Raw genomic sequence first — 72,089 nt, 5'->3', positions numbered from 1 at the left:
TAGTCAGTTGGAAAATGATCACCAATGCATCCATTATTTCTAGGGCCATTTCCTTAAGTACTCTGGGATGCAGACTATCAGGCCCTGGGGATTTATTCGCCTTCAATCCCATCAATTTCCCTAACACAATTTCCTGCCTAATCAGGATATCCTTCAGTTCCTCCTTCTCACTAGACCCTCGGTCCACTAGTACTTTTGGAAGGTTATTTGTGTCTTCCTTCGTGAAGTCAGAACCAAAGTATTTGTTCAATTGGTCTGCCATTTCTTTGTTCCCCATTATGAATTCACTTGAATCCGACTGCAAGGGACCTACGTTTGTCTTCACTAATCTTTTTCTTTTCACTTATCTATAGAAGCTTTTGCAGTCAGTTTTTATGTTCCCGGCAAGCTTCTTCTCGTACTCTATTTTCCCCCTCTTAATTAAACCCTTTGTCCTCCTCTGCTGAATTCTAAATTTCTCCCAGTCCTCAGGTTTGCTGCTTTTTCTGGCCAATTTATATGCATCTTCCTTGGATTTAATACTATCCTTAATTTCCCTTGTTAGCCACGGTTGAGCCACCTTCCCTGTTTTATTTTTACTCTAGACAGGGATGTACAATTACTGAAGTTCATCCATGTGATCTTTAAATGTTTGCCATTGCCTATCCACCGTCAACCCTTTAAGTATCATTTGCCAGTCTACTGTAGCCAATTCACTCCTCAACCCATCGAAGTTACCTTTCCTTAAGATCAGGATCCTAGTTTCTGAATTAACTGTGTCACTCTCCATCCTAATAAAGAATTCTACCATGTTATGCTCACTCTTCCCCAAGGGGTCTCGCACAACAAGATTGCTCATTAGTTCTTTCTCATTACACATCACCCAGTCTAGGATGGCCAGCTCCCTGGTTGGTTCCTCGACATATTGGTCGAGAAAACCATCCCTTATACACTCCAGGAAATCCTCCTTCACTGCATTGCTACCAGTTTAGTTAGCCCAATCAATATGTAGATTAAAGTCACCCATGATAACTGCTGTACCTTTTATTGCATGCATCCCTTATTTCTTGTTTAATGCTGTCCCCAACCTTATTACTACTGTTTGATGGTCTGTATATAACTCCCACTAGCGTTTTCTGCCCCTTGGTATTCTGCAGCTCCACCTTGTCTATCCCTCCTAAATGTTGAATACCCCTGGATGTTGAGTTCCCAGCCTTGGTCACCCTGGAGCCATGTCTCCGTGATGCCAATTACTTCATATCTGTTAACTGCTATCTGCACAGTTAATTCGTCCACTTTATTCTGAATACTCCTTGCATTGAGGCACAGAGCTTTCAGGCTTGTCTTTTTAACACACTTTGCCCCTTTAGAATTTTGCTGTAATGTGGCCCTTTTTGTTTTTTGCCTTTCCTGAAAACTCTTTAAAGGGATGCAGAAAAAACATTCCTCAATAAAACATTAGCAACAAATATCGAACAGAAAACTACAATGTAGAATTTTTTGTTTTTTATAACCAGACTACAAGGTAAGAAACACAGAACAGCTACAATATTATCAAGAATCAGCACAAGGTTGTCTAGGCAAGATAATATTTTACATAACTTGATACACATTGTATAGAAGTGGGTTTAAACAAAATACCATCTACAGGTAGTGTGTAACTGTACAGAGATCCCAGCACAACTGTAGTGGCACTAAAACTGTTTATTTTCCTCTCTCTCAATCACGTGTCTGCAGTTGTCTCTTTCTTGCGTACAGAGTTTTCCTCTGGATCGACAAAGGTAACAGAGGAATGAACCAATGCAGATTCAAGGTGTGCATGTACGTGTGGGCGCGGGGAAAGGGTGGATGTGGAAAAAGACAGATGATCCTCTCAAACTGGAACCCACTGCGCAATTCATCGTTCAGCTCCACAGGTATGGAACAAACCACTGATTAACTCCTTGCACCTGGATGGGAAGGCTCACAGAAGCAAGAAAAAATAATTTGTGTCACCAAAAAAAGGGCCTTCAAAAGTAAACCACATTGTGTAAACGTCCCAGATAAAATGGCTACAATATGGACAACATTGGATCTTATACCTAGACTAGTGCCTTATTCAGTTCAGCACAAAGATACATGGGTTCAGAGGATGAAGTGGAAGAGGTCTGTTCGTGTGTTAGAGGCGTTTGCATCTTTTTAAAGCAAACAAAATAATTTAATGTATAACATACAGATCCTTCCAGGAGAAGGCTTTTATGTCTTGAATCTTTTTTTTGTCCTTCATGTTCATGGAATAAAAGAAGTTCAGCCTTTTTATTGCATGAAACTCAAAATTGGGGTTTTGCTCCCAGTTCCTCGTCAACACGTTGAACTGCTTCTTGCATACGTTCTTTAATCTTCCAGAGGGCAGTTTTCTCATCATTTTGCTCCTGGAGAAGGGGAAAAATCACATGCTCATTGACATGCTGGGGGAATAATTATCATTTTGGAAGGAGTGGAGAAAATTGCATCCTAATTCACCATCATCTCTTAGAGTGCCTGGAGGATTAGGGGATTATTGCAGATGATGGACCAACGCTACTCGGAAGAAGGTGGATGGAGAAGATCCATTGGAGTTGGGAAGATTTCATCCCTCCAGCGATCGGCGACCTCCGCTCTCAGAGGCAAAGCAAGCCCTCACCTGAGGGTGGACGCAGCACCAGAGAGCAGGCCAGCACGACTGCATAAGAATTAGGAACAGGAGTAGGCCATCTAGCCCCTCGAGCCTGCTCCGCCATTCAATAAGATCATGGCTGATCTGGTCGTGGACTCAGCTCCACTTACCCGTCCTCTCCCCGTAACCCTTAATTCCCTTATTGCTTAAAGATCTATCTATCTTTGACTTGAAAACATTCAATGAGCCAGCCTCAACTGCTTCCTTGGGCAGAGAATTCCACAGATTCACAACCCTCTGGGAGAAGAAATTCTTTCTCAACTCGGTTTTAAATTGGCTCCTCCGTATTTTGAGGCTGTGCCCCCTAGTTCTAGTCTCCCCGACCAGTGGAAACAACCTCTCTGCCTCTATCTTGTCTATCCCTTTCATGATTTTAAATGTTTCTATAAGATCACCCCTCATCCTTCTGAACTCCAAGGAGTAAAGACCCAGTCTACTCAATCTATCATCATAAGGTAACCCCCTCATTTCTCGAATCAGCCTAGTGAATCGTCTCTGTACCCCTTCCAAAGCTAGTATATCCTTCCTTAAGTAAGGTGACCAAAACTGCACGCAGTACTCCAGGTGCGGCCTTACCAATACCTTATACAGTTGCAGCAACACCTCCCTGCTTTTGTACTCCATCCCTTTCGCAATGAAGGCCAACATTCCATTTGCCTTCCTGATTACCTGCTGCACCTGCAAACTAACCTTTTGGGATTCATGCACAAGGACCCCCAGGTCCCTCTGCACCACAGCATGTTGTAATTTCTCCCCATTCAAATAATATTCCCTTTTACTGTTTTTTTTCCTAAGGTGGATGACCTCACAGTTTCCGACATTGTATTCCATCTGCCAAACCTTAGCCCATTCGCTTAACCTATCCAAATCTCCTTGCAGCCTCTCTGAGTCCTCTACACAACCCGCTTTCCCACTAATCTTAGTGTCATCTGCAAATTTTGTTGCACTACACTCTGTCCCCTCCTCTAGGTCATCTATGTATATTGTAAACAGTTGTGGTCCCAGCACTGATCCCTGTGGCACACCACTAACCACTGATTTCCAACTGGAAAAGGACCCATTTATCCCGACTCTCTGCTTTCTGTTCGCCAGCCAATTCTCTATCCATGCTAATACATTTCCTCTGACTCCGCGTACCTTTATCTTCTGCAGTAACCTTTTGTGTGGCACCTTATCGAATGCCTTTTGGAAATCTAAATACACCACATCCATCGGTACACCTCTATCCACCATGCTCGTTGTATCCTCAAAGAATTCCAATAAGTTAGTTAAACATGATTTCATGAATCCATGCTGCGTCTGCTTGATTGCACTATTCCTATCCAGATGTCCCGCTATTTCTTCCTTAATGATAGTTTCAAGCATTTTCCCCACTACAGATGTTAAACTAACCGGCCTATAGTTACCTGCCTTTTGCCTGCCCCCTTTTTTAAACAGAGGCGTTACATTAGCTGCTCTCCAATCCACTGGTACCTCCCCAGAGTCCAGAGAATTTTGGTAGATTATAACAAATGCATCTGCTATAACTTCCGCCATCTCTTTTAATACCCTGGGATGCATTTCATCAGGACCAGGGGACTTGTCTAACTTCAATCCCATTAATCTGTCCAGCACTACTTCCCTATTGATAGTGATCATCTCAAGGCCCTCCCTTCCCACATTCCTATGACCAGCAATTTTTGGCATGGTTTTTGTGTCTTCCACTGTGAAGACGGAAGCAAAATAATTATTTAAGGTCTCAGCCATTTCCACATTTCCCATTATTAAATCCCCCTTTTCATCTTCTAAGGGACCAACATTTACTTTAGTCACTCTTTTCCGTTTTATATATCTGTAAAAGCTTTTACTATCTGTTTTTATGTTTTGCGCAAGTTTACCTTCGTAATCTATCTTCCCTTTCTTTATTGCTTTTTTAGTCATTCTTTGCTGTTGCTTAAAATCTTCCCAATCCTCCAGTTTCCCACGAACCTTGGCCACCTTATACGCATTGGTCTTTGATTTGATACTTTCCTTTATTTCCTTGGTTATCCACGGCTGGTTATCTCTTCTCTTGCCGCCCTTCTTTTTCACTGGAATATATTTTTGTTGTGCATTATGAAAGATGTCCTTAAAAGTCCTCCACTGTTCCTCAATGTGCCACCGTTTAGTCCTTGTTTCCAGTCTACTTTAGCCAACTCTGCCCTCATCCCACTGTAGTCCCCTTTGTTTAAGCATAGTACTCTCGTTTCTGACACAACTTCCTCATCCTCAATCTGTATTACAAATTCAACCATATTGTGATCACTCATTCCGAGAGGATCTTTTATGAGGAGATCATTTATTTTTCCTGTCTCGTTACACAGGACCAGATCCAAAATGGCTTGCTCCCTTGTAAGCTCTGTTACATACTGTTCTAAGAAACAATCCCGTATGCATTCTTTGAATTCCTCCTCCAGGCTACCCCCTGCGATTTGATTTGACCAATCGATATGTGGATGATCCAGCTGAGACGACCTGAATGCACCTTCCAGGCTCCAGTGGCAGGACTCCGGAGGAAGAAAATCAGATCCAAAGGCGACTTCCCAGCTTCGGTGGCAGAACCCGGGGAGAAGAGGATCACCTCAGTCGACATCGTGGATAGTGAAAAGATGGCACCCAAACCATCAGGTGATGCGCTGAAGTAAAAGATGGCCACGGCCAGACCATGAGGTGCAGCGCTGATGGAGCAACACGTAGCACGAAACGGAGAAGAGGATTGGGGTAAAGATAGCAAGGCTCTCTGAAAGAAGGCCTGCAACCCACCACACTTAAAGGGACAGTTACACTCAATCAATGTAATAGCAACTGTGAGTTTGATGTAAAATGTGTAATTGATGATCAGAACTGTGTATATGCAATAAGCAAAGAAAAGTCGCACGATTGTGATCGGAGCTACAGGTTATTTACTATGAGTAATGAAATGTTGTACGATGTAGGATTTCAACTGCATACAGTCAATGCAGCGGGCAGATACCCATCGGGAGCACACAGGTCCAGCGAGCTATCCAATGTAGTAGCCTGCATGCATGGGACCAGAGTGATGCACCATGGAGTGTGGCCACAAGCAGCCAATAGATACAAGCTGCAGAGCAAGCGATCTCAGGAGGGCAACAGCACCGATATCGATACCCTGCCCCTTTTCGGCTCCACCTCTCAGGCACCCGATGGCACCAACCGCTACAAGCCTGAAAGAGCAAACTGCGCTAAGGCGCAGCCCCTAGACGCTATCGTCACCAATGCTACACCCGGGAACGAAAGGTCACCCGCAACAGTTCTCCCAAACGGGACCGGGACCAGCCAGGATCCCAAACCAAATAACGCCCAGGCAAGCGAGTCAGCAGTTCCCTGTGCACTGCCAGACGACTGCACCTCAGGGAGCAGCGACCCGGGGCGCAAGGAAAGGACAGGGAGGTCACAGGCATCTGTGAACCTACCCGACGCTAGGAGCAACGGCAAAGGCCCCGAGAGCAGGCAACGTGAGCCAACCGGGTTCCCACTGCCAGCACTGGGCACCGCGCCGCCACCAGATTACCTGGACACCATCCAGCAGTCCTGGTACTAGTCTGTCCTCACATACCAGTACTGATTCCAAGTATATATCGAGTATGTACCTCACCAGTCAAATGTACTTGCCTCACAACGATACCACAAATGTAATGATGTAATGCTAATTTTTTTTCTGGACTTGAATGTATATGAATGTAATGAGCCACCAGCATAATCTATATGTGGTGGCAGGGGGGGAGGGGGTGGTCGTGGTGGGGGGAGAGAATGGAGTGGTCATGGCCGCACAAACAGAAACCACCAGCACCTCCACTGCCAATGAAACACCACCTACTCACCCAAGATGGAAATGACCCTCCAGATAGAGCTAAGCCCAGAGCACAGTCAATGCAGGAAGGCGATTTTCAGTAAGATCTTGGGGGAGAGTGATGTCATGTATCCTACATGGTTACTGCTTGTTCTCTCAAATGGGACCGGGACCAGCCAGGATCCCAAACCAAATACAGCCCAGGCAAGTGAGTCAGCAGTTCCCTGTGTACTACCAGACAACTGCACCTCAGGGAGCAGCGACCCAGGGCACAAGGAAAGGACAGGGAGGTCACAGACATCTGTGAACCTGCCCGACGCTTGGAGCAACAGCAAAGGCCCCGAGAGCAGGCAACGTGAGCCAACCGGGTTCCCACTGCCAGCACATGGTTAAAGGTGTGCCACCAGGGGGCACCTCAGTGAGAGACTTGCAGGTTACCTGTATAGGTGCGCCAGGCCTAGTATAAAAGGCAGGCCACCAGGTGTGATTGGCACTCTGGAGTTATCAATAAAGGACTACGGTCACGACAGTTCAAGTACAACATTGCCTCATGGAGTCATTATCAGAGCATCTAAAGACATAACACACATCTGGTGATGAGTCCATTTTCTCTGGCTTTGAGTCTCGGAGGCCAGCTCTCCAGAGGGTGAGTTGGCTCAACAACAGGCAGACATGGTACTGGACTTGGTGGAAATGTCCAGGGAATACACAGGCATGCACCGTGATCTCATGGCTGCATTGGGTCAGATTCCAGGGAGCATCGACAAACTTCCTGCGACTGTTGTGGAGACAGCATCACACAATGTCAGTGCAACTCAGGACTCCAGCGAGGCCACCATTGCCCATTCACAGAGGCAGGTGGCATTCCAGAGTGTGTGGCACGTGCCATTGATCACGTTGCAGCATCAATCGAATTGCATGCACAAGCTACGCTGCAGCTTGGTGATGTGATGTGGTCGATGACTGGTGCCATCCTTTGTGTGTTCCCCACTGTCCAATGGGGAAAGAACAGTGTTGAAGCAGGCCAACAAGTTGTGGAGACACATCGTGCTCCGGATGCTGAGGCCCAGCCCCGTCGGAGTCTCAGAGGCTCCCAGGAAATGGAAGGTGCTGCCCTTCTCAGGAGGACAGAATTCCGGCTCCTACCACTGACTCTCCATCCATGCATCATACACGGTACACACCCGAGCCACCCAGTGACTGCTTCCGCCAATAATGAGGCGCAGCAGTTCCCAGCCGGGCCTTCCAGGCCCAGAGCCAGTCCAGAACATTCTCATACACCATCTGCATTGTCTGCCCCCGACACAGCAGCCCTCAAACAGCCTTGCTGTAGACACCGAGGCCTCAGTGAGGAGCAGCAGCTGGCATGGGAGGGGGATGAAGGGAAGGGGGGAGAAATCTCAGGCCAAGTCCCATTGAGGGATAGTACAGCCTTCTGCAGATTCCTTGCTATATTATGAGCTCACCTGTAAATAAGTTTTTAAAATAATGTACTTATGTTACTTGCAACAGAAGCTGTTTATTGTATTGTTTGGTTATGATGGTTTATTGTCCCGTTTGGTTTTGTTGGGGATGCATTGTTTGTAACTTTTTTTGATAAAAATCACTTTGACCCTTTGCCATTGGTGTCGTACTATTCAAAAGTTAAGTGTAGATGTGCCTGTATGATGTACCTGTATGGTGGCACATAGCATGGCCAGTATTAGATGCACCCCTCAGCTTCCTCCATTCAACCAACCATTATGAGCTGGCGACGTATGGCTCTTGCTCTAGCAGCATCTCGACACTGCCTCCCCCGTGGATGGGGTAGCTGTGCAATGTGGGCCTCGCCAGGCACCTCTTCCTTGTCCTCCTCCTGAGGTGGGCCTGCACTCCCTACTGGCAATGCCTGGCACAGCATATGATAGCCAAGTCGTGCAGCATGCACCACATCACAATGAATTCAGAGACTTGTTGAGGGAAGTATTGAAGGTTGCCTCCATACGGTCCAGGCATCGGAAATGCTGCTTGAGCATCCCAATTACAGAGATGTGGTTGCAAGGTGACCAGGACTGGGAACTAAATATTCAGGGGTATTTGATAATTCGGAAGGACAGTCAGAAAGGAAAAGGAGGTGGGGTAGCACTGTTAATAAAGGATGGGATCAGTGCATTAGTGAGAAACAATTTGGCTCAGAGGATCAAGATGTTGAATCAGTTTGGGTGGAGATAAGGAATAATAAGGGGGAAAAGTCACTGGTGGGCATAGTCTATAGGCCCCCTAACAGTAGCTACACTGTTGGACGGAATATAAATCAAGAAATAATGGAAGCTTGTAAAAAAGAAACGGCAATAATCATGGGCGATTTTAACCTTTATATTGATTGGACCAAGCAAATTGGCCAGGGCAGCCTTGAGGAAGAGTTCATAGAGCATATCCGGGATAGTTTCCTTGAACAACCAGGAACCAACCAGGGATCAGGCTATCTTAGATCTGGTACTGTGTAATGAGACAGGATTAATAAATGATCTCGTAGTAAAGGATCCTCTAGGAAAGAGTGACCATAGCATGGTTGAATTTCAAATTCAGTTCGAGGGTGAGAAAGTTGGTTCTCAAACCAGAGTCCTAAACTTAAATAAAAGGAGACTACAAAAGGTATGAGGGAAGAGTTGGCTAAAGTGGACTGGGAAAATAGATTAAAGTATGGGATGGTTGATGAGCAGTGGCAGACATTTAAGGAGATATTTCATAACTCACAACAAAAATATATCCCAATGAGAAGGAACAACTATAAAAGAGAAGGGATAGCCATCCGTGGCTAACTAAGGAAAAAAGGGAAGGTATCAAATTGAAAACAAGGGCATACAAGGGCCAAGACTAGTGGGAGGCCAGAGGATTGGAAAATTTTTAAAGCCAGCAAAGAACGACTAAAAAATTTATAAAGAGAGGGAAGATAGATTATGAAAGTAAACTAGCACAAAATATAAAAACAAATAGTTTCTACAAGAACATAAAACGGAAAAGAGTGGCTAAAGTAAATGTTGGTCCCCTAGTGGATGAGACTTGGGAATTAATAATGGAGAACAGGGAAATAGCAGAGACATTGAACAAATATTTTGTATCGGTCTTCACGGTAGAAGACACCAAAAACATTTGGAAAAGCATAATTCAATCAAGAGTCAGCATGGCAAATCAGGTTTGAAAAATTTGCTGGATGTAACGAGCAGGGTAGATAAGGGGAAACCAGTGGATTTGGTGTATTTGGATTTCCAGAAGGCATTCGATAATGTGCCACATAAAAGGTTACTGCACAAGATAAAAGTTCACGGGGTTGGGGGTAATATATTAGCATGGATAGAGGATAGGCTAACTAACAGAAAACAGAGAGTCAGGATAAATGGGCCATTTTCCATTTGACAAACAGTAACTAGTGGGGTGCTGCAGGAATTGATGTTGGGTCTTCAACTATTACAATCTATATTAATGACTTGGATGAGGGGACCGAGTGTAATGTAACCAAGTTTGCTGATGATACAAAGATGGGTCCAAAGGGTGATCATAATGGAAACTAAAGATCTGAAAAAGCATAATTGCAGATACAAAGTACAATTTTTTTTTAAATCAGTACAATATCAAGCATACGATCAGAGACTAGGTGAGAAAATTAAAGATGAAATTGGCTTTAATGTAAAGATGGGTGGGAAAGCAAATTGTGAGGACACAAAAAAAATCTGCAAAGGGATATAGGCAGGCTAAGTGAGTAGGCAAACATTTGGCAGATTGAGTATAATGTGGGAAAATGTGAGGTTATCCACTTTGGCAGAAAAAATAAAAAAGCAAATTATAATTTAAATGGAGAAAAATTGCAAAGTGCTGCAGTACAGAGGGACCTGGAGGTCCTTATGCATGAAACACAAAAAGTTAGTATGCACGTTCGGCAAGTAATCAGGAAAGAAAATGGAATGTTAGCCTTTATTGCAAGGGGGATAGAATATAAAAGCAGAGAAGTCCTGCTACAACTTTACAGGGTATTGGTGAGGCCACACCTGGAGTACTGCGTAGTTTTGGTCTCCATATTTAAGGATATACTTGCATTGGAGGTTGTCCTGAGGATTAATTTATTCCAAATCATTTAAATTCAGCTTAGGACTTTCATTTAATTTACAATGTATGAAATGTTAACCTTTTGTTTGGAAGGGCATGTTGCTAGTGCCTTAACGTAAAGCCAATTTCATCTTTAATTTTCTCACCTAGTCTCTGACCGTATGCTTGATATTGTACTAATTTTTTTTTAAATTGTACTTTGTATCTGCAATTATGCTTTTTCAGATCTTTATTTTCCATTATGATCACCCTTTGGACGAGTATCTACATGATCCTATATTAATCCAGTGAACTTCCCTTTCTTCCTGTAGGATTTGTAAAGATCACAAACTCTAGTTCACTTTTTAAAATTTGCTTGCTAATCCATTTAGTCAAGTTGTTTAGTCTGAACTTGCTGATTTGAGTATGGTTTTCTGCACTGAGGCAATTTCTAGATAGAAAGAATCCAGCGATTGGACTTCTGCTTGTGTGTGATATAGGTTGTTTCCATTGTTCAATTAAAAATACTAAAACCCATTAATATGGAGATAAATTGCTCTGTGATATTTGCAAAGAGCAAATGATCACATTCATAGGACCAGGAGTAGGCCATTTAGCCCCTCGAGCCTGTTCTGTCATTCAATGAGATCATGGCCTAACTCCATATATCTGCCTTTGGCCCATATCTCTTAATACCTTTGCTAAACAAAAATCTTATCCATCACAACTTCATCTAGCATCAATTGCCATTTGTGGAAGAGTGTTCCAAATTTCTACCACTTTTTGTGTGTAGAAGTGTTTCTTAATTTCACTCCTGAAATGCCTGGCTCTAATTTTTAAAGACTATGTCCCCGAGTCCTAGACTCACCAGCCAGCAAAATAGGTTCCCTCTCTGTACCCAATCTGTTCCCTTTAATATCTTGAAAACTTGAAAACCACCCCTTAACCATCTAAATTCCAGGGAATACAACCCTAATTTGTGTTAACTCTCCTCGTAATTTAATCCACAAAGTCAAGAGTATCATTTTGGTTAACCTATGCTGTACTCCCTTCAAGGCCAATATATCCTTCCTAGGATGTGGTGCCAAAAATTGCTCACGGTACTCCAGATGCTTTGTATAGCTGCAACACAAGAAATAGGAGCAGGAGTAGACCATATGGCCCCTTGAGGCTGCTCCGCCATTCAATAAGATCATAGCTGATCTGATCTTGGCCTCAAATCCACTTTCCTGCCTGTTCCCCATAACCCTCGATTCTCCTGTAGTTCAAAAATCTGTCTATCCCCACCTTAAATATATTCAATGACCCAGCCTCCACAGCTCTCTGGAGCTAGAGAATTCCAAAGATTCACGACCCTCAGAAGAAATTTCTCTGTATCTGTTTTAAATGGGCGACTACTTATTCTGAAACTATGTCCACTAGTTCTAGATTCCCCCACAAGGGAAAAAATGCTCTCAGCTTCTACCCTGTCAAGCCCCCTCAGAAGCTTGTTATAACTTCTATCCCCTTGTATTCTAGTCCTCTAGATATAAAGACCAGCATTCCATTAGCCTTTTTGATTATTTTCTGTACTTGTTCCTGACATTTTAATGATCTATGTACCTGGACCCCCAAGACTCTTTGGACCTCCACTGTTTTTAGCTTGTCACCATTTAGAAAGTATTCATATGAAATTCCCCTGTGTGCTATTTTTACCCATTTAAAATAATCAGACGCATTAAAATATTTCAAAGGAATCTCATATAAATAACACACTGGTTAAAAATATTGCTGACAGCAGTTTCACCAGGTCCATCATGATTCACCTGGTTGTTGACTTGAGGTTTAAAAAAAAATCTGAAATGGACCAGAAATTAACAGGAAGCACTTATTATGAAAGCAGTTTATTACAAGGTATTTTCCCCACGTTTCAAAGCAGAGAAAAAAAAAGTTACACAACCTCATTTAAATTCCTCTGTTTGGGAACCCATCATAAAACAGTCTGCATCAGGTCTTAGTCCAAAACAAATGATTATTCTCAATACTGCCCTTCTACAAATTAAGTCACAGGCACCGACTTTTTGGTAACGTTGACAATTGAAGATAACACTCATTGCGCTGACTCCTGCTCAGGTCAACGTCCCAATAAATCGAGAGGCATTCTCTGTGACTATGCACTCTCTTCTATATTATGGAAGAAAATGCCATATGTGCTCTGCTTCACGTGAAACTGACAGGAAGGTAGCGGTGATCTCAAAAACCTATTGAAACTGCCAACTAATAATATTTGTGTTATGGAATCATGACAAAACATATGTTGAGCATTTAATTACAAAACAAATTTCATACCATGGCCAGCAGAACTCCCACGTGATGTTACATAATCACTTTCCTTGTAGAATATCCTCTATTGAAAACAGGTACAGAGATGCCATGATCTGATTGAATGGCAGAACAGACTCAGGAGCCTGAATGGACAACTCCTATTATCATGTTATTACCAATTGAAGAACATGTTTTAAATGCTCATGCAATGATCAACTGTAGCAGGGCAGACTTTATTAATGCACAAATTCACAGAAATGCTAATTATAAAACGGTAACATTTTTGCACATGTGCTGTATGTTACTTTAAAATACTATTTTTTAGTATATTTGTGTAAATTCTATTTTTAAAGGCATTTTTCACTTAATATCTTATTTGCCAAGCAGCATGTGTGTCAATTATGGCTCAGTGGTAGCACTCTTGCCTGAGTCAGAAGGCTGGGTTCAAGTACCACTCCAGAGACTTGAACAAAAAATCTAAGCTGACTCTCTTATACAGTGCCATCTTGCAGATGAGACATTAAACCAAGGTCTTGACTGCCCTCTCGGCCATGACACTATTTCGAAGAGGAGCAGAGGAATTCTGACCAATATCTATCCTTCAACCAACATCACAGATGAAACAGATTATTTGGTCATCATCACATTGCTATTTGTGGGACCTTAAATGTAAATTGACTGCCACATTTCCTTCATTACAAAACTGCACTTCAAAAGTACTTCATTGGGTGTAAAGCGCTTCAGGATGTCCTGAAGTTGTGAAAGGCCCTATATAAATCCAAGTCGTTATGTTAACATGCATGAATTATGTATTCCTACATATCAATGGTGTAGAACTTTGAACTCTACATCTAAATTTTGGAATGATAGAGTTTAATATAATCAAATCTATCAATATTCTGAAGCAGTGAAACGTGAAGTTTTCTGATTTCATTACACACACATTTAGACTTGAAACAATTCTCGTGTTCAGACTAGAGAAAACAAACTCACTGAGAACCTAAATTACAAACAAAAATACAATATACATAACTAAGTGCAGAAGGATTCAACAGTTACTTACTAACTCACATCACAAATGCTTAAAAAATGTTATTCTAATACAAAAGCAAATATCGCAGATGCTGGAAATCTGAAATAAAAACAGAAAATGCTGGAAATACTCAGTCAGTCAGGCAGTGTTAGATCTCTTAATTTCCAATGAAATACGAACTCCGATTGTAGTTTTAATGTAACTTTATTCTGGCAGCAGCAATAAGCTTCTGGCTTTAAGCCAGGCCTTTGTCCTTCTGAGACCACATGGCCAAAATGGCTGCACTTATACCTGGTTCAATTTACAGAAAAGAACTCGCCTTCTTTGACCTTATTGGCTCAATTGATAGTCTGTTAACCTTTTAATTGGCTCGCTACCCAAGGTCCTAAAATGTCAAGTTGATTGATGACTTAATGCAATGTGGTCTGTGTTTTCTCAAAAACTGCAGCCAGGCTGCAGAGCTTGAATTCTCTATCAATCCCCCCTTTGATTCTTTCACAAACTGAATCATAAAACATCAGCTATTACTGGTTAAACATTCTACAAAATAATTTTATACATGTTAATAGAGTTTCCTTCTAAAATTTGTTGATGTGTTTCACCACATGTCCGGACTAGTAACTTCCACACAAATTTACACCAACCCGAGTTCCATCGTGGCCACAATGGAAGTCTGGTTTTAGTAGGTTAATTAACCTTATTCCAAGTTAATCCAAATCAATATCTTAATTCAACCAGTAAACAACCTTCCCTTAAGCATAACATACCCCTGTGCCACGTACAGATGGTCTGCTGGGACCTGCAAGGTGTCTCACATGCGGGCAGCAGCTACAGTCGCCTGGTTGCAACAACATTTAATCAACATAAACAAACAATATAAAAGTAAAATAATTACAATGAATAGAATTAAACCTTCCACCAATGAAGTTCCTATTGAACCTAGCCATTCAGTGGCTTCACTCCACAAAGTGAATGATGGGGGTTGATTAAGTTTTTCTACCTCCTTTTGGATATGCTCCGCTAAGTGGGTAATTTCTTCAGAGCTATCTGCGAAATATGTGCAACACTCAGTTCCGAGTAGGGCGCAAGTACCTCCCTTTTCAGCCAGGATATAGTCAAGGGCCAGTCTATTCTGTAGAGCTACTGTGCGGATTGCGACCATTCCTGCATTGATTTTAATATGCGCACACACCTAACAACTAGAAATGTTACCTTGTTTGGCATAAATGTATGACATATATAAAAAGGTATTTACATGTAATTCCCTTGCTACCCTACTATTTCCCTTTGGTGCAGAGGGTCGGCTAGTAAGAAGTAGGCCTATGCCTAGAATACCTACAGTCAGTAATACAGTAAATTTATACATTTTGGCAAAAAGTAATTGTCCTTATTAGATTTCAGCTTCAGTTACGGGTGCTCGTTTAATGTGTGAAGCGTGGATCCAGGCTTTCTTTCCTTGGACTTTAACAGCTGCCTGGGTGGTCAATAACACTTGATAAGGTCCCTTCCACTTGGCACCCAAAGGTCCTTTATGCAACTTTTTCCACATACACCCAGACTCCCGGGATGATGTTGTGTCCTCCTTCGGATTACCCGAAGCTGCCGATACCTGTCGGGAAACAGAACTTAAATCAATAGTTCCTGGCAGTGACATGGGTCTTCCTGGGCTTAGACCTGTAGTTCTGTTCGGGGTTGCCCTAATGCTACATAGCACTATTGGTAGTGCCTGGGGCCATGGTGTTCCTACTGGGTGATATTTGGCAAGCTGTTGTTTCAGAGTTCGATTCATTCGCTCTACTTGTCCTGATGATTGTGGATGATAAGGACAGTGTAAATCCCACGTAATGTTCAGTAACCTACAGACTTCTTGGCAGACAGCACCTGTGAAGTGTGTTCCCTGATCTGAGTCAATGCTACTCGGGACTCCACATCGGGGAATGCAATCCTTACACAAGACCTTTGCAGTGTGTTTGGCTGTGGCTCTTTTAGTTGGGACAGCTTCAACCCATCTAGAGAATCTGTCGACCATGACAAGAATGTTAATGTATCCTTGGCATGAAGGAAGAGATATATAATCAACCTGCAGATGCTGGAATGGTCCGACAGGGGCAGGGGGCCTCAGTTGGGGCATTACCGTGATGGGTCCAGAATTATTTTTCTGGCAGACCACACAACGGTCTGCTACCAAGTGGGCATGTTTTTTAAATCCCCGACCCCACCAGCTTTTCTGGAACCGTGCCGTCATCTGTTGTGAGGCCAAGTGTCCCCACGAGTGGATCTGTTGGGCTAAAAAAAGCATAAGCGCTTGTGGCGTGACCGGCTTGTCGGTAACTTTTTGTCTCCAGACACCATCTTCACATAGCTTAATTCTTGCCTCAATCCATGTCCATTTTTCCTCTCAGGAGCACTCGCCTTGCATTGTTTGAAGGTCTTGTGTCAGAGTCCTGAGTGCTTTCAATCTGCACATCTGTGTTGGTTCTTCTGGGGGAGCGCCCTATGAGGCGGCATCTTTAGCTGCCTGGTCGGCTAGGGCATTTCCCTGTGCTTCCATGGTATTTTCCTTGGTATGGGCCTTACACTTCAGGATGGACACTTCCAGAGGTAATTGTATGGCCTCTAGTAAGTCTCAGACTTCTTTTCCATTTCGGATAGGTGTACCAGCAGCAGTGAGGAATCCTCTTTTCCGCCATACAGACCAAAGTCGTGAGCGACTCCAAAAGCATAACGCGAATCTGTGTAGACATTAGCTGTCTGTCCTTCTGCTATTCGACATGCTTCTGACAGGGCCCGTAACTCGGCTTGTTGTGCTGACGTTCCTGAGGGTAAACATCCTTTTGCCACTACCTCATAAGGTTGTAACTGCCCATTCTGCTTTTCTGGTACTAGTGTCAACAAAGGAGGAACCATCTGTAAACAGGATGAGGTCTGGGTTGTGCAGAGGCTCCTCTGCTGCTAAGGCTGCTTCTTCTGTTTCTTTTAAAATCTCCACGCAGTTATGCTCTTCACATTCGCCCCCCTCTTGCTCCCTTGATTCTGACATCGGGAGCATAGTTGTGGGATTAACCAGGCTGGCCCGGACGATATGGAGATTAGGAGCTTCCAAAACTGCTGTCCAGCGGGTCCATCTAGCTGTCGTCACCTGAGACATTCTTTTCAAAGACAGCAAAGCGTGTACGGTGTGGGGATACTTGACAATCAGCTTTTGGTCGAGGACTAGACCCGCAGTGATCATTACCACTCGACATGTAGCTTCCATGGCCCTTAGGCAACTTCACCATCCGAGGGCTACCGCATCCAGTTTTGCCGAATAATAGCCAATAGGTCTTTGCCGATCCCCATGTTCTTGTGTCAGTATAGCTGTCATATATCCTTCTTTCTCATGGACAAACAGGGTAAATGGCTTACCACTGTCGGGGATTCCCAGAGCCGGTGCTGAACACAAAGCCTTTTTCAAACTCAGGAAGGCCTCTTGCTGTTCCTTAGTGAGGGTGATCGCTTCTTTAGAGGCACGTTTCCCCTTTAAAATATCATTCAATGGCTGAGCAAGCTGTGTGAAGGAGTCAATCCAATTTCTGTTAAAGTTACATAATCCCAAAAAGGACCTTAGTTCCTGAATAGTGGTGGGTTTTTAGCAGCCCGAATGGCTGCAGTTCTATCCTGGGTAAGTTCTCTCTTTCCTTGTGAAATCTTTTGTCCCAGGTATACAACCTCTTCTTGGGATATTTGTGCTTTGTCGATGCTGGCTTTATGTCCTTTCAGCCAAAGGTGGTCCAGCAAAGCTCGTAAATCTTGTTCTTGCTGTTCTTCCGTGTTTGAAGCTAGCAGGATATCATCTACATATTGGATGACTGTGGATGACAGGGGAGGTAATTCTCGCAAATGGCTTTGTAAAGCCATGTGGAATACCATAGGGCTGTTGTGGAAACCCTGCGGTAACCGGGTCCAAGTATACTGTTGTCCTTGGACAGTGAAAGCAAACCACTGTCGAACCTCCGGTGCCAGAGGCACCGACCAAAATCCGTCGGCCATATCTATAACCGAGAAATATTTTTGTTCCGGTTTGAGGGCATTAAAAATGATGGAGGGAACTGCGACCAAAGGAGCTTTTTGATCAATACACTGGTTAGCTTTCCTATAATCGACAGTCAAACGCCAAATCTCATTAGATTTCTGTACTGGCCACACGGGGCTATTGGAGGAGCTATGCGTTTTAATAAGCACCCCTTATTTCTCCAATTGCTGAATAACCGGTAAGATTCCCGCGATGGCAATTGGACTGATGGGATACTGTTTAGTGCATGGAGGATTGGTCCCGGTAAATGACGCAGGCTCCATCTGGAGTAGGCCACAATTGTTCTTATCTTTAGCCCATATCGGGTGTTCCTTCAATTCTTCTTTCTTCAAAGTTCTAATTGACCATGTCACCTGACCATTCTCGAAATGCAACGAGGAATCTACTCGGATTAGAACGTCCATTCCCAAAAGGGGTTGATCTACTGGGCCTGTCCAGACTGGCGTGGTTAGTTCATGTGGACCCAGCCCTATAAGTACCGGTGTTGTCCTTTGAATTTCCATTTTATGGCCCCCAATTCCATAGGCTGTACATGCCCTACCATCCAATGGCAAAGTCTCCATATTGTAGGGGTAAGCATGTTAATTCCGCCCGTGTCGAAAAGACAGTCCACATCCTTATCGCCCACCCTCAGTTATATATAACCCATCTCCCCTTTGTTGTATTAGTGCGAGGAGGTGGACGAGGGTGGGCTCTAATAGCTTTTTGCTATCCCAAGTAACTCCTTCTGTTGTTGTATTGTCAGTCGCTTAAATGCTTCTATGAGGTAGTTATTTTGTGACAAGCCTGGTTTGTTGGCTGAATTGTATCCCTGGCAGCGTCATCTTCCCCGGCCACGACCTTGCTGTTTTGCCCTGCACGTCTTAGCCCAGTGACCTTCTTTCCCACAATAATGACATTTTCTGGGTAATATTCCTAGTAACTGTTTATCGGAATCCTGGGATTTCCATCCCACAGCCTGCAGAGCTCGTACTTTAGCTCCTATATCCCGATCTAATTGGTTACATCGATCCACCAATGCTGCAAAGGTAATTCCTTACCTTCCCAGTCCGGTAACACTACCTTAAGCATTTTGGACAGTTCTGGCTTTAGACCTGCCACGAAAGCTGCTTTCAGGGGTCCAAACACTTGTTCATCCATTTCCTCATCCGTATTATTCATACCCGAATGTTCTAGCCACGTGCATCTAAACTGCTCGTCGTACTCCAGGACCTCCTCTGTTCCTTTCTGTTGGCAGGCTGCAATTTTTCCCCAGCATGTCTTAGCTGGACTGAAGGCTTGCAGCCAGTGTTTAATCGCCTCCCATCCTGCGTTTAATTCTTGCTCATCCTGCCCCAAAGCTTCTTCTACCTAATCGTGCAATTTTCTTCCGTGTTTTTGGCACCATTATGGTCAAAATTTGCACTCCGTCCCAGGGATGAAGTTGATACATATTTCTTAAGCGGTCCAATTGGTCCCATGTTTTCACTCCCCCTTTCTTTGGATTGGGCAACTCCTTGGACCATTTATCAATTTTCTCTGGGTCTGCCGGATCATGAAATAAGTATTCTGCATACACCCTTTTCCTCGTTTTTTTGGTTCCGCCCTCATCCGCAGTCTCTTGATTTGACTACAACTCGTCTTTTTTTAAACGGGGCAAAGCGCACCCCTAATTCTTTATCCTCCGACCCTGTATCGTCAGAGGATTCAGAATCCGTATCTATTCCTTGGTCGTGTCCTCGGGTTTGCGCTTTTAATTTATCCAAACATGGGGTGCCCTGGGAATTGACCCGATACATTTTCCTTTTCCTATTACTGTCTCTTGACCTAATGATTTTTTCTATTCTTTAATATCACCTTTAAGATCTTTAACTTCTGCTTCCGACTTTTCAAGTTCAAATCTTTTTGTCGCAGCTGTGCACAAACAGCTTGCAATTGGTCCTTTGTACTGGTCAGTTCTCGATCATGTTGGAAACACATATCATTCCGCTTTCAGATCTGTCCCATAACGGCTAGGGACCATCTAGTTCGCTCTTTATTTTTCATATGGGTCGTTTTTCCCCAGGCCCTTTTAATCTCAACCAAGGACCGTACTTTTGTTCAATCTTAATACAGGTTTTAGATAAGTTGAATTGTTGCTCTATGTATTCTTTTAACTGTTCGAGGATTTCATCTATCGAAACCTCAGGTGGTGCCGGCCAGCCTTTAACAGTTGTAGGCAATTCTTTGCTTATCTCCTGTTGCCATAATACTGATTTCTTTACTGGGGTGTCGAGTCGTAGGCTTTCCAGCCAATCAGTGGGTCGGTGATTAATTAACTAACACACCGCCGAAGTTAGGTGTCTATGGGACCTCGAGCCGACTACCAACCGGAGGGTTCGCAAACCGGAGGCTTTCGGAATCACGTAGGAGGCGAATTTAGACTTTTGACCGAGGACTTTTATAAAGAGGAGTCCTTACCTCAGTATGTCAGACCGATTTCCAAAATTCAGTTTCTTCCCTCAGCGATCGTGTTCGTGACGCCAAAATTGTTAGCTCTCTTAATTTCCAATGAAATACGAACTCCGAGTGTAGTTTTAATGTAACTTTATTCTGGCAGCAGTAACAAGCTTCTGGCTTTAAGCCAGGCCTTTGTCCTTCTGAGACCACATGGCCAAAATGGCTGCACTTATACCTGGTTCAAATTTACAGAAAAGAACTCACCTTCTTTGACCTTATTGGCTCAATTGATAGTCTGCTAACCTTTTAATTGGCTCGCTACCCAAGGTCCTAAAATGTCAAGTTGATTGATGACTTAATGCAATGTGGTCTGTGTTTTCTCAAAAACTGCAGCCAGGCTGCAGAGCTTGAATTCTCTATCAGGCAGCATCCGTGATGAGAAAAACAGAATTAACGTTAACATAGATGCTCGCCTGACTTGCTAAGTAGTTCTAGCATTTTCTGATTTTATATTTGAAATTTTATTGTTCGCAACTCCTGATTGGCTTCACTCTTGGTTAAAATGTGCATGCAAAGAGATCAGCAGCATTCAATGTATCAGAAATCAAGACTTAAACTGCCAAATGCCTCCAAGAAAAAGGTAAATTTCATGCCTTAATCTTAATTGCTTGTTATAATATATAACATGCTAAAATTAAGGTGCTTGATTTACTCCTGGCTTGTCACCCTTAGTCATTCTACAAGGTGGCATGAAGTCAGTTAGTCCCTTGTAATAATCATCAGTGAATTTGGACAGTTGATATTTGTGCATAACTTTTGGGTTTCTCTTTATTAAATGCAATAATTTCAGGAAGGTATAATTGGAAAATAAAAATATTAGGCAGTCTATGATTACAACAGAAGGATGACAGTTTGGACAATTTGAAATATAGCAGGAAAGTTATTTTCATCCAGCTGCTGCAAATTTCTAAAAGAAAAAAATCAAGTTTTTTTAGAATTTTATCAGTCAATAAGGAGCATACCTGAACTTCAAAAATCTAGTTTTACAAATATTACAAAATCTGAAGAAAAAAAATGATGTAACTCAGGCCTCAAAATAATTAGATTAATAATTTTACACTTTGATCTCATCCCAGGTTTGCACTTTTTACCAAGTAAAAAAAAAACACAGGAGCTTGTGCACTGTTGGGATTATAGCCAGAGTCCAGATATTTACCTGTTAATATTGAGAATCTATTGAAACTTGAGTAACTAATGCTTCCATATTGTAGGACACAAAAATAAATGGAAAATTAACTATTTAAAAAAAAAAAATCAGACTTTAGACGTTCTTTACACCAGAGATTTCTGGATAACCTATTCGAAAACTGGATGGTCCAGTCCAAAATTGGAGGAGTGAGAATTCTAGAGCATAATTAGAAAAACAATTTAGTACATGACAATCCTAAAACTAGACATAAAAGTACAGCAGAAAGGTACATTACAGGCATACTGCAAGTACACACATTAAATATAATACACCATCCAACAATATTTATTTATGTTTAAACATAATGAACAAATATTCATTATGCTAAGTTCAGTTTACTATCTAAAACAAATTCACATTTTGTTTTCACATAAAACAGATTTTAATTTTACAATTAAAAACAAGTTGAGGCAAAACAAATTTACAGTTTCTGTAACCCATTTATTGCTGTACAGTCAAAACCTGCTAAGATCACATCATTAAGTCACAAATTTGAAGTAATATTTTACTGCCTCCCCAAATCATATAGGGGTAGATTTTACAAATTAACTTTGCATAACAGCGGCACTTACCAGAAACCCTTACGTGAAAAGGATCTCCTATTGCAGAAAGCTGTGCCAGGAGCATTCATTCTACCCCACATAGAAATAAAAGATTTAAGTCACCAAGAAGTTGGTTTCTTAAATCTCTCTGAACAGCAATCTAACTTTATTTAACTCTTCAGGTAACTCAGATGGTTTGCTTGTTGATGCAATTCTTAGAGAAGTACCAATGGGCGAATGGTGGTCGCCTGTGCTGTATTATTCTATGAAATGCCTCATTAATCTTCCACAGCAGGTTATGCCAGACGTGAAAAAAAATGTTAAATTAGGCCACATTCTGATTATAGCCACCTTTGAGAGCAAAAAGAAATTGCATTAATTCTAGTAGGAAGTATTATGATAGTGATGGGGCTTTTAAAATTCTCCGTTATCATATACAAGTTAGCAATCCACTTTGTTCAGAGGCAGCTGGCCAACATCTAGAATACCCAAATGAGATCAAAATTAAGAGCTTTTAGTAATTTTTTTTTTTACAAAATTTGCTCAAAATTGTCGTCTTGCAACTTGGTTGCAAGAGAGATATTTGTAAAATTTACCTAATGCTGGAAGGTTTCAACCCCCTGGCTCATATTCAGCAAATGAGAGAAGCCTTCCCAGACTAAGCTTGTGGAGAGCATATTTAGAATAATGGCAGTCTGAATGGTAAGGAGATATATGATATTGTGGGGACAAGGTAAAGGAAACAGTTGCATTTTTAGAAAGTGTTCGTTGGTAGCATACATTGTGGAAATATAAAAATCTTTCCAAGAATTTGGGGTAATTACTTGTTTTGTGGTACAAGTACAGTATGTGACACAATCAATAGTGAAGTTCTAAATATGAAGTCGACCAGACAACTCACAAACAGTAAGGCAATTTAGAATTTATTCATCAATAACCAGCTTTTGTGCTGTATTACAATCAATAAAAACTGGAGTGCAAGTTGATTTCTCCATCTCAGCCTTACTGTCAGAGAGATATGCTAAGCAGGACCAGGTATTTCCAGTTATAAAGTAGTATTGGCAGACAACTGGGAGCAATTTTCACTAGACTGGATGATGCATGGTCTAAGGAGGTATAAAGATGGACAACTGTGAGTTCATGCTCTATAAACTAACAACAAAGTAAAATGAACAGTGCAATAAACAAGATTTATTTTAAGTGTAACACTGGGGCAAAACTAGCAAGGTCACATAGCCGTTAATTATAATGATGTAATCTTTTCAAGTTTTGCCTACATTGATTCTTTCTTTAGATACACGTTTTCCAGTGGATGGACCCTATTTGTTTCTGCCCAAATTACAATCACCAAAGGCCAATTATTTACTGCTTTACAAAATATTTTGGTACAAAATTCCTGGCCTTCAGTAGCTTTCCCATGTGTATTGATTACAGTTCCAGTAATAGCATCTCCAAGAAAGTAGAAATTTGTAGGTGTCATTGGCAGTTGACTCGCACTCTACATTGCATAGGCAAAAAAAATGAATACAATAATGTTGCCTTTTTCGGTAGCTTCAGGGAAAAGAATGAAGCAGTATCCATTTAGTTCAGAAATATTAGGTAAAGTTTCACAAACTGATCCAAATTTCATTGTCCTAATTGTCATTTCCAAAGGCAGAACTGAAAATAGTGCCGAGCCAATAAGACAAGTCACCTGAAAGATTACTTATTTTTCTCTGTAAACTAGAATATTTAAAATTTAATCACTAGCACCTTCCACCCAAAGTGCTACAATCAATTATCATCTCTGGGATAAAAATGTAAAAGAAAATAATGTTAAAATCAATAAGACTTCATACATGTAACATTAGTCAAGAAGCACATTCAACTGGCTACATGTGTGTCCATATAAAATATACAAATACACAGTCAAAAATTATTTGATTTTACAGTAATATACATAAGCATAAAGTTGGGCAATTTAACTCCATACAAGATTCAATTGCCTGAGTCTTCTGCAGGAAACAGAATTTACCAAAAATTTTAAGTCACATTATCTCTACAGATGGAGTACCCACTGGCTTCCACTAGATGTCTTTAGTACTTTTAAAACTTCTCAGCATCATAACATTTTTAGGTGCTCTGGGTGAAAGTGACTTCAGTGATAGTCGCTTTCGCCAATGTTGCGCTATGTAATTCATTTTACATCTGATTTTCTTTAAAAGAATATCAAATAGGGTGTAAAATGAGCTGCTGGTTTGCTACCGGCTCCTTTGCACTACCACCGAAGTCCACTCTCAGCCCCATAGTATTCACATAACAAAATCAGCATCATTCCGGGGTACAAACTTTTTATATTTGTGTGCATCAGCTTGTATGGTATTATTAGCAAATAGTAAATTTAATGTTGATACCTCTAGCCCACTAGAGTTGCCATCTGAAAAGCAGCAGGGAGTGGCTGCCAGACAAACACAGTTAAGTCTAAAAACTTCACTTTGGGCATTTTTTGATATGACAAGAATGTATCAGCTTACTTCCAGGCCTGACCTTTGTGCCCTTTTGTTTCACTAATTATGAGCTGATGTGTAATCTGGCAGCTACATCAGAATCAGATGGACGTGTGCAGTTCTATAACATCACAAATATAGAACATGTCTGCGGCATATTAGCACAGAATTTAAGTTGTCCTCTCCAAAGCACTGAGATGCCTTTCTCTAGATCCATTTACCTCTAAAATACCACGTTTTGCAAAATGCCAAACTTCCATTAGTGCCATTTAAAAATAAGGCATATATGCAAATTAAGAGTGTCTTAATTAATATTAAATTGGGCTTAAAATCCACCAGTGACATTCGGGAAACAAAAAAAAGTTTTAAAACTTCATACAGACGAGAGAATGATATGCAGTGGACATTGCAATCTCAATCAGCACATCATAAATGCTCCGTCGAATTGACAATATTATCCAGCTCCAGTTTTAAGACATTTCAGCGAAAGCTGCGATAACATTACTGACTCCAATTTAGCTCAATACCTAAATTAACTCAGCTAGCGACATACTCTCTTTCAAAGTTACAATTCCTGGGTTTGATGAATGATTGAGAAAAATAATTCCTGTGAAAGTTCTCAGTAGGAACATGCAAGACTGCACTATTTCCTTAATGGCAGCATTGAAACGGCCTTGGCTAATAGGCCTCAAAACGATGTCTTCTCCTGGAAGAGCATTTATTATTCTTAACATATGTAAACTTTCAGATGGTCATGCTTTTCTCTCATTGCAAAATTTGCAGTGAATCCCTCCACTGAGGTCTGTCACAACACCTGCTTTTACTAAATCTTCCAGGAAACTCCTCTCAGTTTCCACATTGTGCATTTTTTGGGCCTTCATAGCACTCATCGGGACATTTTCATAGTAATGTAATGGTATTTGTGGTTGACTAAAGTTGTATCCAAATCCTGCCAAGCTGACCTCATCGCATAAATGCGTAGCCAGAACAACAGCGCTGACTCCCAAGGTAGGAATATTCTAAAATATAAAATCAGACAATATTCATGTTACTAAAGCAAGGTTTTTTTTTGAACAAAGTACAAGTCTAGCATCGCATTAGGACATTAATAAAAATCTGAAATCATTATTAGTTGCTTCAACTATGAACACAAGAAAGTGTAACAAACAAAACTGACAGACACAAAAAGATCAGCTGGTCCATCAGGCCTGTCCCATAGTCATGTCGCAAATAAGCGTTATGACCCCGCCTCCCCCCTCCAATGCTCCCCATCAACAGTCATGTAATCTCCTTGGGGAAGCAAAAAAACCAGAGCAAGAAAAGGCCAGTAACCAAATAAGGATATACCTCACCAGCTGATGCTTGCCACATTGAAAAAACAACAGACACACACAGCACAGAAAAATGGCTCTGCAGCATGCCTCCGAACCGAAAAAAAAATGCGCATCTACCTTCAACCTCCCAGGCTTCAGAAACGTTGGGTCCTGGGCCTGCATAAAGGCCCACTGATCCCAGGGATGCAGGTGGTTTGAAAGCGTCCTTAGGATCATGTGGACCCGGTCCTCCAATCAGAAAGGAGGATTCGGAATACGCTTCCGGGGATTCCATTTACGAACAGAATCTCCATAAGCATATCAGGAATCCCCAAATAATTAAATAATTTATACAACTGAAATAAAATAAATGTTCCCATTTTCAAATGTAATTAAAAGTCCCTTCAATAAAGCATGTACAATTTTAAAAATGATTTCAAACATTTTAATCTGGCCCAAAATTTACATAAACTAATTTTAGATGCACATGATTTATTATTTAAAATATTTTTCAGATTTATATTAACCCTTACAATGGTGAAAACCGGCCCTATACCTGCTTTAACCAGGTATAAGGACATTTACTGGGCAGTTGTTGGGCAAATAGTCCAACTCTGCACCAGCGAAAGTGATTTTTTGGGTTGGTGTGGATGATCTGTCAAGGCAAAATTTGGCAGATCACAAGTTCCGGGTTTTCGCACATGCACAAACCGCGGAACTTGCGGGGCCTTTCTAAGAACATAAGAACATAAGAATTAGGAACAGGAGTAGGCCATCTAGCCCCTTGAGCCTGCTCCGCCATTCAACAAGATCATGGCTGATCTGGCCGTGGACTCAGCTCCATTTACCCGCCCGCTCCCCGTAACCCTTAATTCCCTTATTAGTTAAAAATCCATCGATCTGTGATTTGAATACATTCAATGAGCTAGCCTCAACTGCTTCGTTGGGTAGAGAATTCCACAGATTCACAACCTTCTGGAAGAAATTATTCCTTCTCAACTCGGTTTTAAATTGGCTCCCCCGTATTTTGAGGCTGTGCCCCCTAGTTCTAAAAAGGGAGGGAGAACAGCCAGTTGTCGTGGTGCACATTGGTACCAACGACATAGGTAAAAAAAAGGGATGAGGTCCTACGAAATGAATTTAAGGAGCTAGGAGCTAAATTAAAAAGTAGGACCTCAAAAGTAGTAATCTCGGGATTGCTACCAGTGCCACGTGATAGTCAGAGTAGGAATCGCAGGATAGCGCAGATGAATACGTGGCTTGAGCAGTGGTGCAACAGGGAGGGATTCAAATTCCTGGGGCATTGGAACCGGTTCTGGGGGAGGTGGGACCAGTACAAACCGGACGGTCTGCACCTGGGCAGGACCGGAACAAATGTCCTAGGGGGAGTGTTTGCTAGTGCTGTTGGGGAGGATTTAAACTGATATGGCAGGGGGATGGGAACCAATGCAGGGAGACAGAGGGAAACAAAAAGGAGGCAAAAGCAAAAGACAGAAAGGAGATGAGGAAAAGTGGAGGGCAGAGAAACCCAAGGCAAAGAACAAAAAGGGCCACTGTACAGCAAAATTCTAAAAGGACAAAGGGTGTTAAAAGAACAAGCCTGAAGGCTTTGTGTCTTAATGCAAGGAGTATCCGCAATAAAGTGGATGAATTAACTGTGCAAATAGATGTTAACAAATATGATGTGATTGGGATTACGGAGACGTGGCTCCAGGATGATCAGGGCTGGGAACTCAACATCCAGGGGTATTCAACATTCAGGAAAGATAGAATAAAAGGAAAAGGAGGTGGGGTAGCATTGCTGGTTAAGGAGCAAATTAAGGCAATAGTTCGGAAGGACATTAGCTTGGATGATGTGGAATCTATATGGGTAGAGCTGCAGAATACCAAAGGACAAAAAACGTTAGTGGGAGTTGTGTACAGACCTCCAAACAGTAGTAGTGATGTTGGGGAGGGCATCAAACATGAAATTAGGGGTGCGTGCAATAAAGGTGCAGCAGTTATAATGGGTGACTTTAATATGCACATAGATTGGGTTAACCAAACTGGAAGCAATACAGTAGAGGAGGATTTCCTGGAGTGCATAAGGGATGGTTTTTTAGACCAATATGTCGAGGAACCAATGAGGGGGGAGGCCATCTTAGACTGGGTGTTGTGTAATGAGAGGGGATTAATTAGCAATCTCGTTGTGCGAGGCCCCTTGGGGAAGAGTGAGCATAATATGGTGGAATTCTGCATTAGGATGGAGAATGAAATAGTTAATTCAGAGACCATGGTCCAGAACTTAAAGAAGGGTAACTTTGAAGGTATGAGGCGTGAATTGACTAGGATAGATTGGCGAATGATACTGAAGGGGTTGACTGTGGATGGGCAATGGCAGACATTTAGAGACCGCATGGATGAACTACAACAATTGTACATTCCTGTCTGTCGTAAAAATAAAAAAGGGAAGGTGGCTCAACCGTGGCTATCAAGGGAAATCAGGGATAGCATTAAAGCCAAGGAAGTGGCATACAAATTGGCCAGAAATAGCAGCGAACCCGGGGACTGGGAGAAATTTAGAACTCAGCAGAGGAGGACAAAGGGTTTGATTAGGGCAGGGAAAATAGAGTATGAGAAGAAACTTGCAGGGAACATTAAGACGGATTGCAAAAGTTTCTATAGATATGTAAAGAGAAAAAAGTTAGTAAAGACAAACGTAGGTCCCCTGCAGTCAGAATCAGAGGAAGTCATAACGGGGAACAAAGAAATGGCAGACCAATTGAACAAGTACTTTGGTTTGGTATTCACTGAGGAGGACACAAACAACCTTCCGGATATAAAAGGGGTCGGAGGGTCTAGTAAGGAGGAGGAACTGAGGGAAATCCTTATTAGTCGGGAAATTGTGTTGGGGAAATTGATGGGATTGAAGGCCGATAAATCCCCAGGGCCTGATGGACTGCATCCCAGAGTACTTAAGGAGGTGGCCTTGGAAATAGTGGATGCATTGACAGTCATTTTCCAACATTCCATTGACTCTGGATCAGTTCCTATGGAGTGGAGGGTAGCCAATGTAACCCCACTTTTTAAAAAAGGAGGGAGAGAAAACAGGGAATTACAGACCGGTCAGCCTGACATCGGTAGTGGGTAAAATGATGGAATCAATTATTAAGGATGTCATAGCAGTGCATTTGGAAAGAGGTAATATGATAGGTCCAAGTCAGCATGGATTTGTGAAAGGGAAATCATGCTTGACAAATCTTCTGGAATTTTTTGAGGATGTTTCCAGTAGAGTGGACAAGGGAGAACCAGTTGATGTGGTATATTTGGACTTTCAGAAGGCTTTCGACAAGGTCCCACACAAGAGATTAATGTGCAAAGTTAAAGCACATGGGATTGGGGGTAGTGTGCTGACATGGATTGAGAACTGGTTGTCCGACAGGAAGCAAAGAGTAGGAGTAAATGGGGACTTTTCAGAATGGCAGGCAGTGACTAGTTCTGTGCTGGGGCCCCAGCTGTTTACACTGTACATTAATAATTTAGACGAGGGGATTAAATGTAGTATCTCCAAATTTGCGGATGACACTAAGTTGGGTGGCAGTGTGAGCTGCAAGGAGGATTCTATGAGGCTGCAGAGCGACTTGGATAGGTTAGGTGAGTGGGCAAATGCATGGCAGATGAAGTATAATGTGGATAAATGTGAGGTTATCCACTTTGGTGGTAAAAACAGAGAGACAGACTATTATCTGAATGGTGACAGATTAGGAAAAGGGGAGGTGCAAAGAGACCTGGGTGTCATGGTACATCAGTCATTGAAGGTTGGCATGCAGGTACAGCAGGCGGTTAAGAAAGCAAATGGCATGTTGGCCTTCATAGCGAGGGGATTTGAGTACAAGGGCAGGGAGGTGTTGCTACAATTGTACAGGGTCTTGGTGAGGCCACACCTGGAGTATTGTGTACAGTTTTGGTCTCCTAACCTGAGGAAGGACATTCTTGCTATTGAGGGAGTGCAGCGAAGGTTCACCAGACTGACTCCCGGGATGGCGGGACTGACCTATCAAGAAAGACTGGATCAACTGGGCTTGTATTCACTGGAGTTCAGAAGAATGAGAGGGGACCTCATAGAAACGTTTAAAATTCTGACGGGGTTAGACAGGTTAGATGCAGGAAGAATATTCCCAATGTTGGGGAAGTCCAGAACCAGGGGACACAGTCTAAGGATAAGGGGGAAGCCATTTAGGACCGAGATGAGGAGGAATTTCTTCACCCAGAAAGTGGTGAACCTGTGGAATTCTCTACCACAGAAAGTTGTTGAGGCCAATTCACTAAATATATTCAAAAAGGAGTTAGATGAAGTCCTTACTACTAGGGGAATCAAGGGGTATGGTGAGAAAGCAGGAATGGGGTACTGAAGTTGCATGTTCAACCATGAACTCATTGAATGGCGGTGCAGGCTAGAAGGGCCGAATGGCCTACTCCTGCACCTATTTTCTATGTTTCTATGTTTCTAGTCTCCCCGACCAGTGGAAACAAGCACTCTGCCTCTATATTGTCTATCCCTTTCATGATTTTAAATGTTTCTATAAGATCACCCCTCATCCTTCTGAACTCCAACGAGTAAAGACCCAGTCTACTCAATCTATCATCATAAGGTAACCCCCTCATCTCCGGTATCAGCCGAGTGAATCGTCTCTGTACCCCCTCCAAAGCTAGTATATCCTTCCTTAAGTAAGGTGACCAAAACTGCACACAGTACTCCAGGTGCGGCCTCACCAATACCCTGTACAGTTGCAGCAGGACCTCCCTGCTTTTGTACTCCATCCCTCTCTGAATGAAGGCCAGCATTCCATTCGCCTTCCTGATTACCTGCTGCACCTGCAAACTAACTTTTTGGGATTCATGCACAAGGACCCCCAGGTCCCTCTGCACCGCAGCATGTTGTAATTTCGCCCCATTCAAATAATATTCCCTTTTACTGTTTTTTTCCCCCCCCCCCCCCCCCAAGGTGGATGACCTCACATTTTCCGACATTGTATTCCATCTGCCAAACCTTAGCCCATTCGCTTAACCTATCTAAATCTCTTTGCAGCCTCTCGGTGTCCTCTACACAACCCGCTTTCCCACTAATCTTTGTGTCATCTGCAAATTTTGTTACACTACACTGTCCCCTCTTCCAGGTCATCTATGTATATTGTAAACAGTTGTGGTCCCAGCGCCGATCCCTGTGGCACACCACTAACCACCGATTTCCAACCCGAAAAGGACCCATTTATCCCGACTCTCTGCTTTCTGTTCGCCAGCCAATTCTCGATCCATGCTAATACATTTCCTCTGACTCCGCGTACCTTTATCTTCTGCAGTAACCTTTTGTGTGGCACCTTATCGAATGCCTTTTGAAAATCTAAATACACCACACCCATCGGTACACCTCTCTCCACCATGCTCATTATATCCTCAAAGAATTCCAGTAAATTAGTTAAACATGATTTCCCCTTCATGAATCCATGCTGCGTCTGCTTGATTGCACTATTCCTATCTAGATGTCCCGTTATTTCTTCCTTAATAATAGTTTCAAGCATTTTCCCCACTACAGATGTTAAACTAACCGGCCTATAGTTACCTGTCTTTTGTCTGCCCCTTTTTTAAACAGAGAGGGCGTTACATTAGCTGCTTTCCAATCCGCTGGTACCTCTCCAGAGTCCAGAGAATTTTGGTAGATTATAACGAATGCATCTGCTATAACTTCCGCCATCTCCTTTAATACCCTGGGATGCATTTCATCAGGACCAGGGAACTTGTCTACCTTGAGTCCCATTAGCCTGTCCAGCACTACCCCCTTAGTGATAGTGATTATCTCAAGGTCCTCCCTTCCCACATTCCCGTGACCAGCAATTTTTGGCAGTTTTTGTGTCTTCCACTGTGAAGATCGAAGCAAAATAATTGTTTACGGTCTTAGCCATTTCCACATTTCCCATTATTAAATCCCCCTTCTCATCTTCTAAGGGACCAACATTTACTTTAGTCACTCTTTTCCGTTTTATATATCGGTAAAAGCTTTTACTATCTGTTTTTATGTTTTGTAATCTATCTTTCCTTTCTTTATTGCTTTCTTAGTCATTCTTTGCTGTCGTTTAAAATTTTCTCAATCTTCTAGTTTCCCACTAACCTTGGCCACCTTATACGCATTGGTTTTTAATTTGATACTCTCCTTTATTTCCTTGGTTATCCACGGCTGGTTATCCCTTCTCTTCCCGCCCTTCTTTTTCACTGGAATATATTTTTGTTGAGCACTATGAAAGAACTCCTTAAAAGTCCTCCACTGTTCCTCAATTGTGCCACCGTTTAGTCTACTTTAGCCAACTCTGCCCTCATCCCAATATAGTCCCCTTTGTTTAAGCATAGTACGCTCGTTTGAGACACTACTTCCTCAGCCTCAATCTGTGTTACAAATTCAACCATACTGTGATCACTCATTCCAAGAGGATCTTTTACTAGGAGATCGTTTATTATTCCTGTCTCATTACACAGGACCAGATCTAAGATAGCTTGCTCCCTTGTAGGTTCTGTAACATACTGTTCTAAGAAACGATCCCGTATGAATTCCTCCTCACGGCTACCTCATGTGATTTGATTTGATCAATCGATATGTGGGTTAAAATCCCCCATGATTACTGCCGTTCCTTTTTCACATGCCTCCATTATTCCCTTGATTATTGTCCGCCCCACCGTGAAGTTATTATTTGGGGGCCTATAAACTACGCCCACCAGTGACTTTTTCCCCTTACTATCTCTAATCTCCACCCACAATGATTCAACATTTTGTTCATTAGAGCCAATATCGTCTCTCACAACTGCCCTGATATCATCCTTTATTAACAGAGCTACCCCACAGATGGGGGCCTCACCTTGACGATGCAGCATAATGTTGCTGGTAACCTAGTTCTAAAATAGACTACTGTTGGCCAGTTACAAAACACAGCACTGGCAACAGGCCACTTGCTGGTCCCTCAGTCAGGGATCATTGTGCTCTCCAAGGAACTACTGAGCACAGGCTCGAGAGGAGACCATTTGCCCGTCCTTTCAGTCAGGAAATGTTGTGCAATGCATGGAAACAGAGAAACAAAAAAAAAAATGGCAGTGGCAGGGGCAGAATTGTGACTATAATCAGCCCTTTTAAAAAATGTCAATGATTGGGAATTTCTAACAGCAGCAATTCTGGCATTGAACGTCTAACATAAGTTAGGCCATTGTGCGTCCCGATTCTCCAATGGTGAATGGAGGTCAAAATCTACTGAGAATTTATTTGAATATGGTGCAGCGACGATGGTACAGTGGTGAATCAGAAGCAGCACAGCCAAAGGTCAATAAAGATCACCAATCACACAGTACTTGAGTACTTTGCATAATTGCCAATGCTCAAAAATATCAAGCTCAGCACATTAAGAAAAAATAACATGCATTTTTAGAGCTTTTCATTTTGTTTCAGAGATGTTTACAGGACCAACTTCTTCATCCTACCCTAGCATCAAGCAGCAATTAGTCTATACAAAGACTCTCTGTTGCCACAGGTTGGCAGAGCCAAGCTGCTGTACGACCTGACGTAGAAGAATATTCCACAGAAAATCCTGCAGGAGCTCTCAGACTGAAAGGGAATTGAATTCTTTGCGCAAGCCTCGATAAAAACATCAGAACTGCAGAATGCTGCTTTCATTTCCCAATCAGATTGGCCAATTTCAGTCTCAATTACCGAAGTGTGTGCACCTTTATGAGCGTGCCTTCCAACAACCAGAATTCTACCACGAATCAAGGAAATTTAGCAATGCTGCTGTTTTGAATGGAGCGGAACTATTATAATTAACTTTCACCTGTTTCCGCAAGGCTCTCTGAAGAAAGATTTGCATTTATATATCACCTTTCACTACCCCATCATCATAGGCAGTCCCTCGGAATCGAGGAAGACTTGCTTCTACTCTTGGAATGAGTCCTTAGGTGGCTGAACAGTCCAATACGAGAACCACAGTCCCCATCACAGGTGGGACAGATAGCGTTGAGGGTAAGGGGTGGGTGGGACAGATTTGCCGCATGCTCTTTCCACTGCCTGCGCTTGATTCCTGCACGCTCTTGGCGATCTCAAAGCACTTTACAGCCAATTAATTACTTTTGGAGTGTAGTCTCTGTTGTAATGTGGGCAACGCGGCAACCATTTTGCGCACAGCAAGCTCCCACAAACAACGTGATAATGACCAGATGATGTTAATTAAGGGATAAATATTGGTCAGAACACCAAGGATAACTCCCGTGGTCTTCTTCAAAATAGTGCCATGGGATCTTTTACGACCAATTGAGCGCGCAGACCTCGGTTTAACGTCTCATCTGAAAGCAGTGCAAATAACCCAGGAAATTCTGATGTGGCATAAAAACGAATATAACTCAGTTGCACCACAATTTCCTGGAACTTCTGCACTAGAATAATGGTGTATGCACAAGTTTTCAATAAATTCCAGACCATGATGATGACTATAATAAAACTGTAATTCAATAAACGACCACTGAGTGGTGCCAAACATCCATTTAAAGTTTTCATACATACACAATGCAAGTTATATTTTCGAAAGTAGTGGTTGCTAAATTTTTTTTTAAAGTCGATAATTGAGGCAAACAAAAAAGGGATAGTAGGCTTATTAATGTGGTTTGGAAAGTGCACAAAGTGGTAATGAGTTATAACTGCTTTAATGAAATAGTTCAATAGGTTGCGTGCAAGTGTTTATGATCTCGGAGGCTGTAAAGTTGACATTTATGAGAAATGCAAACTCACACTGGTCCAGAGGAAAGAGAGAATGTGCTCTCTGAGAACGGGGTTAAGTCACATTAGTGGGACGAAGTAGAGCAAGCTTTATTCTATGCCTGACTTGAGAGTGCACAATGCTGAATATAGGTACTAATGAAATTTGAGGAGGACTAAAAAGGCAAAGAGATAACCCAGGGAGCTGCAGGCGGGGTAGCCTGATATGTATGAAAGGTACTGGAGAGCATCCTGAAGAAATAAATAATGAACCACCTGGAGAAATAACAGAACCATCGGAGATGCAGCATAGCTCTACGGGAGGGAGCTCACGTCCAACAAATTTCTGCAAGATAATAAACCTTGTGGTCGGGGAAATCAAAAAATATTTATATAAACTCCTTTCATGTCCCAAATCATTTCACAGCTAATGCAGTATTTTTGAAGTGTGATCACTCAGAGAATTGTGAACCTGTGGAATTCTCTACCACAGAAAGTTGCTGAGTCCAGTTCGTTGGATATATTCAAAACGGAGTTAGATGTGGCCCTTATGGCTAAAGGGATCAAGGGGTATGGAGAGAAGGTGGGAGTGGGGTACTGAAGTTGCATGATCAGCCATGATCATATTGAATGGGGGTGCAGGCTTGAAGGGCCTAATGGCCTGTTCCTGCACCTATTTTCTATATTTCTATGTTGTTACTCAGACAAATGTGACAGCCAATTTGCACACAGCAAGGACCCAACAGAAAACAATTAAATCCATTTATGGTGGCGTTGGTAGATTAATAAATGTTGGTCAGGACACTGAAAAAAAACTACCCGGTTCTTCTTTGAATATTGCAAAGGAATCTTTTGCATCTACATGAAGAGGCAGACTTGGCCTCACTTTAAAGGGCTAGAATTTGCTGTCAAAATAAGTGAGGCTAATGGCGCTCGCCGTCATTTATGTGTAAGAGGTACAACAATTTCAGACGAGGGGCAGATGCAGGGTTAAATGCGATTCGCACCACTCCGTTAGCTTTGTGAAAATGGCATTCCGCTGTCTGCCTCACCATTAACATGCATTGAATAGCGTGAAGTTGCGGTATTTGTGTGGTAGATATGAACTAAAGCCACCGCAGATATTTATGACGAGTAATTAGTAGCGCAGGTACTCTTAACAATATGATAATTGTTCATTATTGTCAATCAACCTCTCTGATGCTGAAAATGTCAAATACTTAATTTTAAGTTTGTTTTTTCTTACATTTCATTTGTCGCTCTCTCTTTTAATGCAATATTTCTTTCCCTCTATTTCTTTTCCTGTACCCGATTTAACATTGAATTCACCCCCTTTAAATCTCAGTCCTTCCGCTGTTTATTTCCCAATCCTTAAATTTCACTAGTTAAGGAGATACCTGTTGGTTGCAGTCCCAGATGCCTTGTTTCCCTCGCTACACTTTTACCAGTTAGCACTTTCAGCTACTTTGTGGGCAAAATCTTTTTGAGCTGAAGGGTGGAAGGTCATGTCTAACTAATGGTAGACACCATTAGATGTTCTACTGCAGTAAAATCTGGCCCATTGTCACATATGAAAGCCAACACGTCTGACATTGCAGCGCTCCCTCAGTAATGCATTGGATTATGTGGTCAATGGGGCTTGAATCCAAGACCTTCTGACTCAGATCCAGGAGTGCTACCACTGAGCTGGCCCTCAGTAGATGCTAGTTATTAAGGTTTCAGCAAAGCTTTTGGGAACGTTCCACTCAGAGTAATTATCGAAAACTGACTGAAGTAAAGAAAGTAAAGGGTGGTTGTTGGTGAAGTTGGATCAACACTAGGTGGTATGCCACAAAGATCCGTGCTAGGGCCAATGTTGTTTACAATATAGGTAAATTACTTGGAAATGAAGAGAGAAACAAAACTCAATGTGATACCAAACTGGGAGGGACTGCAAATAAGTTACAAGAATAGCCTGTATAGATTGGGGAGCCAGATGTCTTTTAATGTGGAAATAAAGTAATGTCAAAAGATTCTTAAAGGATAAAAGTCAGTTGCAATACAAGTTGAATGGTACTATTTTACATGACAACACAGATCAATTTGGTGGTACTGTTGGATATATCACAGTGTGTGGCAGCAGTAAAAAGATCAAATAAAATCTTCAGCCAGAGGCATAGAGTATATATTATAGAGATTGATTGAGTTTGTACAGAGTACAGGTCTGAACCTACCTGGACTACTGTGTGCAATTCTGGTCACAGTACAAGAAAGACAACCAGACATTGAAAAGGATGCAGTGAAGGGCAGCTATATTGATAGATGGAATCAGGCAATTAATTTATGAGGGGGGGCTGTAAAAGCAGAGAATGGTTACACTGGAGAAGAGAAGATTGGGGGATAAAAACTATGTTCTAGTCATTCAAGATCCTAAAAATACACGGAAAAGGCTAATAGAGGGGACAGAAGAGTGGCCAGCTTGGAAATAATGCAGCGAGAACCAGGCACAAAAAGGGCATAAAACATACCCTTTTCTTAGTCAATATTTAACTCTATCCATTTTTACATTTTCATGAAGGAACAAGATTCTCCTATGTATCACCACAATGGATACAAAAGTGGACCACTGGTCCACATTGGATGCACACAATGGAAAGCTTCCAAAAATATGATAATATTCTGCAGTCAGAGCTGCATTTTTGTTTCCAACAAATATTAAAAGGATATAAACTTATACAACAGTCTTGGGCAACCCTTTACCAAACATCCATAATCATGTGACAGTGCCTTAAAACCATGTTTCTCCAAACTGTAATTTTCCCATAACCAAACAGCTCAAATTCAGCCCATACCTGGTCCCATCCCCACAGTTTTGATCGAGGTTCAGGTAACTGCAGAAGATCAATAGCCGTCTCTCTTATGATCTCTGGGTTCAGAATTCGAAACTGTGCTGGTTCAATTGGTATTTCCTTTGCCACTTCCTGCCAGAACCAGATTTTTTCCCAAAATGACTAGAGTAGGTAATGGTAAAAAAAATGTTAATACTGGAAATTGACAAATGCCTTACGTACAGCTGTGTCATTGTTTCAGAATATTTATGCTTATCAAGTTAATTCACCAACTACTACACATCACTTAGGCCTAATGTCATTTAAACCAATACTGGGCTACAATTTTCCATTTCAATACAAGGTGCCAGTATTTGTGTGTCCTTTTTAAAAATCAATTTACTACTAAATATATTTTCTATTTGAATGTTCAGCACAAAAACTTCAATGAAGAAATGTTACCCTTTTATTGGGCAGTGTGCAGTTCATATTGTGGTCATTTTTAGCCAAAAGCATATCAAACCTACACGTACATAAGAACATGAGATAGGAGCAGGAGCACATTTGTCAAACATGATTTCCTTTTCATAAATCCGTGTTTACTCTGCTCAATCCTATTATTTTTTTTTAAGTGCCCTGTTATCATGTCCTTAATAATAGATTCGAGCATTTTCCCGACGACTGATGTCAGGCTAACTGGTCTGTAGTTCCCCGTTTTCTCTCTCCCTCCTTTCTTAAATATAGGGTTACATTTGCTACATTCCAATCCGTGGGAAATTTCTAGAATCTATGGAATTTTGGAAGATGACAACCAATGTCTCTATCTCTATAGCCACTTCTTTCAAAACCCTAGGATGTAGGCCATCAAGGGATTTATTGGCTTTCAGTCCCATTAATTTCTCTAATACTTTTTTTTTTTTACTTAATAGTAATTTCTTTCAGTTCCTCAGTCTCAGTAGACCCTTGGTTCTCCACTATTTCCGGGAGGTTTTTGCATCTTCTTCCGTGAAGATAGACAAAGTATGTGTTTAATTTCTCTGCCATTTCCTTATTCTCCATTATAATTTCTCCTGTCTCAGCCTGCAAGGGACCCACATTTACTTTCACTAATCTTTTCCTTTTTACATACATAGAGAAGCTTTTACAATCTGTTTTTATGTCTCGCGCTAGTTTACACTCACATTCTATTTTCCCTTTATCAATCAATTTCTTGGTCCTCCTTTGCTGAATTCTAAAATCCTCCCAATCCTCAGGCTTATTGCTCTTTTTGGCAACATTATAAGCCTCTTGTTTTGATCAAATACTATCTTTAACTTCTCTGGTTAGCCACGGTTGGACCACTGTGGGATTTTTGTGCCTTAAAAGGAATGTAAATTTGTATATTATGTATTCATTCTTTAAATGCTAGCCATTGCTCGTCTACCGTCATATCTTTTAATGTAGTTTCCCAATCTATCTTAGCTAACTCGCTCTTCATACCTACATAGTTTGCTTTGTTTAGATTTAAGACCCTAGTTTCAGATTTAACTAAATCACTTTCAAACTTAATAGAAAATTCTATCATATTATGGTCACTCTTCCCAAAAGGTCCTGTTACAATTATTAACTCTTTCTCATTGCACAATACTAGATCTAAAATAGCCTGTTCCCTAGTTGGTTCCTCAACATACTGATCTAGAAAACTATCTTGTAAATATTTTATGAATTAAAGTTCCCCATGATTACTGTATTACTCTTGTTACATACATCTCTAAATTACTGATTTCATGTATTTTCAAATACCATGCTCTGACAACTGAAGTAGCTGTTTTTCCAATGTAAACCCCTCATTAGGATATTCATCCTGATGCTTTCTTCCACAATTATATTTGTCATATTGAGCTTGCAGGATTAATACCAAATTCTAGCTGGTGCAAGTATGGAGTTATATCATCCTCTCCCATCATGTACATAGGATTAAGGAGAACTCCTTAAAACTCTGCATGAATGCTCCAACCCATCCTCTGACAGTGATGTACATTACCTCCGATCATGCCACTCAACGAAAGAGCAAACTGGATACTCAGTTCTTTACAATTATAACAAAACAAATTGCAGCACAGGATGTTATGCTTCTTTATATAACAGAGAAGTAAAGGCTGGGTAAAGTTCTTGCTACAGTTACATTGTGCCTGGTAATGAGTTCCAGACCACATCTTAGAGCTAAGCTTCTTTACACTGACACAGTTAGGGTTGGGAGGGAGCTGCAAGCACTACTGTAGTAGAGAGGTGCTAAGAGAAGATCAGTTACTTCCTACAAGGGAGGGAAGATCAGACAGAGATCACCAGGTTGTTTTTGTACAGCTCCTCGTGAGCAGTTTAGAGTGGCAATGTTGTTTACCTACCCATAGGCAGGTTACCACTTGTATTCCCAGCTAACTTTCACATGTTTCTCAGGAAAAAAAAATAACTTGAGAAAGAGAGTTCATCCTCTGAAAAAGAAAAAAAAACAAATGAAGGTACCTCTTGGGGCTATTTCCATCTTCAGTTCTATATAAGGACTGAAGAACCCAGTAAATGATTTCCTCCTGATGATTCAATACCCCACCAGTAAGTCATCATTTGCCAAAATCAAAACAGAATCAAACGCCGAATAGGACATAATTCTGGTTTGTCCATCAAAAGGACAGCTATTGATGAACCACAGAAGTCATGCTGCTGTGGAGAAGTAATGATCTTGGGCACCTAAAGACACATCTTAACCAGTCCCTTTTAACTAAATATTTCATCATCATAGGTAGTCCCTCGAAATCGAGGAAGACTGGCTTCCACGCAAAGTGAGTTCCCCGGTGACTACAGTCCAATGCGGGAATGACAGTCTGTGTAACAGGTGGGGCAAACAGTGGTTGAAGGAACACAAGAGGTACAGATTGACAACTCAAATTAAATACAAGAACATAAGAAATAGGAACAGGAGTAGGCCATATGGTCCCTCGAGCCTGCTCCGCCATTTAATATCATGGCTGATCTGATCATGGACTCAGCTCTACTTCCCCGCCCGCTCCCCATAACCCCTTATCCTCTTATCGTTTAAGAAAATGTCTATTTCTGTCTTAAAGTTATTCAATGTCCCAGCATCCACAGCTCTCTGCGGCAGTGAATTCCACAGATTAATAACCCTCTGGGAAGAAATTTCTCCTCATCTCTATTTTAAAAGGGTAGCCCCTTATTCTAAGATCATGCCCTCTAGTTCTAGTCTCCCCCATCAGTGGAAACATCCTCTCTGCGTCCACCTTGTCAAGCCCCTCATAATCTTATAGGTTTCGATAACATCACCTCTCATTCTTCTGAATTCCAATGAGGCCCAACCTATTCAACCTTTCCTCATAAGTCAACCCCCTCATCCCTGGAATCAACCTAGTGAACCTTCTTTGAACTGCCTCCAAAAGAAGTATATCCTTTCGTAAATATGGAAACCAAAACTGCACGCAGTATTCCAGGTATGGCCTCACCAATACCTTGTATAGCTGTAGCAAGACTTCCCTGCTTTTATACTCCATCCCCTTTGCAATAAAAGCCAACATTCCATTGGCCTTCCTGATCACTTGCTGTACCTGCATACTATCCTTTTGTGTTTCATGCACAAGTAACCCCAGGTCCTGCTGTACTGCAGCACTTTGCAATCTTTCTCCATTTAAATAATAACTTGCTCTTTGATTTTTTTCTGCCAAATTGCATGACCGCACACTTTCCAACATTATACTCCATCTGCCAAATTTTTGCCCACTCACTTACCCTGCCTATGTCCTTTTGCAGATTTTGTGTGTCCTCCTCACACATTGCTTTTCCTCCAATCTTTGTATGATCAGCAAACTTGGCTACATTACACTCTTTCCCTTCTTCCAAGTCGTTTATATCGATTGTAAATAGTTGGGGTCCCAGCACTGATCCCTGCGGCACCCCAAAAGTTACTGGTTGCCAACCAGAGAATGATCCATTTATCCCGACTCTGTTTTCTGTTAGTTAGCCAATCCTCTATCCATGCTAATATATTACCCCCAACCCTGTGAACTTTTATCTTATGCAGTAACCTTTTATGTGGCACCTTGTCAAATGCCTTATGGAAGTCCAAATACACCACATTCTACTGGTTCCCCTTTATCCACCCTGTTCGTTAAATCCTCAAAGAACTCCAGCAAATTTGTCAAACGTGACTTCCCCTTCATAAATCCATGCTGACTCTGCCTGACCGAATTTTGCTTTTCCAAATGTCCTGCTACTGCTTCTTTAATAATAGACTCCAACATGTTCCCAACCACAGATGTTAGGCTAACTGGTGTATAGTTTCCTGCTTTTTGTCTGCTTCCTTTTTTAAAATAGAGCCATTACATTTGCAGTTTTCCAATCTGCTGGGACCTCCCCAGAATCCAGGGAATTTTGGTAAATTACAACCAATGCATTCACAATCCCTGCCGCTACATCTCTTAAGACCCTAGGATGCAAGCCATCAGGTCCAGGGGATTTATCTGCCTTTAGTCCCATTATCTTAAGGGCGGGTGGGGAGCCTGGTTTGCCACACGCTCCTTCCGCTGTCTGTGCTTGATTTCCACTTGCTCTTGGCAACGAGACTCGAGATGCTCAATGCCCTCCTGGATACTTTTCCCTCCACTTTGGGTGGCCTTGGATCAGGGATTCCCAGGTGCCGGTGGGGATGTTGCACTTTATCAAGGAGGCTTTTAAGGCATCCTTGAAATGTTTCCTCTGCCCACCTGGGGCTCGCTTGCCGTGTCGGAGCTCCGAGAAGAGCGCTTACTTAGGGAGTCTCGCGTCGGGCATGCGGAAGATGTGGCCTGCCGAACGGAGCTGGTCGAGTGTGGTCAGTGCTTCAATGCTGGGAACGTTGGCCTGAGCGAGAACACTGATGTTGGTGCGTCTATCCTCCTCGTGGATTTGCAGCATCTTGCAGAGGCAGCGCCGGTGATACTTCTCCAGCGCTTTGAGATGTCTGCTGTATATAGTCCACGTCTCAGCCATATCAGAGGAGAGTGTCACTACTGCCCTGTAGACCATAAGCTTGGTGCCAGATTTGAGGTCCTGGTCTTCAAACACTCTCTTCGTCAGGTGACCGAAGGCTGCGCTGGCACACTGGAGGCGGCGTTGGACCTTGTCATTGATGTCTGCCCTTGCATCCGTCCCAAGATAGCTCCCTAGGGAGCTCACCTGCTGAACAATTATATCCCTGGCCATCTGTTGCCATCCTACACCCTTTACCCCCAATCTGCCCCCTCCAGTGCGTAAGTTTCCGCTGGCCCTAATAGTGGGTGCATTTCTTTACTCCTAAAGCACAAACCCATGCTGCAAGGGCAGCTACCTGAATTCACTCCCCAGTCCCCAACCATGCCTACTCTTCATTTTCAGTGACCACACTTCATTTCCCCCACTCATTGTGGACGGCCCAACTACTCCTCGCAGGTACCGTCAGCGTCCGGGGAGCTCCCAACCAACTCTCAGGTTTGGATCCCAGAGTACTCACCGACCTGACACTGCTGGCGCCTTGTCTTCCCTTCAGCCACCGGCCCCACTCGACTGCAATGCCGTCCTGACCCTGCTGACGCCCCGACTTCTCTTCGGCCACCAGCCCCACTCGACAACGGAGCTGACCTGACCCTGTTGGCGACTCTACTTCCCTTTAGCCACCGGTCCCGCTCGACTGCGGAGGCAAAGACATCTGGAGGAATCGCAGCGTTCATGCAGTACGTGTAATGGTGGCAGCCACTTCTCTCCTCCTGCGACCCACCGAGAAACAAAGATGGAGTGGGATGGAGCTAAAAAACGGGAATGGGAACAGTGTTTGCCCTTAGCTGGGGACAAATCCCTGGGAGAGTGAAGCATTGCCTCAAGACCTTCACCCTCCACACCTTGGATTTCCCACCATCTAGGCCCATACAGCAGAGCTAGGTCTCCAGTCGTCTCACCCCTTGCCACTGGACCAAGACCTTGCTCTGCTAAGCCCATGTGGTAGCCATTGCGCAACGGCCACCCCATGTTAAAAGAACTGTCGCGCAGGCATCTTCCGCCCTTCTAAATGAAGTTTGGGAGCTGGAACGTCAGGCCCCTCATGGACAACCCAACAGTGACGGACCAGAATGTCACACAGCTATCGTTGCCCGAGAGCTCAGACGCTTCGACGTCAACATCGCCATCCTGAGACCCGGCGGGCAGGGGAAGTTCAGCTCAAAGAACAAAGTAGTGGTTACTAAATATTTAGTGTCGATGGCAAAACAAAGTAAAATATTGAATAGATTTACTGACCCAGCTTTGTAGCAGATACTCTTGTCAAATATAGTGCTGTTAGGGAGTTCCAGGATTTTGACCCAGCGACGATGAAGGAGCGCAGATATATTTCCAAGTCAGGATTGGTGTGACTTGGAGGGGAACTTGGGGGTGATGGCGTTCCCATGCACCTGCTATAACTGTCCTTCTAGGTGGTAGAAATCGCGGGCTTGGGAGATGCTGTCGAAGACGTTTTGGGGAGTTGCTGCAGTGCATCTTGCAGATGGTACACACTGCAGCTACAGTGATGGAGTGAGTGAATGCTTAAGGTGGTGGATGGAATGCCAATCAAGCGGGGCTGCTTAGTCCTGGATAGTGTCAAGCTTCTTGACTTTTGTTGGAGCTGCACTCAGCCAGGCAAGTGGAGATTACTCCATCATACACCGGATCTTGTGCCTTGTAAATGGTGCAAAGGCTTTGGGGAGTCAGGTGACCCTCTAGGATTTGGTTGGTGGGGGATTCGGTGATGGTAATGCCATTAAATGTCAAGGATGGTGGTTAAGACTCTCTCGCTTGTTGATGATCTTGCCTGGCACTTACGTGGTGCAAATGTTATTTTCACTTATCAGCCCAAGCCTGTATGTCGTCCAGGTCTTGTTGCATGCAGGCATAGACTGTTTCATTATCTGAGTTGCTGCAAATGCAACTGAACACTGTGCAATCATCAGCAAACATCCCCATTTCTAACATTATGATGAGGGAAGGTCATTGATGAAGCAGCTGAAGATGGTTGGGCTGAGGCACTGCCCTGAGGAACAGCGATGTCCTGGGGGTGAAATGATTAGTTTACAACAACCATCTTCCTTTGTGCGAGGTATGACTCCAGCCAGGAGAGTTTTCTCTCCACCCCCCCCACCCCCGATTCCCATTGACTTCAATTTTACTAGGGCTCCTTGATGCCACACTTGGTCAAATGCTACCTTGATGTCAAGGGCAGTCACTCTCACCTCACCTCTGGAATTCAACTTTTTTGTTCATGTTAGGACTGAGGCTGTAGTGAGGTCTGAAGCCGAATGGCCCTGGCAGGAATCCAAACGGAGCATCAGTGAGGTGGTGATTGGTGAGCAAGTGCCATTTAATAGCACTGTCAACAACACCTTCCATCACTTTGCTAATGATTGAGTGGACTGATGGCACGGTAATTGGCCAGATTGGATTTGTCCTGCTTTTTGTGGACAGGACATACCTGCGCTGTTTTCCATATTGTCGGGTAGATGTCAAATGTTGTGGCTGTACTGAAACAGCTTGGCTAGATGTGCAGCTAGTACTGGAGTACAACGGTCTTCAGCACGACAGCTGGGATGTTGTTGGGGCCCATAGCCTTTGCTGTATCCAGTGCACACAGCCGTTTCTTGATATCACATGGCGTGAATCAAATTGGCTGAAGACTGACTTCTGTGATGGTGGTACCTCAGATGGAGGCTGATATGGATCATCCACTTGGCACTTCTGGTTGAAGATGGGTGCAAACGTTAAAGCCTTGTAAGAACATAAGAAATAAGAGCAGGAGTAGGCCATATGACCCTTTAAGCCTGCTCCATCATTTAATACGATCATGGCTGACTAGATCATATTCAGGTCCACTTCCCTGCCCGCTCCCCATAACCCCTTATCGGTTAAGAAACGATCTATCCCGGTCTTAAATTTATTCAATGACCCAGCTTCCACAGCTCTATGAGGCAGCGAATCCACAGATTTACAACCCTCAGAAGAAATTCCTCCTCATCTCAGTTTTAAATGGGCAGCCCCTTATTCTAAGATTATGCCCCATAGTTCTAGTCTCTCCTATCAGTGGAAACATCCTCACTGCATCCACCTTGTCAAGCCCCCTCATAATCTTATACATTTCGATAAGATCACCTCTCATTCTTCTGAATTCCAATGAGTAGAGGCCCAACCTACTCAACCTTTCCTCATAAGTCAACCCACTCATCTCTGGAATCAACCTAGTGAACCTTCTCTGAACTGACTCCAAAGCAAGTATATCCTTTCGTAAATATGGAAACCAAAACTGCATGCAGTATTCCAGGTGCCTCACCAATACCCTTGTTCAACTATAGCACGACTTCCCTGCTTTTATACTCCATCCCCTTTGCAATAAAGGCCAAGATTCCATTGGCCTTCCTGATCACTTGCTGTACCTGCATACTATCCTTTTGTGTTTCATGCACAAGTACCCCCAGGTCCCGCTGTACTGCAGCACTTTGCAATTTTTCTCTATTTAAATAATAACTTGCTCTTTGATTTTTTTTCTGCCAAAATGCATAACCTCACACTTTCCAACATACTCCATCTGCCAAATTTTTGCCCACTCACTTATCCTGTCTATGTCCTTTGGCAGGTTTTTTGTGTCCTCCTCACACATTGCTTTTCCTCCCATCTTTGTATCGTCAGCAAATTTGGCTACGTTACACAAGGTCCCTTAAGTTTTGCACTCGTGAGTTGAGCTCTGCTATCATTGAGGATGGGGATGTTCATGGAGCCTCCTCCTCCAGTTAGTTGTTTAATTGTTCACCACCATTCACGACTGGATGTGGCAGGACTGCAGAACGTTGATTTTGATCTGTTGATTGTGGGATCACTTAAGCTCGGTCTATAGCATGTTGCTTTTGCTGTTTAGCTCGCATATGGTCCTGTTGCAGCTTCCACAGGTTGGCACCTCACTTTTAGGTACACTTGGTGCTGCTCCTGGCATGCTCTTCAACACTCCTCATTGAACCAGGGTTGGTCCCCTGGCTAGATAGGAATGGTAGAGTGAGGGATATGCCAGGCCATGAGGTTACAGATTGTGGTGGAATACAATTCTGCTGTTGATGGGCCACAGTGCCTCACGAATACCCAGATCTGTTCTGAATCTATCCCATTTAGCATGGTGGTAGTGCCACCAACAGGTAGATGGAGGGTGTCCTCAGTGTAAAGACGGAACTTTGTCTCCACCAGGGCTGTGTGGTGGTCACTGCTACCAATACTAGCATGGACAGCCGCATCTACGACAGGTGAGGATGAGTAGGTTTTTCCTTCATGTTGGTTCTCTCACCATCTGCCGCAGGCCCTGGCAGCTATGTCTCTCAGGACTCAGCTAGCTCGGGCAGTAGTGGTGCTACCAAGCCACTCTTGGTGATGGACATTGAAGTCCCCCATCCAGAGTACATTCTGTGCTCTTGCTACCCTCAGTCTTTCCTGCAAGTCGTGTTCAACATGGAAGAGTATGGATTCATCAGCTGAGGAAGGGTGGGGTAGGTGGTAATCAGCAGCAGGTTTCCTTTCCCATGAGGGCTCATGGGGTCTGAGTCAATGTGGAGTACTCTCAGGGCCACTCCCCCGACTCTAAGCCACTGTGCCGCCATCGCCGGTGGGTCTGTCCTGCCAGTAGGACAGGTTGTACCTAGGGATGCTGATTGAGGAGTCTTGGACATTGGCTGAGAGGCATAATTCTGTGAGTATGACTATACTCTGTTTCTTGACTCATCTGAGGGACAGCTCTCCCAATTGTGGTACAAGTCCCCAGATGTTCGTGAGGACTTTGCATGGTCGACTGGATTGGGTGTGCTGTTGTCACGTCTGAAGCCAGTGCCTAGGTCGATGCCGGGCCGTCCGTCTGGTTTTATTCTCATTATTGTTTTTGTGGCAGTTTGGTATAACTGAGGCTTGCTAGGCCATTTCAGAAGGCAATTAACAAGTTAACCACATAGCTGTGGGTCTGAAGTTACATATAGGCCAGACGGCAGATTTCCTAAAGGGCATTAGTGAATCAGATGGGTTTTTCCTAACAGGTTCATGGTCACTATTGCTGCTGACACTAGCTTTTTAGTCCAGATTTATTTAATTAACTGAATTGAAATTCCTTCGCATACATGGTGGGATTTGAACTGAGGCCTCCGGATCATTTTGGTTTCCATATTTAAAAAAGGATATACTTGCTTTGGAGGCAGTTCAGAGAAGGTTCACTAGTTGATTCCAGATATGAGGGGGTTGACTTGTGAGGAAAGGTTGTGTAGGTTGGGCTCATCGGAATTGATCTTATTGAAACGTATAAGATTGAGGGGGCTTCACAGGGTGGATGCAGAGAGGATGTTTCCACTGATAGGGGAGACTAGAACTACTTAGAATAAGGGACCGCCCATTTAAAATTGAGATGAGGAAGAATTTCTTCTCTGAGGGTTGTAAATCTGTGGAATTCGCTACCTCAGAGAGCTGTGGAAGCTGGGACATTGAATAAAATTAAGACAGAGATAGACAGTTTCTTAACCACTAAGGGAATAAGGGGTTATGGGGAGCGGGCAGGGTAGTGGACCCGAGTCCATGATCAGATCAGCCATGATTGTATTAAATACCGGAGCAGGCTCGAGTGGCCGTATGGCCTACTCCCTATTTCTTATGTTATTAGTCCAGGACTCTGGATTACTAGTCTAGTAATATAACCATGATGCTACCGTAGTCCCTTATATCTGGGAGTAAATACTGCCTCAGCACTCTCAAAAGAATGCTTTACAAGCCTGAATCAGTTGTCACACATGTTGTCGATTAGGACATGCTCTCATTTGGCTGGTCATCAACAAATAATTCCCAGCACATTTCAAAAGAGTACTAGTCACATTTTTAGGGGTTTTGTGTCATCGGGCAATCCTACAAGCATACCATATGCCCTCTATGATCCAGAACGCACGATAGTACCGTCTATATAGATGAACGACATCAAGATGGAGAGAAATAACAGAGAACTCTTACTACATACACCAGCTACTAGACTGAATCACGTGCTGTCGTGTGAATTCTCCTCTCTTAGCCAGCCCATTGGATAGACACTATTACCAATTCGAGACACAGCGGTGTTTATTTACAACAAGTGGTGTTTATTTACAGAAGGCAGATGAACAAAGAAAATAGTTTCACAGCGAGATATATTTCAGCTACAATTCTCAATGTATAAAACAGAACAGACCCAAACTCACTTTTTCTCTAAATGTAGTCACTAACCATATGTTTACTTATTACCTTTGACTAGCCTGATTTTGCTTGTCAGGATAATAGAAAACTTTAAACCACTCTGTGGGGCCAAGTTTCGGCCTGAGTTGCTAGTGTTTTTTTTTAAAAGAGCAACTGGTTTAGAATGGAGTATCTTAGAAATTGCAATTCTCGGCATTTAGTTTGTTCCAGTTCGAGTCAGTTAGAACAGTTTCAGTTTGGAACAGATTTTTTTTTTCCAAAAGGGGGCATGTCCAGCCACTTACGCCCATTTTGATTTTGTACGCTCAGAAAAACCTTGTCTACACTTAGAAAATCAGGCGTAGGGAATGGGGGGGGGGGGGGGGGGAGGGGGTTTAAAGGGAAGTTTACAAACATTAAACACTTCAGTTTTACAAATAAAGAGCCATCATCAATAATAAATGATAAATACATCAATAAATCAATCATAAAAAATTTAAAAGATCAATAAAACAAAACATTTTCTACTTACTGACTGCAGCACCGGGAGTCCTCCAACAGCGTGCTGGGACGGCCCCCCACCCCACCCCCAGTGTGTCTCTATCTCTCTGTCTGTCAGTGTCTGTGTTTTGGAGAGGGGGGGGGGGGGCGCGAGAGAGAGAGAGAGAGAGAGAGAGAGAGAGAGAGAGAGAGAGAGAGAGAGAGAGAGAGAGAGGGGGCTGAATGGGCCGAGCCCGAGACTTCGGGCTGGGCCCGCCCCCCAGCACCGGATTTACAGGTAGGTGGCGGCGGGTCCGGGGGGGGGGGGGGGGGGTGAGGGCAGGGGGGGAGTGGAGGTCGGTGGGGGTTGGGGAGCGGAGGTCAGGGGGGAGCACGGAGGTCGGGGCGGGAGTCGAGTATGGTCGGTCAGGAGGAAGCAGGAGCTGGGCGTGGGAGGCAGCCTTATCCACGCAGCCCCAGTGAGGCCATTCGGCCAGGGCTCGGGGCTGCATGCTTTGGGCCCCTCCCACTCAGTTTTGGACGCCTGGAGCTACTGCACATGCGCGCCCACTGTAGCGCGCATGTGCAGAGGTCCCAGCACTGTTTTCAGTGCATGGACCTGGCTCCGCCCCCCACAGCTCGTGCTGCGCCGCGCCCAGCTCCAGAGGACCTGCAGGGAGCCGGAGAATAGGTAAGTTTTTTTTACGCGCACTTTGTGGCGCGAAAAACGGGCGTGCAGGTCGGGGCTGTGCCGTTCTAGGCGCGGCCCAAAACTTGGGCCCTGTATTACAAGCATCGGCTGAGAGTTACAAACACACTGATTCACTGCTGCAGTGTAGGAAAGAACAGCTGCCAATTTGTGCACAGCAAGGTCCAGTTGGATATGAACTATTGATAACTTGTTGAAATTACTGGAATTGCTGCTGTTAACAAAATTCAAACTAATGTACTTTGGCACAGAATGATGGATTATACCCCAGAGTATTAAAAGAAATAGCTGAGGAAACTACAAATGTTTTAGCCACAATTTCCGAAAGCTCTCTAGATTCAGGAATTGTCCATATGGATTAAAAATTACAAATACCATTTCATTATTTGGCCAGAACAACTTGCACCTCAAGGAAAATCTAGACAAACATGATGGTATTCCCATGTGTAGCATTGGGACTTAATCCCTTAAAACTGTTTAAAAATTCAAGACAGGCAAATGTCCATTTTACCTCTGTCCCATTTTCCAAACCACTTAAAAGTTTTCTCTTCAAATATTGAAAAGCAGTTAATGATATCTAAATTAGGCTCACCAAACGGTTTTACATCAATCAGTTCAGAATATATTGGCCCAGAAATCCCGGTCGGCTGCTTCCCGCTGGCAATTGGGTAAAAAACTTTAAAAAGTGCACTTACCTGAAGCTGCTGCGCCCACGCGAGTTCCCCGTTCTGAGGCCTCCACTGACTGCGCAACGCAGCACGTGCACGTCAGGGCATGCTGTAGTCACATGGCTCTGGGCAATCAGGTAAAGTATGTTCTCATTCATAATAATGGGAACTCCGTAAGTTGGAGTTCGCATTATTATGAATGAGAACCCCCACCCCCCCACCCCCAAAACATGAATAAAATAGAATACACTACATAAATTACTTTAATTTAAATTAAATGTTAAATATGTATTATTAAAAAAAATATTTTTCAGATTTTTAAAAAGTTTTTAAAATTATACTTCAAAACAAATTTAACGTAGTGGGCAGGGTTTTTAAAAAGGAAGTGTTTTTAAATTTTATTTTTTATGTTTTAAGTGGGTTTTAAAAACTCTTATGCCTGTAAAAGTAGGTTATGCGCCTGCTTTTATCAGGCGCAAGAGTTTTCAGGATATTTGCTGGGCAAGATATGGATAATACCACAATCTTGCCCATGCAAATGTCCTGGCTGCCAAGATATGGAAGCTTGACAGATCGGAAAAGCTGGTTTTCAACGCATGCGCATGGTGCGCTGAAAACAGTTTTTGCGATGCCTTCCCGGATCCGTACACACTCAGTACGGACCCAGGAGGCCGGAATTTCTGCCCCATTAGCTTTTACACTACTCATCTTCCATCAGGATCCGCAACAGCTACTAAGTGAATGATAATTGGCAAGAAAGCGTTAATTCAAAGGAGTCGTCAGACAACGTCATAGAATTATATAATTTACCCACAAAAGGAGGCCATTCAGCCCATTGTGTATGTGCCGACTTGAACACCTCAATTAAATCTCCTCTAACCTTCTCTGCTTTAAAGGAGAACAATTCCTTCTCTAACAAAAGGTGGTGGACCTGAAACATTAACTGTTTCTCTCTCCACAGATGGTGCCTGACCTAGAGTATTTCCAGCATTTTCTGTTTTTAATCCCTTCTCTAGTCTCTCCACATAACTGAAGACCCTCATCCCTGGTATAATTCTCGTAATTGTCTTCTACATCCTAAATCTCTACTCTGCTCTGAGGTTCACCCTTGCTTTTTGTTCCATCTACTTTCTGCTGGAACAAAGGTTAATTAAATCTCTATCCTTCCTGCCCCTTCAAAGATTTGACTGTTTCAGAATCCAATCTTTCCTAATAGCTAAAATGTTCACTCAAGAGAGTGGTTAACCTGTGGAATTCTCTACCACAGAAAGTTGTTGAGGCCAGTTCGTTAGATTTATTCAAAAGGGAGTTAGATATGGCCCTTACAGCCAAAGCGATCAAAGGGTATGGAGAGAAAGCAGGAAAGGGGTACTGAGGTGGAATGATCAGCCATGATCTTATTGAATGGCGGTGCAGGCTTGAAGAGCCGAATGGCCTGCTCCTGCACCTAATTTCTATGTTTCTATGTTTGCAGTCCTGGCAACATCTTCATTAAATATCTCTGCAATCATATCCTTCTTGTAATGTGGTGACTAGAACTGTACGCTGTACTCAAGCTGTGGCCTAACTAGTATTGCATAGTGTTATAACATAACTTCCCTGCTCTTATATTCCATGCCTCGGCTAATAAAGGAAAGCATTCTGTCTGCCTTTTTAACTACCTTATCGACCTACTTTGAAGGATCTGTGGACATACACTCCAAGGTTCCTCTGTTCTTCCACAGCTCTCAGTATCCTCCCATTTATTGTGTATTCCCCTGCCTTGTAAGCCCTCCCCAGATGCATTACCTCACACTTCTCCGGATTGAATTTCATTTTCCACTTTTCTACCCAACTGACCAGTCCATTGATATCTTCCTGCAGTTTTCCTCCTTTCATTTTCCAATCTTTCCTGGCTACAGGACTGGTGCTAGAGGATTGGAGAACTGCTAACGCTGTACCATTGTTTAAAAAGGGAGGAAGGGATAAGCCAAGTAATTACAGGTCAATTAGTTTAACCTCAGTCAACCACACAGCCAATTTTTGTATCATCTGCAAACTTCTTGATCGTGCCCCCTACATTTAAGTCTAAATGATTAATATGTACTACAAAAAGCAAGGGACTGAGCCCTGTGGAACCCCACTGTAAACAGCCTTCCAGTCGCAAAAACACCCATCAATCATTACCCTTTGCTTCCTGCCAATGAGCCAATTTTGGATCCAAATTGCCACTCTTCCTTGGATCCCATGAGCTTTTACTTTTTTCATCAACCTTGCATTTGGGACCTTGTCAAGTCTTGCTAAAATCCATGTAGACTACTGCCCTCATCGACCCTCGTTACCTCCTCAAAAAATTCAATGAAGTTAGTCAGTCACAACCTTCCCTTAACAAATCCATGCTGACTGTCCTTGATTAATCGGTGTCTTTCTAAATGAAGGTTTATACTGTGTCTCAAAATTGATTCCAATAATCTGCCCACTACTGAGGTTAAACTAATTGACCTGTAATTACTCGGTTTATCCCTTCCTCCCTTTTTAAACAATGGTACAGCGTTAGCAGTTCTCCAATCCTCTAGCACCAGTCCTGTAGCCAGGAAAGATTGGAAAATGAAGATCAGAGCCTCCCCAATTTCCTCCCTTGTTTCTTTTAATAGCAGAGGACATATTTCATCTGGTCCTGGCGGTTTATCTACTTTCAAAGATGCTAAACCCTTAATACTTTCTCTTACTATGTTTATCCCATCCAATATTGCACTCGCTTCCTGCTTAACTTAGTTTCCCTTTGAGTGGAAATATCCTCTCTGCATCCACCTTGTCGAGCCCCCTCATTACCTTATACGTTTCGATATGTTCAAGGAGATCCGCTGTTGCAAATAATAAAGTGCATCAATAGAAAATGTTGACATTTTAGTGAATCTACTCACCACTTGTTCTTTTTTGATCATTGCCTTCAGCCAATTGAAATCTACTCCCTTGTACATGACAGCAACAAACAGCATGTAAGGATCATAGTCAAGTCGAGATTTTGGTGCTCCTTCTGGATAGCTCATTCTTATAGTGGTTTTGTTACCAACATCTCGAGTGAATCCTTGGATTGGTGCATTGTTCAGCCTAAGTGAAAAGAATATACATTTCTTGATAGGCTAATAAAATTATAAGAACAATTTGAATGGCATTTTATTTTAGGTTTACATGCATTCATGAGTTTCTAACATTGAATATTTCTATTGAGATGGCATTTCAGAACTAGTTTCATGAAATCCTCAACTGTACAGAATATACAGAATGATTTCAAAATGATGCAATTTAACAGCTTTGTGCAAGTCTTAAGGGCAAGTCACGAGCCACAGATCTGTTCTGGTGATATCACATGATCTCAAGATATGCTAAATCTCATTTGTCAAAGCATCCGGATATATTTGCCATCAGACATTCTTACTTGCATCGTATGCATTCAAATCAAAAACATTCCAAACATCCTGAAGCTGAAATTGTAGATACTTTCCTCAATAATGGAAGATACACATCTCTAGCTGGTACTTGAAGCTGAAAGGCAACATCACGTAGCTTACCTAGCTACATGGTGAACTCATTAGATGCTTAATTTCACCTGCAGGAACTCCCTACTACCATTAGCTTCTTGGGGTAACAGTGCTTATATTTTAGAATCACATGATCGCACAGGAACCTGTGCAGCATTTAGTTACTTTATTAAATATCTTTGAATTATACTTTTTAATCTTCATTACATTGAGAAAAACTATTTAAAGAAACAAATTAAAACAAAAATGTTGTTAAAACATCACAAGTCATTTGAGTAATGTTCTCTTGTGGAAATGTGACTGGTATATATACACGTACGTAATATTCTGTACCTGATGACAACATCAAATTTATCCAAATATGGTCCAAGACCTAATCCCCGTAGTATTCCACCACTTCCTAAGACAATACAGCGCTTGCAGGGTTTTCTTTCTAGTTCTTCAGGCAACGACACCAGAGGCATGAGATCAATAAGTCGATGAAAACTATTCTGATGCATGTTAAAACCAAATGGGGTGTTATACTTGAAAACAGTGTCACGTAAAATCGAATTTCTCTCCAGGAAAGGACGCATTTTGAGGTCATATTTATGAGGAAACAAAATAGTCATCTGTTGCTGAACAAAAGACTGCCGACATGTTTGCCCCAACACTTTTTCAGCATATCTCTGGGCATTCTGTAAAAGAACAAACACATAATTAATATATCTATACACGTTCCCACAGTAGCTATTAAATGACAAAAAATTATTTGAATGACTGGTTTTCTTTGACATATCCATTATTTTCTCCAGCCAAATAAAAGACATTTAATTTACGATAATAAGAGATTTGAATTTATGATAGATTGGTCTTAAAGCTTTTGTGTAACTGAGTTTTGTGTTGCCAATAAGTCTGATTCAATATAGGAACACAATCACTGGGCTTCGCCTGCTCTGCGGCCGTAACTTGTCAGAAATCTCATTAACATGTTCAGCTCCAGGGAACTGCCCCTTCATACTTCAAACCTCACCTTGCTGAACATTTCCAGTAATGGCTTTGATTCCCTCCCTGGCATCATCTCAGAGTCCAAGAATCTAGCCCTGTCCTCCTCCTCTTCCTTATTAGTACAGTCAATATCTTAGCAGACACGGGGTCAACTTCCATATGTACACTGACGATACCAAGTCCTACCTCTCTTAACCCCGAGACTGCATCTGATCTGTCAGTAGGCTTATCTGACAAAGTCTTGGAATAGTCGCAGTTTTCTTGTTGGAAAAGTGCTCTAAAAATTGAGTTTTCAGCAGAAAGAGTTGATGTTAAGAATCATGAGTATATCAAGACAACAAACAATCTTCACACCCCAGGTTGCAGAGGCCTAGGACACTGCCCTGAGGAACTCCTGCAGCAATGCCCTGGTGCTGTGATGATTGACCTCCAACAACCACAACCATTTTCCTTTGTGCTAGGTATGATTTTAGCCAGGAGAGTTTTCCCCCTCACTCCTATTGACTTGAATTTTACGAGGGGTTCTTGATGCCACACTTTGTCAAATGCTGCACTGATGTCAAAGCCAGTCACTCTCACTCACCTCCAGAATTCAGGTCTTTTGTCTGGAGCCTCTCACCTCACCTTATGGTGATTGACAGGAGGCATTTGCTTAAGATCCAAGTATAATTATTGAAGCTGTGAGCTCATCAGCAATAAGCTGAACTAAAGTTTCAACATCAGGTATGTATCTTTTTCAAATCCTGTTAATTTGTCAACTATAGAAGATGTTTAACTGTAAACTAACACCGTCAATTTTATGACAATTTTGGACAAAGATGGCTCCTGGGCTGGCAGCTCCCTACAGAGCTCCTCTATCTGTGGCCAAAAATTGCTATCTTTTGCCCTTTTTTTTTTACAATCTCCTTTCCTCCACCAATTAAGATCCTCTCCCTGCTCAGACTGCCTGTCAGTGGCTAATCTCGCCAACCACATTCCTTTCCCACTCACCGCTACCTCTTTTGAAAGAAGACTGTGACAAAAGGGGGAAATATGTCCAAGGAAGGATATACTTGCCTTAGAAAAAGAGCAACAAAGGTATAGATTGAGCAGACTAGGCCGATATTCCATAGAACATAGATGAATGAGGGGTGATCTCATTGAAACATAAAATTCTTACAGGGCTTGACAGGGTAGATGCTGGATGTTTCCCCTGGCTGGGGAGTCCAGAACTAGGGATCAGTGTCTCAGAATAAGCAGTCAGCCATTTAGGACTGAGATGAGGAGAAATTTCTTCGCTCAAAGTGAATCTTTGGAATTCTCTAACGTAGCCATATTATTGAATGGCGGAGCAGGCTCGAAGGGTCAAATGGCCTACTCCTGCTCTTATTTCTTACGTTCTTATCTGGTGCACAACTGGTTATCTTTCTTAGATACACGTTGTTCCTTAGCGACATCTTCAAAGGTTATGAGGTCAAGCTCCAGGCAACAAAATCAAGTTCTACCTCTTCCAGCATCTTCACAAATTGAAGCTTTTTGCAACCTTGACATCATTTTTGACCCTAGACTGTACTTCCAATCTCTTATCTTCTTCATAAAGGCTGTCTACTATCCACCTCTACCCCTGCCTCACATCATCATCTGCTGAAATCCTCATCAATTTCTTTTATCACCTCCAGATGATAAGATTCTCCATAAACTTCAGCTCATCCAGAACTCTGCTGCCCGTAACCTAACCCGCAACAAGCTCCACTCACCCATATATTGGCTCCTAGTTCTACAATAACCCTTGACCCACCCCACAAATTAAAAATTCTCAGTCTTCAAATCCATTCATGGCCTCGCTAATCACTAGCTCTGCAACTTTTTCCAGCACTACAACTCTCAAAAAAAATTCTAGGTTCTTCCAACTATGGCCTTGTGCATTGCCCACTTCCTTCACCCAACTCGGCCAAAAGCCCTCCCTAAACCTCTCCACCTCATTTAAGACCCCATAAAATTTACTTCTGACCAAGCTTAGTCACCCCTCCTTCTTTCGCTACACGAGCTTTAATTACGATTCTGTGAAGCACCTTGGGATGTATTGATTGTTAAAGGTGCTATATAAATGCAATCTTTTTTATATTAGTTTCTGGGATGTGGGCATCACTGGCAAGGCCAATATTTATTGCCCATTCCTAATTTGCCCTCGAGAAGGAGGCGCTGAGCTGCTTATTTGAACCACTGCTGTTCACGTGCTGAAGGTACTTCCACAGTGCTACTGGGGAGAGAGCTCCAGAATTTTGACCCAACGAATATGAAGGAATAGCAACATATTTCCTTATGTGATGTAAATGTTACTTGCCACTTATTTGTTGTTGATAATTTGTAGAGTCCAGCTGATAGAGTTATGGTGATACACTTGAACTGCCTTTGTAATCTTAAGTGTATTGATTCCGTCAGTTAATCACATCTGCTTAAGTATTGTGCATACTTCTAATGTTTAGTATTAAAATTAGGTTAATTGTTTTATAATTATATCACAGCCATGGAAAGAGCATATGTCGTGGCTGTGGAAAGAGCAATGTAGATAAATTCTCTCCATCCTATCCACCTCCAACAATTACCTGCTGAGGTCCCATTTTGACTAAGGATTCTATTCTGATTTTCATGGTACCTCTGCTCATTTAACACAGCTCCTGATGTTAGCACCAAAAGAATTTTCTGCTGTGCAGCAGTGGGCTCCCTTTTAGTGGCAGTAGTCTTACTAGGAGACCATCTTGCATAAAAGATGACACTGGCTCGTTTAAGGCAGTTTCATGGGGTTGGCATTAAGTTCCACCCTGCTGAATAGGGATGCCAAGAGGAGAATTATGGCCACAACCTCTACTTTGTACTTCACAATGAGTCCTTTATCATATGGATCAGTCTTCCATTTAGAAACAAAAATTATACGTGCCACAATAAAAGGTTTTCACATTAGTTTTTATATAGAAACATAGAAAATAGGTGCAGGGGTACGCCATTCGGCCCTTCAAGCCTGCACCACCATTCAAGAAGATCATGGCTGATCATTCACCTCAGTACCCCTTTCCTGCTTTCTCTCCATACCGCTCGATCCCTTTAGCCGTAAGGGCCATATCTAACTCCCTCTTGAATATATCTAACAAACCGGCATCAACAACTCTCTGCAGTCGAGAATTTCACAGGTTAACAACTCAGTGAAGAAGTTTCTCCTCATCTCAGTCCTAAATGGCTTACCCCTTATCCTTAGACTGTGACCCCTGGTTCTGGGCTTCCCCAACATCGGGAACATTCTTCCCGCATCTAACCTGTCCAGTCCCGTCAGAATTGTATATGTTTCTATGAGATCCCCTCTCATTCTTGTAAACTCCAATGAATACAGACCCACTCGATCCAGTCTCTCCGCATAGGTCAGTCCTGCCATCCCGGGAATCAGTCTGGTGAACCTTCGCTGCACTCCCTCAATAGCAAGAACGTCCTTCCTCAGATTAGGAGACCAAAACTGAACACAATATTCCAGGTGAGGCCTCACCAAGGCCCTGTACAACTGCAGTAAGACCTCCCTGCTCCTATACTCAAATCCCCTAGCTATGAAGGCCAACATGCCATTTGCCTTCTTCACCACCTGCTGTACCTGCATGCCAACTTTCAATGACTGATGTACCATGACACCCAGGTCTCGTTGCACCTCCCTTTTCCTAATCTGCCACCATTCAGATAATATTCTGCCTTCCTGTTTTTGCCACCAAAGTGGATAACCTCACATTTATCCACATTATACTGCATCTGCCATGCATTTGTCCACTCACCCTGCAGCCTCAGGATAAGGAGATCAAGGGGTTTGGCGAGAAAGCAGGAAAGGGGTACTGAGGGAATGATCAGCCATGATCTTATTGAATGGCGGTGTAGGCTCGAAGGGCCGAATGGCCTGCTCCTGCACCTATTTTCTGTTTCTATCACTAATTTCTTGTTTCATGCTGTCCCCAACCTCACTACTACAGTTTGGTGGTCTGCACACAACTCTAACTAACGTTTTCTGCCCTTTGGTATTCCGCAGCTCTACCCATACAGATTCCACATCATCCAAGCTAATGTCTTTCCTTACTATTGCGTTAATTTCCTCTTCAACCAGCAACGCTACCCAACCTCCTTTTCCTTTCTGTATCCTTCCTGAATGTTGAATACCCCTAGATGTTGAGTTCCCCGCCTTGGTCACCCTGGAGCCATGTCTCCGTAATCCTAATTATATCATATTCATTAATAGCTGCCTGCGCAGTTAATTCGTCCACTTATTACGAATACTCCTAGCATTGAGGCACAGAGCCTTCAGGCTTGTCTTTTTAACACACTTTTTGTCCCTTTAGAATTTTGCTGTAATATGGCCCTTTTTGATTTTTGCCTTGGGTTTCTCGGCCCTCCGCTTTTACTTTTCTTCTGTCTTTTGCTTCTGCCCCCATTTTACTTCCCTCTGTCTCCCTGCAGAGGTTCCCATCCCCCTGCCATATTAGTTTAACCCCTCCCCAACAGAACTAGCAAACACTCCCCCCTAGGACACTGGTTCCGGTCCTGCCTGGGTGCAGACCATTCAGTTTGTCCTGGTCCCACCTCCCCCAGAACTGGTTCCAATGTCCCAGGAATTTGAATCCCTCCCTCCTGCACCACTCCTCAAGCCACGTATTCATCTTAGCTATCCTGCTATTTCTACTCTGACTAGCACGTGGCATTTCCTAGCAATCCTGAGATTACTACCTTTGAGGTTCTGCTTTTTAATTTAACTCCTAGCTCCCTAAATTCAGCTTGTAGGACTTCATCCCGTTTTTTACCTATATCGTTGGTACCTATATGCACCACGACAACTGGCTGTTCACCCTCCCCTTCCAAAATGTCCTGCAGCCGCTCCGAGACATCCTTGACCCTTGCACCAGGGAGGCAACATACCTCCTAGAGTCTCGATTGCAGCCGCAGAAACGTCTATCTATTCCCCTTAAAATAGAATCCCCTACCACTATAGCTCTCCCATTCTTTTTCCTGCCCTCCTGTGCAGCAGAGCCACCCATGGTGCCATGAACTTGGCTGCTGCTGCCCTCCCCTGATGAGTCACCCCCCCAACAGCACCCAAGGGGGTGTATCCGTTTTGGAGAGGGATGACCGCAGGGGAATATTCCATCACACTCATGCGAATAAGGAGAACAGGTAAAGACCAGTTGGTCCATCAAACGAGTCCTATACTGGCATGGTACAACTCCTCTGCACCATCTCCCTAATCTTTCCCCATTCCACCCACACAATCATCTGGGAGATACAAAAAAAAACACTCCTGACTGGACGCTCACTGATGGGGAAAAGGCTTTTGAGGGGTCAGGTGCAATGTTCCCTCTAAATATTCTTTGTGCTGGGCAGGCTACAAAATCCTCTGAGCACTACTTTTTTTTTAATCCATGGGCAGTTTACATTTTAAAAGTTACTGAACTATTGGGTTGCTACAATTGTATAAATGAATTGAAAATACTTTACAGTATAGCACACTAAATAAATATGACCTTTAAGTGAAAATGTTATACATATGCCATTAAAGAAAAAAATATCAGAAAGGCTAATTTATCAGTTCCATATAATTTGCATTATAACAATCTGCACATGAACTCAGGAATTACCTACAGTTGCAATACCTTGTTTTGAATTATAACGTTAATACTGTACAAATTCAAAGGCATAGTTCTTGCTTCTCCAGCTGGTAGAAAGAACAGCATAATTCGCTACGTGATGGTCAATTTGCTGCACCGACAACATTTATTTTTATAGCAATGAGCACATGGTCATCAGAATTTTTATTTTGTCTGGATTTGCTCACTGACGTTCCCCTATTTCAATGCGCTTCTGTGGGTTTTCAGCAGACTGCAAATAATCGCTGAGTTCCAATGCCATGGTTCCGGTTCAGATAGTCCAGTTTCCATTCATTCCATTTTATACCACTTGTAAATTCTCCATTAACTTTGGCATCAGAACATAATCAACTGACGAAGTTGTGAGCGGCCTGTTTATTTCGATGTGCGGTACATTCCAGGTTACTGAGACACCGTGGAGGGAACACTGCTCAGCTGGTGAGCCACCTTTTGGTGAGTATTCAGCTTTTACCCTACTCTTGTTGATCTGGCTGGTCCAGTTAAGCTACTAGTCAATTGTAACATTTGAGAAGGGAGCTCGGTGATGGCAATACCATTAAACTATCGGAGCAGTTGTGATTGGAGCTGAACACTCTGGTCAGATTTTGACAGAGGTAAGTTCATCGATGAAGCAGCTGAAGATGGTTGGATCGGGTCGCTTTTCTGAGGAACTCCAGCAGAAATGTCCTAGGGACTGCAGTGACTGGCCTCAGACAACTACAATTCCTTTGCATCAGGTATGACTCCACCCACTACCACATCAACTTGCATTTATATGGGGCCTTTAACGTAGAAAAACGTCCAAAGTTGCTTCAGAGGCGTAATCAGACAAGTTGACACAGAGCCAAAGGAGGAGACATTAGGCTGGGTAATTATAAACTTGGTCAGAGAGGTCAAATTTAAGGAGCATTTTAAAAGGATGCAAGGTGGAGTGACAGAAAGATAATCCCAGAGCTCAAGACCTTGACGGCTGAAATAACAGTCATCACGTGGGGTGAAAGGAGCGAGAGATGCAAAAGAGGCTAGAAGTGGAGGAATGCAGAGTTGTGGAAGGGTCGTAGGGTTGAAAAAGGTTAGAGAGATAGGGAGGAGTGGGGCCTTGGAGGGATTTGAATACGAGGAGAGGGAACGGAGTTTATGATGGGACCGATGGCTTCAATCTTTCCAGTAGCTTACGTCAGCCTTGGCTTAGTTGGTAGCACCCTTGCCTCTGAGTCAGGAAGGGTGTGGGTTCAAGCCCCAATCCAGAAACTTGAGCACAAAAATCTAAGCTGACACTCCAGTACAGTACTAAGGGCGGGCTGCACTGTCGGAGGTGCCATCTTTCAGATGAGACATTAAACCAAGGCGCCATCTGCTCTCTCAGTTGGACATAAACGATCCCATGGCACTACATCAAAGAGCATGGGAGTTATCCCTGGTGTCCTGGCCAATATTTATCCCTTAAATTAACATCACTGAAACAGATGATCTGGTCATCATCACATTGCTGTTTGTGGGAGCTTGCTGTCGGCTGCCGCATTTCCTAGGACTACACTTCAAAAGGCTGTACAGTGCTTTGGGATGTCGTGAGGTCATGAAAGGTACTATATAAATGCATGTCTTTCTTTCCTTTCTCCAAATGTTTAATTGGAGGAAATTGTGTCTCATCCAGACATTGGGCCAGCAGTCTAACCACAGGTAGTGGAGCTGAGGTAGAGTTTGGAGTACATGTGGAAACTGATGTCATATCTTCGGATGATGTTGCACAGCCTCTGACCGACTTTTCTAATGTTAAATTTTGCAAAACTGTAAATGGGAAGCACAGCTCTTAAAGGGGCCACACACCCACAATGTAAATTGCGGAACATTAGTGTAGTTATGTCAATATATTAGCAAACACGGCAGCCAATTTATGCACATCCAGGCCCCACAAACAGCAAAATGAACAATTACTTAATCTACTTTTGGTGATGTTGATTGTTGGACAGAACACTGGGGAAAAACCATGATCTTCAAATGGCGTCACAGGATCTTTTATTTTCACTCAGCAGGCAGACGTGGGGGCCAAAATTTAGGCACACCAGAAAGCTAGCGCATCTATAATTTCCTACCTGTTTTTACCGCCGGGAGTGTGGAAGTGGCCGACCGATCAATTTGCTGCTCTTTGAAGTTATTTTTTCGCTAGACTGGAAGTCGGTCATAGTGGGGGCGGGAGTTTGGTGGTAAGGCAGGCTGAGGGGCTGAATTTGGGGCGGGACCGGGACTCCACCGCCATTCAGCAGTGGTGACGCCACAGCGCATGTGCGTCACCACGCTCTCTCCCCTCCGTTAAAGGGGAGAGAATCCACCATTTTATATCTTCAGCCACTGGGACACCAGGGAGGATTTCGACCAGGCCAGCTGCCTGGCAGCCAAGAGGGGGTGGCCAAACCTGTGGGCACTATTTTGCTGGCCGATCGGGAAGTCAGCTGGCAAAAATAAAGACATGGCAGCCACGGCAGTGGGCCCTCCCCTTGAAGGGCTGCCACACTGCCGGGCCGCACAGTCAGGAGAAGGTGCACCTGTCAGGGGTACCGTGCGGCGGGGCAACAATTTTTTTTTACCTGAATTTCAGTCGGTGTATTTTTCCGGTGAGAGCGGCGGTGCGCATTTTGATGACACGCTTGCAGTGTCATCAAAATGCGGAATTGGGTCCAAGGTGAAAAATCCTCACCTGAATTTGGGTCAAGGCGGCCATGGGATTCCACCGCATGGCCGCTGCAAACGGGCAGTAACGTGTCTTTGAGGCCCTGCATTTTGGCCCTGTGCCTCAATTTAATATTTCATCCAAAAAAATGCACCACCAGGAATGCTACCAACTCAGTTTAGTTGACTCTTAATTTAATAGCACAAGTATATCTTGTTTCTATTATTTAAGCACTACTGAAATCTCTTCAAGGTCAATGATACTTCCCATTATGCATAACAGGTAATTTACATCATGCCAGATTAGATACGTACAACAGTAAAACCAAGCACAGTGGTCCTCTTGATGTTTCAGCTGAGCTGAGTCACTCGCCAAACCAACTGATTTCTTCCTCAACACAGCACACAATGGCTTCATTGATTGTGCCATGGATTACATTTTCTGGTTCCAAACTGGGTAGTTGAAAAATATATCAACAACTTGTGATCCCCTTGAAACCAGAGACACAAGGTGACTGCAGAAAACATATTTTTCCCCAATCTTGATACATGCCTAACAAATCAACATAGGAACATTAGAAATTTTAGGAACAGCAACAGAAACGGCATTAAACTAAAAAAAATTAGCTCAACATACCCTCAATCCTTTCTCCTCAAATTAGTCCAATTTATTCTATTTATTTCTACAACTTCTCCTCGTTATGTTTAATGCACAAGCCTATCAATTTTTGGGCGAAAAAGGGTTACGTAACTTCACTTTTAATTTAACTTGCATTCGCCAATATGGTAATCCATACTTGATCCTTTTTCATATTAAACCATTTGCTTCCACTGACTTTAATTCTTCACAATCTTAAAAATTTGCAACTTTAAAATTTTCTTTAACCTTTCCATATAAATTAAATTCTTAAAAACTAGAATGACCTGGTTTGCTTGCCTCCATAGATAAATCAAGGTAATTATTATGGTTTGGTGAGTAGAACTGTACCAAGTACTCCAAATGGATTTTGACCAGTATTTTGTGTAACCAGTAATACATTTACCTCTTCATACAACTAGCAATTTATGTTTTTTTTAAACTTTGGGTTGGGTCAAGCATTGGATTGAAGGCTTTGTAGGTTTAATTACTATAGGAGCAAGAGAGTTTCAGAGAGAAATTGGACCTTTACCAGTAGCACTGGGAAAGTGGTGTCTGAAGACATGGAAGTGACAGAATTACTAAATCATTATTTAGTGACTTTAAAAAAAAATCACCCAAAATGGAGAGAGAGGAGTAGATTGGGAAATCCTGATTATCACAAAGGACAGTATCGCAGAAAGGTTTAGGAAGCTGAAGGTAAACAAGGCTCCAGGGATCTGACAATTTCCATTCAAAAGGTGCAGGTGGGTTTAGCTGAAGTGTCTGCAAATCCCCACACAAATATCTTTCAAAGATCATTGGTATCAGGAAACATTCCAAGGAATTTGAAGTAGCAAATAAGACCGCCATCTTTAAAAACTGAATTGTCAAGTTACAGAAATGTGAACCCAATTTCAATTTTAAGTACCTGTATTTGAGAATTTGATTTTGGATAACACAAGGGATAATCTGCGAGGAAATGGTCTAATGAGAAAGAGCCGAGATAAGTTCCGAAGGGAGAGGTCATATCTGACCAATTTATTGGATTTCTTTGAGGCATTGGATGTTATCTATCTGGAGTTCAAAAAGGCAGCTAACCCTATTTCACATAGCAGGCTGATTGCCATCCATTCCTTGTCAAATTACTAGTGGTGGTGCATAGGGAAGTGTCAGAAAAGAAACCGGTTGCCAGCAGAGTCCCACAGAGGTATGTGTTCAAGCCATTCTGGTTTATAAGCTTTAAAAATGACTTAAGAATAACATTTGAATCTGTGCTCGATGCCAACTGAGTGCCATTGAATTAATCTACTGAACAGAAGTCAGCACGTCTTCAAAAGGGGAAAATCCTACTTGTCCAACCTCCTTGACTTTGTTGAGTGTAGGCTGCTGGATTTCAAAAAAACATCTGAAAGTTCCACACAAGTAGTTAAGCTCAAAACTGTGGGGATTCAGGTAAAATCTTGGGAATGGATAAGACATTGAAAGGTAGAAAACAACAGACATTTATTAGAGGAGTTACACTGGGACAGGATAAAGCACTGAGTGACATGCCCAGAGCTGGAGCCACTACTGTTTCTAATTAATATCAAATGACTTGGATTCAGAGACTCAATGGAAATTAGTCAAATTTTCAGATGATACCCATATTGATCCTGGGTTACCTTACACGAAATTATCTTCCAGTCTGCAAAAATAAGGTAAGTAGGAGTTTAACTGTAGAAAGACAGCAGCTAGGGAGAACTAATGGTTATCTTGGTTTTAAACAAGTTTCAGCAAGTTAGAATAATCGTAGAGTTTAGATTCTAACAAAATGTTTTGACAGTACATCACTTCCCTGGCAATGTTTATTTAACATGGTATATTGATAAGTGTACTGTATATTTTTAGGATAGTTTTGAAATATAATACTCTCAAAAACCCACACAAATGGCTACAGAAGTTTTAAACATAGTTGTGGACACATTGCTGAAAGTGAACAAAAGCTCACACCTCAATTTTTTCATGATTCACCATGTATAAGCGCCATATGTCATCTTTCACAGAATCCTGGTGCAGAAATAGGTTGAGAGTTCCAAAACCGAACAAACACAACACAATCAAGGTAGTGAACCTATAAAGATAAACCACAACCAATTAAACGCATATCTGTATCCACAAAGGCTGTATGAACATTTTTCAATATGCCACCAATAGTGCTCTAGGTACAATGATATAGTTACTTCTAAAGTATTTCAAATATACAAGCTACAAATCATGCTTCAAGTATCATGAAATTGCATGGCCAAAATAAGGGAACTGGTCTCCTACGAGACCTAATTAAAGGGGTGAATGCAAATATTCTTCCTTATCCAAATAGATCTGGCCTGTCAAAAGGGAAGTGTCAGCCTTGACTCAGTGGTAGTTTCTGAGTCAGAGGTTTGTCAGTTTAAGCCCGAGACCTGAATATTATAATCTAGGATTACACCTCTGCAGTACCAAGGGAGTGCTGCACTGTTGGAGATGCTATCTTTCAGATGAGATGTTAAACTGAATTCCTGCCTGCCCTTTCAGGTAAGCATAAAAGATCCCATGACACTACTTGAAGAACAGGGGAGCTTTCTTGCTGTCTTGGCTAATATTTATCCCTGAATCAACATAATTTAAAACTGATTATCTGATCAGTTATCATGGATAAAATGCAAGATTTCGTATTCCTATAAGCTTCCAGCTTCCTCAGGGAGATAAGGTATTCGCTTGAATTCATTACCAAAAAAGGAAAAGCAGTGGGTTCCAGAGATGTTAAATGGTCTGCAATCCTGTGTTTGCAACATCGTATTTTTGTCTCTTGCAGCTTAATGCCATCTTACACTGTCCTACTAGGAGTTACTACAACCCTTCCCAATAAAAATTGTGTCTGCAATAAGCAGAAATAAAGTGATCCAAATTTATTAAGTGAGGGGATATTAGAAAAATGTTAGAATTATGTAGTCGGGAAAATGCTAGAATCTGTTATTAGGGATGTGGTAACAGGGCACTTGGAAAATCATAATGTGATTGGGCAGTCAACACGGACTTGATGAAAGGGAAATAGTTTGACAAATTGGTTAGAATTTTGTGACGTCCTAACGAGCAGGGTGGATGCAGTGTATTTGAATTTTCAGAAAGCATTCGATAATGTACCACACAAGAGGTTATTACACAAAATTACGGCTCATGAGATTGGGGGTAACATATGAGCATGGATTGAGGATTGGCTAACTGACAGAAAACAGACTTGGAATAAATGAGTCACTTTCAGGTTGGCAGGTTGCAGGATCAGTGCTTGGGCCTCAGGTATTTACAATCTATATTAATGACTCAGTTCAGGGGACCGAATACAAGGTATCCAAGTTTGCTGACAATACAAAGCTGGATGGGAAAGTAAGCTGTGAGGAGGATCTTACAAAGGCCTGAGACACTTAACCACGAGGGACTATGGAGCATCCTTCTCCGTTTCAGCTGCCCCCAAAAGTTTGTCACCATCCTCCGCCTGCTCCACGACGACATGCAAGCCATGATCCTAACCAACGGATCCACCACAGACCCAATCCACGACCAGACCGAAGTCAAGCAGGACTGAGTCATTGCGCCAACCCTCTTCTCGATCTTCCTCGCTGCAATGCTCCACCTCACACTCAGCAAGCTCCCCGCTGGAGTGGAACTAAACTATAGAACCAGTGGGAACCTGTTCAACCTTCGTCACCTCCAGGCCAGATCCAAGACTGTTGTCGAGTTACAGTACACAGACGACACTTGCGTCTGCGCACAGAGACTGAACACCAAGTCATCATCAACATCTTCACCGAAGCATAGGTCTTATGCTAAACATCTGTAAGACAAAGGTCCTCCATCAACCTGACCCCGCCACACACCCAGCACTGCCCCCCAGTCATCAAGATCCATGGCGCGGCCCTGGACAACGTGGACCATTTCCCATACCTCGGGAGCCTACTATCAGCAAGGGCAGATATCGACAACGAGGTTCAACACTGCCTCCAATGCGCCAGCTCATCCTTCGGCCGCCTGAGGAAGAGTGTTCGAAGATCAGACCCTCAAACCTGGCACAAAGCTTATGGTCTACAGGGCTGTAGTGATACCTGCCCTCCTGTATGGCTCAGAGACGTGGACCATATACAGTAGACACCGCAAATCGCTGGAGAAATACCACCGACATCTCCGCAAGATCCTGCAAATCCCCTGGGAGGACAGACGCACCAACGTTAGCGTCCTTGACCAGGCCGACATCCTGAACATTGAAGCACTGACCAGCTCCGCTGGGCGGGCCACATTAGTGTCGGGCATGCGAACAGACTCCCAAAATCAAGTGCGCTACTCGGAATTCCTACACAAGTGAGCCCCGTGTGGGCAGAGGAAAAGTTTCAAGGACACTCTCAATGCCTGCTTGATAAAGTGCAACATCCCCACCGACACCTGGAAGTCCATGGCCAAAGACCACCCTAAGTGGAGGAAGAGCATCCAGGAGGGCGCTGAGCACCTGGAGTCTCGTCGCCGAGAGTATGCAGAAAACAAGCGCAGGCAGCGGAAGGAGCGTGCGGCAAACCAGATTCCCCACCCACCCTTTCCTTCAACGACTGTCTGTCCCACCTCTGACGGACTCTAATTCCCATATTGGACTGTTCAGTCACCTGAGAACTCACTTTTGAAGTGGAAGCAAGAATTCCTCGATTTCAAGGGACTGCCTATGATGATGATCCAAGTTTGCTGACAATATAAAGCTGGGTGTCAAAGTAAGCTGTGAGGAGGATGCAGAGAGGTTTCAAAAAGGGATATTGACAGGTTAAGTGAGTGGACAAGAACATGGCAGATGGACTGCAATGTGGAGAAATGTGAAGTTACCCACTTTTGTAGGTAAAATAGAAAAGCAGAATATTGTTTAAATGGTGAGAGATTGGGAAATGTTGGTATGCAGAGGGAACTGGGTCCTTGTACACAAATCATGAAAGTTAACATCCAGGTACAGCAAGCAATTAGGAAAGCAAATAGAATTATAGAATGGTTACAGCACAGGAGGCCATTTGGCCCATCGAGCCCATGCCAGCTCTCTGCAAGAGCATTTCAGCTAGTCCTTTTCCCTGTAGCTCTTCAAATATTTATTTCAAGTACTTATCCAATTCCCTTTTGAAAGCATCATTGAGCCTGCGTTCACCACCCTTTCAGACAGTGCTTTCCAGATCCTAAACACTCGCTGTGTAAAATCATTTTTCCTCATGTCGCCTTTGGTTCTTTTGCAAATCACCTTAAATCTATGTCCTCTGGTTCTCGACCCTTACACCAATGGGAACACTTTCTATCTACTCTGTCTAGACCAATTATGATTTTGAATACCTCCATCAAATCTCCTCTCAACCTTCTCTGCTCCAAGGAGAACCCCAGCTTTTCCAGTCTATTCACATAACTGAAGTCACTTATCCTTGGAACCATTCGCGTAAATCTTCTCCGCACCATAACCCTGCAAACTTTCATTTTCAAGTTTTTAGCATTCCAGATGTTAACTCACTGTGTAAAATAATTTCCGCATGTCGCCTCTAGTTCTTTTGCCAATCGCCTTAAATCTGTGTCCTCTGGTTACCAACCTTCCTTCCTTGTTTACTCTTATCAAAACCATTCATGATTTTGAACACCTTTATCAAATCTTCCCTTAACTTTCTCTACTCTAAGAACAATCCCAGCTTCTCCAATCTGCCCCCAATACTGTCAAGGCTTCATTACCAGAAGCATAAAAAGTACCAGGAACAACTTTTCAGCAAGTGCATATGCACAAGGTCAAGCAAGCAGTTAATCACGTCTCACTTTTGAACATGTACAGCTTTCAAACATGTTCTAGAATTGCCATTGGTCCACAGCATAAATACACCATATTTCCACTGGAAGTGATGCCATTGTATCAGTGGGGTATAATTTGTCCTATTTTAAGTATTCTATAACTTTATCTGGAATATATTTTACATATCTGCGCCTCTAGAGATAGGCACTCCTTAAAAATGGCTTCATTGTTCGGACATCCATCACAATAGGCTAATTTTTTCCCTTAATTAAGCTGCCTATTGCCTTAAGCTGCAAATGACACCAATAGTTGCTGCATTGATGCCACCAAACATTTCCTACACAGCTGCTGGATTTGGCCTCAATTCTGCAATTAAAGCTCTGAAATCAGATTGTAAAACTTCTATGTATAATCCTGGCACTGATCGAAACACACATTTCCTAAGAGTCCACGAGATAACTGGCAGTTGGAGAACAATTGCAAAACTTACTCAACTCTGAAGGAGTAGGACCCATTGGATAAATGGTCCTTCTTTAGGGCCTCCGGAACAAACTTGCTATTTTTTGTCAAAAATAAAAGGTGATCCTTAAGAATGACATTTGCTCATTCAATTCCTTATATTCTTTCAGTTTGCTCCACACATCAGACTTACGTAGCACTAGAGGAACAGTCATGGGATCAATCACCCATCAAGTTGTCACTCACAATTTTCTCTTGATAATCTGGACTTATATTATTATTATAACTAATTATTTGTAAAAAAAAAAATAGCATTGATCAAAAATTCCTGCTTACAATTCTAGTTCTTAGATATGTTAAATTTTATTGACAAATACACACATCTTACATTAGAGCTCCTTTGAAGATGAATCTAGTTTTCCTCATTGTTCCCCAATCACTGCCAGTTCCGTTAATACAGAAACAGCAGTTTTTCAGTGGTTTGGGAAGATTTCGAGCAAGCACAGCTGCAAAGAAAACAAAGTGATACTTATGAAGCACAAGAGAAGAACAGTGTTTTGTTGTTCATAACAAATTTCAAGATCTGGAATAAATTTCAACATCTGGAATCCAGCTTGGCAAACATTATTCAATCTATATAATTTAAAGGTCTTTCATATGTCAAAATAAAAAGTGAAAGTATTACTGCAGCTAATCAAACATATTGGAGCTAACCTGAATATAAATCATTTAAGTTAATTTTCATTTGAACGTGAAATATTACAATTCCAATAAACATAAAACATTCTTATTGAATAGAGACCAATGTGCAACAAAATAGTACATTTCCATGTTTTTTGAGAATGTGATCTTCTACTATTACTGTTGTGGCTTTGCAATTGCATTTTCCCAGCAAGAAAAACATCAGTTCAAAAAAGTTGCATAAAGCTAATCTAAAAGACTAGGCACCAAAACAGCAAAACAGAGTACAATGTAGTCGATTCATTATGAAAATTGCAACTGACATGCAAAATGCCTTTGGTAATGAAGAATTTCTGCTGCACAGGTCTCACTCATCACTCAGTTCCCAAATGATGTGGAATTGCTGTGGGCTGAAAATGCTGAAGTCAAACATTACAGTCATTAACACTGCGCCCGCCTCGGAAAAAGCTCAAGAGTAAAGCATGCCATATTCTGTCAGGCTCCTTCCAGTCTAGCTCTAGGGACATCTGTAACATTAGCCAGTTAGATGCATTGTCACAGATGCCAGAGCCAACAGCCACCCCTTTCACGGTTAACCAGCAGTAGCACGAGGGCCGCACAATTTACAGATCGACTTGCTTTCCTAGTCCAGGTGGTCACGAATTACGCCTGTGCTGTTGTTGCAACAGAGATTTTATTCTCTCAATATCCCGCACCAGATCATGCTGAGGAACACTTGCTTCCCCAGAGTTCTCACAAAGCCTCCAGTTTAAGGCACTTAAAAATACCAATCTTACTTGAAGGGGAAAGAAGAGTGGAAGCGTGGTTACTTTCACTTCTATGGCTTGACACCTTCGCAGCAACCAGAGTGCAGAATCATCAAAAGTTCTTGCCTTCAGAATTAATTGAACATACTAGTGGGATGCTGAAATGGGACTTCAGATGTCTCAACGCCTTTTGGGCGAGGAGGGGGCGAGGTTTACCTCCTCCTGCTCTTTCATACTGAATTTTTCAAATGTCATGTATTGGCATCTTAAACTGGGCTCTTGCTCTTTTTAAAAA

The 72,089-nt window shown here is 42.7% G+C and overlaps 1 protein-coding gene across 4 annotated transcripts; it reads right to left on the bottom strand.

Annotated features, from left to right (window-relative positions):
• Positions 1–20,524: 20,524 nt before the first annotated feature.
• Positions 20,525–70,848, bottom strand: st3gal5 (ST3 beta-galactoside alpha-2,3-sialyltransferase 5). Of its 4 annotated transcripts, none has more exons than XM_070866863.1 (6): positions 70,735–70,848; positions 66,074–66,194; positions 54,500–54,843; positions 53,549–53,735; positions 37,575–37,733; positions 20,525–25,688 (listed from the first exon to the last, which is right to left on the bottom strand). In XM_070866863.1, the coding sequence occupies exons 1-6, from the start codon at positions 70,770–70,772 to the stop codon at positions 25,422–25,424; spliced, it is 1,116 nt and encodes a 371-aa protein (XP_070722964.1). In that variant the 5' UTR covers positions 70,773–70,848; the 3' UTR covers positions 20,525–25,421. The 4 variants fall into 4 exon arrangements, with proteins under 4 accessions (XP_070722964.1, XP_070722965.1, XP_070722967.1 ...); XM_070866864.1 differs by lacking the exon at positions 70,735–70,848 and adding an exon at positions 55,340–55,430 and having other exon boundaries at positions 66,074–66,186; XM_070866866.1 differs by lacking the exon at positions 66,074–66,194.
• Between the last annotated feature and the right edge of the window lie 1,241 nt (positions 70,849–72,089).

This window comes from Pristiophorus japonicus, chromosome 2 (genome assembly GCF_044704955.1).
Source record: "Pristiophorus japonicus isolate sPriJap1 chromosome 2, sPriJap1.hap1, whole genome shotgun sequence".
NCBI lineage: Eukaryota > Metazoa > Chordata > Chondrichthyes > Pristiophoridae > Pristiophorus > Pristiophorus japonicus.
The sequence above is the reverse complement of the archived record's forward strand: the minus strand, read 5'-3'. Positions and strand labels throughout refer to the sequence as shown.

Coding starts and splice junctions, on each gene's coding strand:
- st3gal5 (XM_070866863.1), bottom strand. CDS start 70,772: ATGAGGAAAACTAGATTCATCTTCAAAGGAGCTCTAAT. Junction 54,844..66,073: donor TGAATCATGAAAAAATTGAG/GTGTGAGCTTTT, acceptor GTTCTTTTACAG/AATGCCCAGAGATATGCTGA. Junction 25,689..37,574: donor AACTGTGGGGATGGGACCAG/GTATGGGCTGAA, acceptor TTTATATTTTAG/AATATTCCTACCTTGGGAGT.